At 35.9% G+C, this 72,089-nt stretch overlaps 2 protein-coding genes across 2 annotated transcripts; both read left to right on the forward strand.

Moving 5' to 3' along the window:
- The first annotated feature begins 32,579 nt into the window (after nt 1-32,579).
- LOC131641928 (extensin-2-like) lies at nt 32,580-34,280 on the forward strand. The gene has a single exon (XM_058912228.1). The coding sequence runs from the start codon at nt 32,651-32,653 to the stop codon at nt 34,079-34,081; it is 1,431 nt and encodes a 476-aa protein (XP_058768211.1). The 5' UTR covers nt 32,580-32,650; the 3' UTR covers nt 34,082-34,280.
- A 17,888-nt stretch (nt 34,281-52,168) lies between these two features.
- Nucleotides 52,169-54,853, forward strand: LOC131641927 (uncharacterized). Its single transcript, XM_058912227.1, has 3 exons — nt 52,169-53,648; nt 53,755-54,472; nt 54,538-54,853. Exons 1-3 carry the CDS (start codon nt 52,169-52,171, stop codon nt 54,851-54,853), a joined length of 2,514 nt encoding a protein of 837 aa, XP_058768210.1.
- The last annotated feature ends 17,236 nt before the right edge of the window (nt 54,854-72,089 follow it).

The following is a 72,089-nucleotide window of genomic DNA, read 5'->3' on the forward strand; positions in this document are numbered from 1 at the left end:
CATGTTACTGATATGATTTTTCTGGTTTTCTGTCATCCGCTAAGCGAGCCTAGCTTCGCTAAGCGATGATAGTAAAATTTTGTTTTCTTGCTTTGTACCAGTGGGGTTCCTATTCCACTTGGTTCACTCCTTTTCCCACTTTCACCAAGGCTAATTAATAGTATATATTAGTTTTATTTTTCTAATTCTTTTATTGGTTGTTTGTACTCAAATTTTGTTCGGTAATTGAAGATTTTGAGGTGATTTTCCAAAGCTTGAGTGTTTCAACTTGCGGATGTATGGTAGGATATTGTTTTTGAAGTTGTATCATTCAAGGTACTCATTTATCGCTTTCTATAGCATAGCATGTTTAGGAAACTTTTCATTTGTACAATTACCATACCATTCATTCTTTTGCATTACTTGCTTGTTGATTGAATAAATTTAGTTCCCAAACCATAAATGTGAGGAAGCTTTCCATTATTCACATATGTTGGAGGCTACAATCTTTGTTTTAACTGGATTTTATTATGCTTAATCTTTTGTTTATGTTGATTTTATGAAAGCATGAAAAGGATCAAGGCATTTTGTTTCATTTTGAGCACAACTACAAAAACCAAATAGTTAAATTCACCTTGTGAGTGTGTGATCATTTGTTAACCCTTTTGAGCCTTTTTGTCAATATCCATGTTGTTTTTGCTAAATGCTTATCTTTGAGTGTTTAGTTCTCATTTTTGCATGGATGATTGATTCTTTGTTTTCTTGAACCCTCAACCATGATTTTTGGTATGAATTTTTACCTTGCCTTAGAAAGTAGGGAGTATTCATATGATGGTGTGGTTGAATTCAAGTTGGGGAGAGAAATGGTTGCTACTTATGTGGTTGTTGCTATGAGGTTGAAAAGAAAAGAAAAAAAAATGTGAAAAGAAAAGAAAAGAAAAAAAAAAGAGAGAAAAAGTTTTGAAAAACAAAAAGAAAAGAGAAGTGAATAATTGTGCTAATAAGTATTGTGATTGGTTTGAGAAACTTGTGGTTAAGGAAGAAGTTTAATCGAGATTTTGTTGTTTGAATCTTTGGTGGATTGATCACTCCCTTAGGTTTAGGCAAGTTTTTGTTTCGATTAGCCTTAGAACATATCCCTTGTTTGTTAACCAAGCCACATTACAACCTTGAAAAGTCCTTGTGATTCTTGCTTTTGTATCTTCAATGTGATTTTTGGATGAATGCATAATTTAATCTTTTGTTTGCAATATTGTTGGATGAGTCTTAAAAGTCCCTCACCTTTGTGTGTTCTTCATCCATTGATGAATTTTTGCTAGGTGTGATTCATGATGTGAGCATGTATTGTGTTAGAATGTTTAGTATGCTTTTTGTGCTTAAGATGCGTTTCGTTTACATGTTATCGTTGTAGGATAGTGGTAAGTTTTTACTTTGTTTATACATTTTTGTATTGAGCCATACATTTGTTTTTGGTTTTCAAAACTTGTTGATTCACAATTCTTTGGTTTATTACTTTTGATTATTTGATTTATTTAACATTGTTTGAAGACAAACAAAGTTTGTAGTTGGGGAGAGTTTGATAAGTGCCAAAATGTCGATGTTTTGAGTATGTAAATAGTGGCACTTATCGATACTTTTGTTAATACCGTTTGAGTAATTCCCCGTTTTGTGTATAAATACGTATACTTTGTGAATAGTTGTATTTTCATATACTTTTATACCATTTGATAGTTTTTACTTTGTTTTTATAGGTATTCATGCTTATTGGAGCCTTGAGGAATAAAGTGTCAAAGACACGGCTTCGATTTCGCAGTTTTGGTGAAAGCCCGCTTAGCCACCATCAAGCGGACTTCCATAGGCTCAAAATAAGGATGACCAAAATCATCATTTTGGGTTCCATTCATTCATTATTGGATAGATCATTGAATAAGCTTTCCAACGCTTCGAACCGGGCGCAATTCGGAGTTACAGTTCTCGAGTTATGGCGAAAACAAAATCTGGTTTTTAGCAGACTCCGCTAAGCGGACTCTGTTCCGCTCAGCGGACCTGCGGATTTTCAGACTTGTTAAAAAGGGGAAAAATCACATTTTTAGGTAATGGGTTGGGTATTTTTGAGTCCCAACACCATCAACTTCATTCTTAGAGTAGAATTGGCTTAGAAAACAACTTCGGAGGTTGCATAAGGATGATCGGGGGTGGATTGAGCGTCGAACGGAGCTGACAAACCGGGAGATCTTCGGTTCATTTCTCTTCTTCTTTGTGTATTTCTCTTTGGTTGGGTTTGTTTGTATATTTACTTGAATCTTATGTATATTTACCGATTATAATGTTATATTTAACTTGCTTTACGAATCTGTGTTGATGTTATCCTTGATTTTTGCTCTATGCTGGGGATTTGGGTTGCTTTAGAGATACACTTCTTGAATCCTTATCTAGGATGATAATCTGTTGGTTCTGAGCTCTAGAGATAGATTTAGAGCTAGCATTCACTGTGGGTATCTGTACGTAATGCTTTCGTGTTTGAGCGGCACGCGAGAGATCGCCGACGCGAGAATACGGATGTTCTCGCGACTTCGCGTTAGAGATAACCTTAGTTGTGAGATGATCTCGTTTGTGCTCCAGAGATGGACGCTTATGTGAGAGATACGTGATGACATAGATGAGTATCGTAGGTTGAGTATAACGGGTTGGTAAGTGTATGTTTGTGAATAGTGAATATATTTACATTCCTGATAAGTTATTTCGCTTCTAAGAATGTGTTTATTTTTTTCCTGTCTATGTCTTTGTTTACTTTTTGCTCATTCAAACCCAAGCTCGAAACCGTAGAAACTGTTGAATGGCATCTCTCCATCTCTGAGGACGATAATTCCTGGATCAATATTTCCAAATCTTTTTTCGTTGCTTGCCCTATACTGCATTCAACACACTGCACAAAAATCAGGTACGCTTAACTGTCTCCTACACAAACAGTCCCTGATTAGGGTTTATTGTTTTTTCAGGAGAAACAAGTTTTTGAGACCTCAAATGGATTTCATGGACCTCCATACATCTCAAAGTACCATCATACAAATTTTCAAACTTCAATTCACTCAGACGCACCGTCAGCAGCTCAAACAGTCAACAGACGACCCGTTTGACCAAAAAAGTCAACAGACAGTCAAAAATGAAATTTTTTGTCAACATCCATATTTTGTCAAAGGATTCATCATTTGATCATTGGATGATCATAATTCATCAAGGAAAGATCAAAAGTCAACAAAACCCTAAGATTCAAAATTAGGGTTTTCTCCTAAAAAGTCAACTGAACTTTGACTGGTCATAACTCTCTCATCCTTCATCCAAAAAATTCAAACCAAAGCTCATTTTGAAGGAAATTCAATTATCTTTCAAATGCAATTGGTCCCATGGTCATTAGGTTCACCATTTAAAAAATATGAACCAAGACATTACAGGTCATTTTCAAAGTCAACAAAAAGACACTTTTTTCAAAAGGATACACAAGGAGCATCAAAAATCATTTTGACATGAGACCAAAGACATTGGTTAGAGGACTCTTTGAGGTTTCCAAAAAGTGCAAGATCTCCTTCATATGACAAAAATTGATGGATTTACACCTTGTTGAAGTTGGCTAAATTTTGGGAAAATGCATAAAACCAACATTGCTCAAAAATGTATTTTTTCCAAATGGGGCCAAGTTTTCATAGTTCAAACATGTTTACCATGATACAATGGGCCTCCCACGACCAAGACAAAGCCCACACCATTTTTATCCGTTTTTGGTTTAATTTTATTCTATTTTAAGATTAAATGAAAATGGAAAATGGAAGGATAATGGATAGCTTAGTTTCTAAGCATGAGTCATCCAAGAATCTTTAATTTTCTGCAGAAGATTGAAGTACAAGGCAAGAGCATTGAAGAGGAGCAAGACTTGGTTAACAATTCAAAGGTTTTAATATTTAAAAATCAAGAATTCAACAAAGGCAACCAAAAGCTTCTTGGCTTGGATTCTAAGCACAACATGGCCTATAAATAGCTTGGCATACTTCAACAACAAAGGGGGGAGGGGGGGGGCACGAAAATAACAAGAGCATAGTCATAAATTCCATAAAATTTCTCAAAAATTCCATACACTTTGTAATTTTCGAATTCTATATTCCAACCATCATTAATACAAACCAATCATTTCAATCCTCTCCTGGGATATAATATAGTAAGTTGAGATCATAATTCATGGTTACATGTACATAAAACTCATGCTTTAAAAGTTACATATTCATGCCTTTTTTCTAACTTTCGAATCTCACAACTTAACATGTTTTAATACCAACTAACACTTCTAACAAGTTGCTAAGATGGTTTAGGGAAGATTTGAACACTTACATGCAAGTGTTAACGTGAGAATACACATGTACCATTCTTGGAGTTTCAAACATGTGAACGTTCGAATCCCATGATGCAAGCGTTTTTAGCCAAAACTAACGCCACCATCGTGTTCAGGAGGTCATTTTAAGTTGAACTGGGTGCCCCTTGTTTTTGTTAATAGCCATTTTTGTAGGTTTTTTGGAAGCATGGAAATCTGAAAGAAAATCCGCAGGAAAATCCGCAGGTAAGTCTGCAAGAAAATCCGCAGGTACCAAGGAAGAAGATGATGAATAGTGAGGTTGAATCTTTGACCACACGCGTGGCACATCTTTCTCTTCCCATTCGCTGGTCAACCAGCGTGGACCCCACTCTGGACTCTCAAAGTCAGCATGATCTCATGCTACACCTCTAATCACGTGTACCATGTGACTCAAAATCTCAGCCCTTGATCTCCACTAAAAATCAATCTAACGTATCAGAATGAGTCCCATAACATGGACCTCATTTAATTACCACACATGATCATATCTTTTTAAATTTTCTATTTTATTTCAATTAAACTTCTAAAAATAATTTAAATAGTTCTAAAAATCCAAAAAAATACACAAAAAAATATTTTTAGGCTTCTAAAATAATATTTTATTTTCTGATATAAAAATATTTTATTTTTCTTCATAATTTAAATATTTTGCATAATTAATTAGTTTATATTTATATATTTGCTTTTTAATTATTTCAACCAATCAAAAAATCATAAAAATTTTTGTTCTTTATATTAAATATAGTTTATATATTATAGGCTAATTTTGTACATATTTAGAATAATTTTCTCTTTAAGTTTTAATTATTTGTGTAATTATTTATATAATTATGTGTTAATTAACTTAATAAATTTCAAATCAATTTCAAAAAATCCCAAAAAAATTAGTTTTGTTTTAAAATTAATTAACAAGCATTTTGAACATATTTTAAACTTAATTTTTAGGTTTGAAATTTATTTTCATCTTTTTTCCTCATTTTAATTTAATTAATCATGCATTAATTATAATTAAAAACAATCATAAAAAATCCAAAAACATTTCTTTATTTCCTTGCAATTTAAATTCCTAGATAAATGTATAGGTTGTCAAATTCATGTAAATAGCGTAGTTTACATTTCCTGCACAATCGATGTAATAGCGTAGATTTACTTTCCGCATTTTACATTTCCACATTTTAAATTCCAGCACATATAAACTGCGTGTATGCCAAAGATAAAATTGAATCGTTAGATCACTAACTTCAAAGATAAAATATTTGAATTCAAACACAATCACACTTGCACCTCTTAGGGTAATCCCTTTCTCATTCTTTTCAAAATCAAAATCAAATTCTATTATTTCAAACGCAAAATCGAACTTTTGTTTATATCCGGTGAAAGGATAGATTTTTAAAGGAAATAGGATAAAGACCTTATAACTCAGGGTAGACCTCCTAATTTGCTTGCTCAAATCAAAACAAACAAATCTCTCATATATCATTGTTTTTTCAAAATAAAACTTTCAAAAAAAGACAATACTTTGTATATATCCAAACGAGGATCATTACGAAGTTAACGTTCTTTTTTCAAAAAACATCTTTTGAAAGATAAAAACACTTTGTATACATCCGCACAAGGATCATTACAAAGTCAATTTACAAAGGTATTTGGAACCACATACGAGCATTTCAAGGCAATCGAAAAGTAATTGAAAACAAGTGAGCTAAGCAAATTAAAGAGCCCATGGATAACCATGGATACAAAGGGTGCTAACACCTTCCCTTTGTATAACCTACCCCCTTACCCAGAATTTCTTAAAGGTCTTTTTTCTGTTTCTTTTATAAACCTTTCCTTAATTGGATAAAATAAAAGGTCGGTGGCGACTCTCTGATTTTCAAGCACAAAAGCAGAAACAAAAAGAGTCAGTTCGCGTATCTCTCCGCGAGAGGTATGGCAAAAAACCGAGCGCGCGACAGAACTGGCGACCCTGCTGGGGATACTTTCTAAAAACAAAATGTTTTCAAAAGGGGTTACCTTTAGAGAATAGATCATTCCGATGTTTTCAATTGTTTGACTTGATTGCTCTATTTTTCAAAAGGTTGTTTGGGTATTTTGCTTGTGTGAAAGATTCTAACCCGAATCTCGAGATACCTTAAGTATGTGACAATAGACCAAGAAAACTGTACGGCATGTACCGATACGGTTGATCTGGTAGTCACCGTTAGTGCGATACTTTGGTTTATACTGATGTCCCTTGAAAACGATCAAGGAGTATATTAGGCTTCCGAAATGTCATTAAACACTAATTTGTCTTAGAACCTTTTAGTTGAACTTGACTTGCGGCCTATTAGGTGGCTAGCTTTGAAGTTGATCGAAGTTAGTTATCCTCGAGGAATATTTTGATCGGCCGTCCGAGCGCCATATTGAGATGTTACCTCCAAGGATCATAGAACCCGAATACTATTCTAGGACAGGTTTTAACCAACTCAACTTCAGTGGGGAGGGTATCACCCATGGACTTCATGCAAGCCTTTAAACTTAAGGCTATTGTTTGATTTGTTTTTGTGTGCCACATGTTTGACATCATAACATCATAAGCATCATAAGCATATCATTTTCTCACTAATCATTTCAAGGATCAAAGAGTTTACCTTTGTTATTGCAGGTAATGGCTCCCGCCACCAGAGATTACATCCGAATCAACATCTCAACGGTGCCATCTGAACTAAAAGGCTTAGTATCAGAATTCCCCAGGAATGTTCAATTCACCGAAAAGCACGGTCACCTACTCCATTTGGTTACCTCAAAATTTGAAGAAGACATGATACGGGTCCTGTTCCAGTTCTTTGATCCCGAACATCATTGCTTCACCTTTTCTGATTACCAGCTAGTACCCACTTTGGAAGAGTTCTCTGAACTAATTGGATTACCTGTTCGAAATCAATTACCTTTCACTGGTTTAGAAAGGATTCCAAAACCTGAAACCATTGCTGCTGCCTTACATTTGCGAAAGTCAGAAATCAAGTCCAATTGGGAAACAAAGAGTGGAGTTAAGGGTTTGCTTGCTAAGTTCTTAATGGAAAAGGCTCGATTACTACTAGAAAACAAAAGTTACCCAGCTTTTGAGGAGGTTGTGGCTCTTTTGATCTATGGGTTGGTTTTATTCCCTAATCCCGACCAGTTCATAAGTGTACACATTATCAATCTTTTCCTAACCCGTAACCCGGTACCAACATTGCTGGGAGACATTCTACATTCTCTACACACTCGTACCATGAAGAAACGAGGAACTCTCATATGCTGTATACCACTACTGGCTAGGTGGTTTACATTTCATCTTCCCCGATCAGTGTTGAGAAATGAACAAAGGATGCAATGGTCTCGCAGGATTATGTCTTTGTCTCATTCAGATATCCGGTGGAACAACTTCTTTCAAAGAGACATTACTATCATTGATCATTGTGGAGAGTACCCTAATGTGCCACTACTTGGCATCAAAGGGGGCATCACTTACAATCCCTCTTTAGCTTTACGCCAATTCGGATATGCACGGAGCAACGGTCCTCATGACATGATTATCCGTGGCATTGTGTTTGATTACGAGGATGATTCCCACAGACATCGACGAAGGTTCATACATGCGTGGGGAAGTGTCTATAGAATAGAAAGCAAAACTTTGGGACAATGGAATTCTATTCCTATGGAACCTTACCTCAGATGGGTTCGGGCTCATGCTCAGAAACTCATCATGCCATATCCCGCTAATCTACCTGTGACTATTGAGCCAGAAGTCGAAGGAGACGAACCTCAAGTTATTCTACATCCGGATATGCCAACTGACCTGGAAGAGTTGCAAAAATCTTGAGCTCACCGGACAACTCCAAGAAGAGCAGCAAATCAACACATTCCTGGGTGCAAAGAGAAAGCGTCCATGGGAGACCTGAGGGATCCTTCATTTTCTTTATTTATTTCTGTTTTGTAAGCCCGAATGAGGCAAAAAAAAAAAGAAAAAAAAGAAGAAAAAAAAGGAAGAAAAAATAATAATAAATTGTTTGACTAACAAATGTTTGTTTTTCTTTTGTTTTAACAAATCTAAACTCTAAGATCCTTGAAAACATTTCATATACATTTCATTCATTGCATATACATTTCATTCATTGCATATACATTTTATTCATTGCATATACATTTCATTCAGATACATTGCATAACAGGTTCACATGACGGATTTCTCATCTCCTCGCTGTTTATTTCAGTCAGAAGAGATGGAATCTGAAACAAGCATCAAGAATCTCGAAGCACAGAACGCCCAAGTTCAAGTGGCAATTCTGGAACTGGCAAAGGGGCAACAAGAACTGAAAGCCCTGATAATCAAAAAGAAAAAGAAGCCCAAAGGATCTGTAGGCTTGAGCCAACTGAAAAGAAAGATTAAAATCCCAGCCAAAAAGTTCAAAAATCCACCGATCCCTGAAATAGTCGGTGATGGTGAACAAGGAGACAATCACAGCAACCAGGGTTCTGCCAAACCCTCTCTCTCTTCTAATGAAGAAGATTATCATTCTGGAGACGAACAGGATGATGACAAGTACCAGCAGTTGGAGGAACGTATGAAAGCTATGGAGATACAAAAAATACCTGGCTTAGATTTCAATGATCTGGGACTCATCTCAGATGTCGTTATCCCTCCAAAGTTCAAAGTTCCTATCTTTGCGAAATATGATGGAGTTTCTTGCCCAAAACTACATCTGAGGTCCTATGTAAGGAAGATACAACCTCACACAACAGATAACAAATTGTGGATTCACTTCTTCCAAGAAAGTCTGTCGGGTACACAACTCGAATGGTACTACCAGCTGGAAAGTACCAAAGTTCATACCTGGGAAGATTTAGCTGCTGCTTTTTACAAACAGTATCAATACAATGCTGATCTTGCACCAACCCGTACTCAACTAAGGGGCATGTCCATGGCACCAAAAGAAAGTTTCAAAGGATATGCACAAAAATGGAGAGATATGGCTGGAAGGGTTCAACCACCCTTATCTGATCGCGAGCTGGTCGACATGTTCATGGGCACTTTAACTGGCCCTTTCTATAGTCATTTGCTGGGAAGCTCATCATCAGGTTTCACTGACCTGATATTAACTGGGGAACGTGTCGAAAGCGGCATTCAAAATGGAAAAATTCAAATAGGCTCTTCCTCTGGTACTACAAAAAGGCCCATCAGTGGGAGAAATGAGGTCAACACAATGCACAGTCTGAAAGGTCGCAAAAGTGAGCAGCACCAATCTGTGGGGGCAGTTCTGATCTCCGCATCTGCACCTCAAAAAGATCAACAGCCAAAATATACGCGTCGACCAGATGCGCCAAGAAGAAATTTCACCAGAATCAATATGCTAATCTCTCAGGCATTGCAGCATTTGCTAAAACCAGATCTGGTCACATTAAAAGATCCTCCAAAGAATGTCAACACTTCCTCTCCGAGTTATCGCCCCGATGCAGCGTGTGCGTATCACTCAAACTGTCCAGGACATGACGCAGATCACTATTGGGCCCTGAAAAATAAAATACAAGACATGATAGATGCTGGGGAAATTGAGTTCGATCCTCCAGAAACTCCAAATGTCATCACGGCACCCATGCCGAAGCATGACAAAACTGTCAACATTATCCTGGACACTGTTTACATCTATGATGTGACCGAATTGTCAACTCCGCTCCTCGTAGTCAAAGGAAAGCTAATCCAAGCTGGCTACTTTCCAGGTTGTGACCCTGATTGCTTTTATTGCTCATACCTGCCCAATGGTTGTGAAAATCTGAGAATGGGAATTCAATAATGGATGGATCGCCGTATCATTATGTTTGAGAGGCTCCCTTCTATGGACGTTTTATGCGAAGTCTTTGCAAACGGGATGAGAATAGAGGATGTCTCAGTGATCTCCAGCTTACCATTCAAAATCTCTGCCAAAGCTCCTTTCAAAATTTCCGCTACACTCAAAGTGGCATCAGTAATCATTGCTAGTCCAACTCCATTTCCATACTCCTCAGATAAAGCTGTCCCGTGGGGTTACGACACTAATGTTTATGTCCATGGAGTTAAGCAGGGTACCTCGACTAAAGAGGCCACGAAGTTAACTGCTCCAACTGTGGATAATATTGTGGGTACCAGCAAGATCACGAGAAGTGGAAGGATCTTTTCACCAGAAATTTCTCCAAATGTACTACTGGCCCAGTCCAGGTCCCAATTCCTAATCAAGATATCGACGCTCGAGGCAAAAAGCCACAAGTTGAGCCAGTTCAAATACCGGTGGAGGTCACTGTTGAAGATCCATCGAAGCAAGAAATGGAGGAAATATTGAAAATCATCTGCAAGAGTGATTACAATATTGTCGAACAACTGGGGCACACTGCTTCAAAAATATCAATGCTGTCTCTGTTAAAGTATTCAGAAGCTCATGCCAAAGCTCTGATGAAGTTCCTGAAAGCTGCGCATGTGCCTCAAGAGATTTCAGTCGATCAATTTGAAAATTGTGTTGCCAATCTAACAGTGACCAATGACCTCGGTTTCTGTGATGTTGATCTAACCCCTGCTGGAAAGAATCACAATAAAGCCCTACATATCTCCATTGAATGTAATGGCACCACTCTATCTCATGTGCTGGTAGATAACGGTTCTTCTTTGAACGTGTTACCAAAAACAGTACTGGAAAAGCTTGACTTCGAAGGAGTTGTGTTACAACCAAGCAATGTTGTGGTAAGAGCCTTCGATGGGTCAACAAGAACAGTGTACGGAAAGGTGAATCTCCCAATCAGAGTGGGCTCTCGGATCTTTGATTCTACCTTTTACGTAATGGAAATTCACCCAGCATATTCCTGTTTACTAGGACGCCCTTGGATACATGGGGCAAATGCTGTAACTTCTACCCTGCATCAGAAGTTGAAATATCTAGTAAAAGGAAAGATTGTCACAGTTTATGGCGAAGAGGAATATGTGGTTAGTCACCTGAGAAATTCCAAGTATGTTGAGTTAGATGACGAATTCATCGAAACTCCTTGCCAATCTTTTGAGGTGGTCTCTCCAGATGTCTCTACTACCAAGCATATTTCTGCTACTCCAACTACAACTATGGCTTCTCTCAAAGATGCCAAAGCTGTGATCGAAAAAGGTGATTGCACAGTATGGGGACAGCTCCTCGATATACCTTACAAATCCGACAAGCTAGGCCTAGGCTATGATAGTGGAAATCAAAAGAATGATCAAAGTCCTTGTTCTGGAGGATTAATGTCACATTTCATCAGCCAAGGAGTAAACGCCATTGAAGACGATGGAGTGTTCTTGAACCATATCATTCAGCCATATCCAGATGAAATTCCACCCATTTCCATGGGAATGTGGGATACTTTGGGAGATCCAAGCGGCGGATATAATTATCAATATAACGCACCTCAGAATTCTTTTATTGCTATGGAAGATATTACCCCAACTGGATGGGGTGATCAATTTGAAAATGACAAAAGTCCCAACACTCAGCAATATCAAAATCCACCTAAAGAAGTTTGGGATACGCTAGGAGAGCCAAGTGGCAAATATGACTTTATGGTGAAATATTCCGCTCCTCCGAGCTCACAAATCGCCATGGAAGACATTGTCCCAACTGGATGGGATGAACATTATGATGACAATTTTATTCCTGAAAACACCAGGGAAACACCAAATAACGAGGGTTACTTTCTGTCACAGTACACTACTCAGCAGACTGCACAAGTCTCCCTCAAAGACATCATCCCGACTGGATGGGACGGCCTTATCGAGTATCTCGCTCAGCCAACAGAGGTACCTCAACCTGGATCCTCATATCCAACAAATCATCCTACTTATCCTGAAAGATCACAGGCTCATTTCCCCACTAATGAAATCAATGTTGTGGGAGATGAAAAAGATAACTGCAACTGGAACAGCTGGATACTCCCTGCTCACAACAATGGATTGAACAACTGGAAAACTGAGGATGTGATCTCCTTCGATCAGGAGTAAATGCAATTTCGTGTTTTCTTTGTGTATATTGTGCAAAGATAAAAATGGTTCCTGTACTATCGAACCATGAGCTTGAAAGCCGTGTGCCTTGCCCGAAGCACACTGGTCCTTTTATAAGGGTTTATCATATCATGAGCATGTGCATTCAACAAAATCATGGGACGTTTGCATATTCAAATTTTGTGATCCTTTTTCTTTCTTTTCTTTTCAAATAGCTATGTTTTCTTACACACACTCACATAAATAAAATGCAGATTCAAATTCACGTTGGATCCAATCGATAACGATTCTGCTATTGCCCGTCATGACTTTGAAAATCCGATCTACCAAACTGAGGACGAAAGTGAGGAAGATTGTGAAGTACCAAGAGAACTTGTAAGGCTGCTAGAACAAGAAGAGAAGGCTATACAGCCTCATGAGGAACCAATTGAGGTTATCAACTTGGGCAGCAACGAAGAAAGGAAAGAAGTCAAAATAGGGGCTGATTTAGAAAACAGTGTCAAGCAAAGACTGATTCAAATGTTGCAAGACTACGTCGAGATATTCGCCTGGTCCTATGAAGATATGCCAGGCCTTGACACGGACATTGTGGTTCATCGGCTGCCAATCAAAGAAGGTAGCACTCCAGTCAAGCAGAAACTACGAAGGAGTAGGCCTGATATGTCAAAAAAGATCAAAGAAGTGTACCTTCGGAGTAAGATCCGGCAAACTCTTAGGTTTCATCGTCAGTAGCAAAGGTATTGAGGTTGATCCGGCCAAGGTCAAAGCCATTCAAGAAATGCCTATACCCCGTACCGAGAAACAAGTCAGAGGATTCTTGGGACGTCTGAATTACATCGCCCGATTTATTGCCCACATGACTACTACTTGTGTGCCGATCTTCAAACTGTTGAAGAAAGATCAAGTGGAAAGGTGGAATGACAAATGCCAGTTAGTCTTTGACAAAATCAAAGAGTATCTCCAAAAACCGCCAATCTTGCTACCACCTGTGGAAGGAAGACCCCTGATAATGTACCTAACTGTATTAGAAGATTCAATGGGGTGTGTACTGGGGCAACATGACGAGTCCGGCCGAAAGGAGCATGCAATCTACTATCTTAGCAAAAAGTTTACCGATTGTGAAACAAGATACTCACTACTCGAAAAAACTTGTTGTGCCTTAGCATGGGCGGCTCGCCGACTAAGACAATATATGCTAAATCACACCACTTTCCTAATCTCCAAAATGGATCCTATCAAGTACGTGTTCGAAAAACCTACTCTCTCTGGAAGAATAGCAAGATGGCAAATGATCCTAACAGAATATGACATTCAATACACTTCACGAAAAGCAATCAAAGGAAGTGTGGTAGCTGATCATCTGGCTCATCAAGCAGTGGATGATTATCAAGCATTAAACTTTGACTTCCCAGACGAGGACATTATACTAGTCAATGACTACAAACAACCAGGACCAGAAGAAGGACCCGAGCCAGGATCCCGATGGACTATGGTTTTTGACAGAGCTTCTAACGCACTTGGCAATGGCATCGGAGCTGTGATCATTTCTCCTGAAGGAGGTTATACACCATTCACTGCCAGATTATGCTTCAACTGCACTAACAATATAGCCGAGTACGAAGCATGTATTCTGGGTCTCAAAGCTGCAATCGATCTAAGAATCAAGTTCCTGAAGGTCTACGGAGACTCGGCCTTGGTAATTTACCAAGTCAAAGAGGAATGGGACACGAAGCACCCGAATCTAATTCCTTACAAAGAATATGTGCTGAGTCTGATTCCTTATTTCGAAGAAATCACTTTTGAACACATCCCACGCGAAGAAAATCAACTAGCTGATGCCTTAGCTACCATGTCATCCATGTTCAAAGTTAGGTGGGACAATGAGGCGCCGATAATCACCATTTACAGACAAGATGAACCATCCTATTGCAATAAGATCGATGCCGAAGGAACGGGAGAAAAACCATGGTTCCATGAAGTAAAAAGATATCTCGAAACTCAGGAGTACCCTGAAGGGGCGTCCATCAACGACAGAAAGTTTCTAAGGAGGTTTGCCGCCAAATTCTTTCTAAGTAATGGAACCCTATACAAACGCAACCATGACTCAACTTTACTTCGTTGTGTAAACAAGAAGGAAGAAGAACGGATTATGGAAGACATACACGATGGTGCCTTTGGTACTCATTCAAGTGGACATACAATGACTAAAAAGATCCTCAGAGCAGGTTATTACTGGTCTACCATGGAGACGGACTGTCATCATCATTCCCGAACCTGTCATAAATGTCAGATATATGCGGACAAGGTACATGTACCTCCAGTTCCGTTAAACGTCCTGACGGCTCCTTGGCCTTTTGCCATGTGGGGTATTGATATGATTGGAGAAATCAAGCCCACTGCCTCCAACGGACATCGTTTTATCCTGGTCGCCATTGACTACTTCACAAAATGGGTAGAAGCAGCTTCATTTGCTTCTGTCACCAAGAATGTGGTGGCCCGATTTATCAAGCACAATCTCATTTGTCGGTATGGCATTCCCGAAAGGATCATCACGGACAATGGCACAAATCTAAACAACAGAATGATTACTGAACTCTGCACACAATTCCAGATCAAACATCATAATTCTTCTCCATATCGACCAAAGATGAATGGCGCAGTGGAAGCTGCCAATAAAAACATCAAGAAAATCATACAAAAGATGACAGTAACCTACAAAGACTGGCATGAGATGTTACCTTTTGCTCTTCATGGTTATCGCACATCTGCGCGTACTTCAATAGGGGCAACTCCATTCTCCTTAGTCTATGGTATGGAGGCAGTTCTTCCAATTGAAATTCAGATTCCTTCCCTAAGGATTATGAAAGAAGCCGATCTAGACGAAGACGATTGGATTCAGACCCGGTTAGACCAGATAAACTTGCTTGATGAGAAAAGGCTCGCAGCTATTTGTCATGGTCAATTGTACCAGAAGCGCATGATCAAAGCCTTCAACAAAAAAGTCAAAAGTCAAGCATACCAAACTGGTGGCTTGGTTGTCAAACGCATCATCTTACCACAAGGTGATCCCAGGGGCAAATGGACTCCCACTTATGAGGGACCATTTGTAATCAAGAAAATATTCTCCGGCGGTGCCATGTTGCTTACCACCATGGATGGCGAGGATTTCCCACACCCTGTGAATGCGGACATAGTCAAAAAATACTTCGCTTGAAAAGAAAAGCTCGCTAAGTTGAAAACCTGAAAGGGCAACTTAGGCAAAAAATGAGCGCCTCGGTGGATTGAAAACCCGAAAGGGCGGTCCAGGCAAAAATTAGAGACTAAATAATACTATCCCGGTAGGCTGAAAACCTGAAAAGGCAGCCTAGGCAAAAGTTAGGGAATAAAGCATACAACTATGTTCAGTTCAGCTGCCTACTCACCATCAAGATTCAACATATCGAAGACGCCGATCAGTCCAATCACTTTCTTCCAACAAGCGAGGGATGAGATGTTCGAAGACAGATTGGCAATAGCAGAACTGAAACTTGACTGGATTGTTTTCACATAGCTATTTATCTTTATAAATATTTTCCAAAGCTTTATGACAATTTCCTACTACTAGGATTTTTGTTTCCTTGAACTAATCAGCCTATCATGGCTCTTTTTCAAAAATCAATGCAGCTTAGGCTCAAAATCAACGTTTTCACTTTTTCTGTTTTGAATACGTAAACGTCCCAATGATAATTTTGAATGAACATGTGCATTTGAATATGATTGATGTTTACCAGGAAAAACAGGAATAGCATTCAAATAATGTCCCAATCATTTGGACATCATCCCGAAACCAGCATCAGAAGAAAAATCTCCAACAGAGATGCATTTCTCAGCAAATTCCTCGATAAGATTTTTCTCTCCAAACGAAGTGATTCGAGAAATCTTATCCCCCAGCAGGGCTGTTCCAGATTACTATCTCCAGAAGGTGTGGTCTCCACACCAGGACTTGGTCAAATAGTGCATCGGAGGATTATGCATCTTCCTCATTCCCACTCAAAAGATCATCAACAATCACAATACCTTCATCTCCAGATGACTGACTAGCTGGGATTTATTTTCCCAATCATACATCATACATCATACATCATACATCATACATCATACATCATACATCATACATCATACATCATACATCATACATCATACATCATACATCATACATCATACGTCATACGCATATTCATACACAGCATATAATGTTTCATGACAAACGCATACATAACATGCATATTTCTCCTTTAGTTAGAGAATCTCATGCATTACATACATCATGCCATTGCATATCACTAACTTGATTTTTCAGGCAGACGGATGTCTTCAACAAAGATGTTCTCAATCACATACAGTGTTCCCCTTGAACTCTATTCAAATAAGCAGTCCTCTCAGATATAATCAAGCCAAGGATTCATTCTGAAGAGATCTCTCCTTTCAAATCACTTATCAACTCAAAAAACAAGAAACAAAGATCTAAAGCTGATACCTCAGACGGTTCCAGAACGATCTACCATCGAAGATCTAAAGCTGACACCTCAGACGGTTCCAGAACGATCTACCATCGAAGATCTAAAGCTGATACCTCAGACGGTTCCAGAACGATCTACCATCGAAGATCTAAAGCTGATACCTCAGACGGTTCCAGAACGATCTACCATCGAAGATCTAAAGCTGATACCTCAGACGGTTCCACAACGATCAACTTTCAAAATCTAAAGCGGAAAAACTTTGGACAGTTCCGTAACGATCATCCTCCTAGACTTAAAACGGCAACCTTGGACGGTTCCGAAATGGTCGACGCAGAGGTTCTCAAATCCTTCATCAAGATATAATCAATGGATTCATTCTGGTGAACCAACCATCAACACAATTTCCAGATGGCATCTGAAAGCCCATCTCAGGTAATGTTTCAATCTTCCAACCACATTTCTCAGACAACATTCAAAGACAAATTCCAACATCACTCCCGATGGAGGTAAGTGCAAATTTTCAGGGCATCTAAAATATTCAATCATCTTCCACCTTCAGATTTCAGACAATCTCTTCAGGTTTAAGAAGATTGAATAGGGGCAACTGTTATACCCCAAAATTTGCCCGCATCTTTTTTCAAGAAAACTTCAATCTAAAAATTAAGAGTTTCATATAATCTTGGATTTTCACATCCTGATTTATGAATACTTGATTTTTAGAATTTTTTCTTATACAGTATTTTGGCTTGCTGTTGAATTTATTCTTACGCAAACGCCAAGTACTGTTTATTGCTTCACACACGCTATTTATTTGATATTTGTTTACAGATAAATAGTACTGACGCAATTGGTACAAAGTTAAATCTTTTGCAGGCGCAGAGTCCGGGATTCAGACTGTACTGGTAAACAAGTAAATTATTACTAATTTTTGTTTCCCACTAACTTTTGTACTATATTCCATTATTTTCAAAATCTCTTTTCAAATCTCTTTTTCAAAAATCAAATCTTAACTTTATTCTACACATCTCTCTTTTTCCCAACACTATCATACACTCTCTTTCAAATCTTACTTCCACTCAAATTTTCCTTTTGTATGGAATCACTTCATTCCCCAACGTCTCTATCCCTCTTTTCATTCTATAAATACCTCTCATTTTTTCCATAAAATCTCATATCAAATTCTAAATCATTTCTCAAATTTCTACTTCATATCCATTCTCTCTTCCTCCCCGGCAAAATGGCGAAGCGGATGGAAACATGTTTTCTTATGGTCATCACCATTGCTACGGTGATCATGTCCTTCTTCTGTCTGCATAGTCCTGAAAAATATGGACCTGCGATGGTTACACTCCCGATCATCTATTTTCTGTTGGTCATAGCATGGGTTATTAATCGTCATTCTTAAAGTTTGTCGTATCTCTTATTTTCTTAAATGTACCGTTTACTCGTCGTACCGTTCATTATAGTATGTAATGTTTGTACTGTCAGTATTAAATGTTGTACTATTTGTCATATTGTTGCTTAATTATTCAGATAATATTTTGTGTGTTTTCTGCCAGTCAAATATTTATGTTTCTGTGCATTAAATGATTTTTAGGGTTATTATCGGTAATTTTGCTCGTGTACAGTAAATAATAATTATTTATTATGTCTGTGTTTTTTAACAAGTCATGTAAATAAACTTTCATCTTTCACATAAAACAAAAACAACAAAAAGAAAATTAACTTTGACTGATGATTTTTCACTCTAGCTGTTACATGCCTGAATAGTCAGTTGACAGTCAAACTGCTGACAGTACAATTCTCCGTGTTTTGTACCATCAATCAAATCAAACTTTTGCATTTCAAAATTCCAAGATTTTTGTCCTAGAAGTCTTCTGAATATCACATGATTAGCAGAGACTCAGCACTGCACAAAACTCAGGTACGCTTAACTGTCTCCTACACAAACAGTCCCTGATTAGGGTTTATTGTTTTTTCAGGAGAAACAAGTTTTTGAGACCTCAAATGGATTTCATGGACCTCCATACATCTCAAAGTACCATCATACAAATTTTCAAACTTCAATTCACTCAGACGCACCGTCAGCAGCTCAAACAGTCAACAGACGACCCGTTTGACCAAAAAAGTCAACAGACAGTCAAAAATGAAATTTTTTGTCAACATCCATATTTTGTCAAAGGATTCATCATTTGATCATTGGATGATCATAATTCATCAAGGAAAGATCAAAAATCAACAAAACCCTAAGATTCAAAATTAGGGTTTTCTCCTAAAAAGTCAACTGAACTTTGACTGGTCATAACTCTCTCATCCTTCATCCAAAAAATTCAAACCAAAGCTCATTTTGAAGGAAATTCAATTATCTTTCAAGTGCAATTGGTCCCATTGTCATTAGGTTCCCCATTTGAAAAATATGAACCAAGACATTACAGGTCATTTTCAAAGTCAACAAAAAGACACTTTTTTCAAAAGGATACACAAGGAGCATCAAAAATCATTTTGACATGATACCAAAGACATTGGTTAGAGGACTCTTTGAGGTTTCCAAAAAGTGCAAGATCTCCTTCATATGACAAAAATTGAGGGATTTACACCTTATTGAAGTTGGCTAAAATTTGGGAAAATGCATAAAACCAACATTGCTCAAAAATGTATTTTTTTCCAAATGGGGCCAAGTTTTCATAGTTCAAACATGTTTGCCATGATACAATGGGCCTCCCACGACCAAGACAAAGCCCACACTATTTTTATCCATTTTTGGTTTAATTTTATTCTATTTTAAGATTAAATGAAAATGGAAAATGGAAGGATAATGGATAGCTTAGTTTCTAAGCATGAGTCATCCAAGAATCTTTAATTTTCTGCAGAAGATTGAAGTACAAGGCAAGAGCATTGAAGAGGAGCAAGACTTGGTCAACAATTCAAAGGTTTTAATATTTAAAAATCAAGAATTCAACAAAGGCAACCAAAAGCTTCTTGGCTTGGATTCTAAGCACAACATGGACTATAAATAGCTTGGCATACTTCAACAACAAAGGGGGGGCACGAAAATAACAAGAGCATAGTCATAAATTCCATAAAATTTCTCAAAAATTCCATACACTTTGTAATTTTCGAATTCTATATTCCAACCATCATTAATACAAACCAATCATTCCAATCATCTCCTGGGATCTAATATAGTAAGTTGAGATCATAATTCATGGTTACATGTACATAAAACTCATGCTTTAAAAGTTACATATTCATGCCTTTTTACTAACTTTCGAATCTCACAACTTAACATGTTTTAATACCAACTAACACTTCTAACAAGTTGCTAAGATGGTTTAGGGAAGATTTGAACACTTACATGCAAGTGTTAACGTGAGAATACACATGTACCATTCTTGGAGTTTCAAACATGTGAACGTTCGAATCCCATGATGCAAACGTTTTTAGCCAAAACTAATGCCACCATCGTGTTCAGGAGGTCATTTTGAGTTGACCTGGGTGCCCCTTGTTTTTGTTAATAGCCATTTTTGTAGGTTTTTTGGAAGCATGGAAATCTGAAAGAAAATCCGCAGGTAAGTCTGCAAGAAAATCCGCAGGTACCAAGGAAGAAGATGATGAATAGCGAGGTTGAATCTTTGACCGCACGCGTGGCACATCTTTCTCTTCCCATTCGCTGGTCAACCAGCGTGGACCCCACTCTGGACTCTCAAAGTCAGCATGATCTCATGCTACACCTCTAATCACGTGTACCATGTGACTCAAAATCTCAGCCCTTGATCTCCACTAAAAATCAATCTAACGTATCAGAATGAGTCCCATAACATGGACCTCATTTAATTACCACACATGATCATATCTTTTTATATTTTCTATTTTATTTTAATTAAACTTCTAAAAATAATTTAAATAGTTCTAAAAATCCAAAAAAATACACAAAAAATATTTTTAGGCTTCTAAAATAATATTTTATTTTCTGATATAAAAATATTTTATTTTTCTTCATAATTTAAATATTTTGCATAATTAATTAGTTTATATTTATATATTTGCTTTTTAATTATTTCAACCAATCAAAAAATCATAAAAATTTTTGTTCTTTATATTTAATATAGTTTATATATTATAGGATAATTTTTTACATATTTAGAATAATTTTCTCTTTAAGTTTTAATTATTTGTGTAATTATTTATATAATTATGTGTTAATTAACTTAATAAATTTCAAATCAATTTCAAAAAATCCCAAAAAAATTAGTTTTGTTTTAAAATTAATTAACAAGCATTTTGAACATATTTTGAACTTAATTTTTAGGTTTGAAATTTATTTTCATCTTTTTTCCTCATTTTAATTTAATTAATCATGCATTAATTATAATTAAAAACAATCATAAAAAATCCAAAAACATTTCTTTATTTCCTTGCAATTTAAATTCCTAGATAAATGTATAGGTTGTCAAATTCATGTAAATAGCGTAGTTTACATTTCCTGCACAATCGATGTAATAGCGTAGATTTACTTTCCGCATTTTACATTTTCGCATTTTAAATTCCAGCACATATAAACTGCGTGTATGCCAAAGATAAAATTGAATCGTTAGATCACTAACTTCAAAGATAAAATATTTGAATCCAAACACAATCACACTTGCACCTCTTAGGGTAATCCCTTTCTCATTCTTTTCAAAATCAAAATCAAATTCTATTATTTCAAACGCAAAATTGAACTTTTGTTTATATCCGGTGAAAGGATAGATTTTTAAAGGAAATAGGATAAAGACCTTATAACTCAGGGTAGACCTCCTAATTTGCTTGCTCAAATCAAAACAAACAAATCTCTCATATATCATTGTTTTTTCAAAATAAAACTTTCAAAAAAAGACAATACTTTGTATATATCCAAACGAGGATCATTACGAAGTTAACGTTCTTTTTTCAAAAAACATCTTTTGAAAGATAAAAACACTTTGTATACATCCGCACAAGGATCATTACAAAGTCAATTTACAAAGGTATTTGGAACCACATACGAGCATTTCAAGGCAATCGAAAAGTAATTGAAAACAAGTGAGCTAAGCAAATTAAAGAGCCCATGGATAACCATGGATACAAAGGGTGCTAACACCTTCCCTTTGTATAACCTACCCCCTTACCCAGAATTTCTTAAAGGTCTTTTTTCTGTTTCTTTTATAAACCTTTCCTTAATTGGATAAAATAAAAGGTCGGTGGCGACTCTCTGATTTTCAAGCACAAAAGCAGAAACAAAAAGAGTCAGTTCACGTATCTCTCCGCGAGAGGTATGGCAAAAAACTGAGCGCGCGACAGAACTGGCGACTCTGCTGGGGATACTTTCTAAAAACAAAATGTTTTCAAAAGGGGTTACCTTTAGAGAATAGATCATTCCGATGTTTTCAATTGTTTGACTTGATTGCTCTATTTTTCAAAAGGTTGTTTGGGTATTTTGCTTGTGTGAAAGATTCTAACCCGAATCTCGAGATACCTTAAGTATGTGACAATAGACCAAGAAAACTGTACGGCATGTACCGATACGGTTGATCTGGTAGTCACCGTTAGTGCGATACTTTGGTTTATACTGATGTCCCTTGAAAACGATCAAGGAGTATATTAGGCTTCCGAAATGTCATTAAACACTAATTTGTCTTAGAACCTTTTAGTTGAACTTGACTTGCGGCCTATTAAGTGGCTAGCTTTGAAGTTGATCGAATTTAGTTATCCTCGAGGAATATTTTGATCGGCCGTCCGAGCGCCGTATTGAGATGTTACCTCCAAGGATCATAGAACCCGAATACTATTCTAGGACAGGTTTTAACCAACTCAACTTCAGTGGGGAGGGTATCACCCATGGACTTCATGCAAGCCTTTAAACTTAAGGCTATTGTTTGATTTGTTTTTGTGTGCCACATGTTTGACATCATAACATCATAAGCATCATAAGCATATCATTTTCTCACTAATCATTTCAAGGATCAAAGAGTTTACCTTTGTTATTGCAGGTAATGGCTCCCGCCACCAGAGATTACATCCGAATCAACATCTCAACGGTGCCATCTGAACTAAAAGGCTTAGTATCAGAATTCCCCAGGAATGTTCAATTCACCGAAAAGCACGGTCACCTACTCCATTTGGTTACCTCAAAATTTGAAGAAGACATGATACGGGTCCTGTTCCAGTTCTTTGATCCCAAACATCATTGCTTCACCTTTTCTGATTACCAGCTAGTACCCACTTTGGAAGAGTTCTCTGAACTAATTGGATTACCTGTTCGAAATCAATTACCTTTCACTGGTTTAGAAAGGATTCCAAAACCTGAAACCATTGCTGCTGCCTTACATTTGCGAAAGTCAGAAATCAAGTCCAATTGGGAAACAAAGAGTGGAGTTAAGGGTTTGCTTGCTAAGTTCTTAATGGAAAAGGCTCGATTACTACTAGAAAACAAAAGTTACCCAGCTTTTGAGGAGGTTGTGGCTCTTTTGATCTATGGGTTGGTTTTATTCCCTAATCCCGACCAGTTCATAAGTGTACACATTATCAATCTTTTCCTAACCCGTAACTCGGTACCAACATTGCTGGGAGACATTCTACATTCTCTACACACTCGTACCATGAAGAAACGAGGAACTCTCATGTGCTGTATACCACTACTGGCTAGGTGGTTTACATTTCATCTTCCCCGATCAGTGTTGAGAAATGAACAAAGGATGCAATGGTCTCGCAGGATTATGTCTTTGTCTCATTCAGATATCCGGTGGAACAACTTCTTTTAAAGAGACATTACTATCATTGATCATTGTGGAGAGTACCCTAATGTGCCACTACTTGGCATCAAAGGGGGCATCACTTACAATCCCTCTTTAGCTTTACGCCAATTCGGATATGCACGGAGCAACGGTCCTCATGACATGATTATCCGTGGCATTGTGTTTGATTACGAGGATGATTCCCACAGACATCGACGAAGGTTCATACATGCGTGGGGAAGTGTCTATAGAATAGAAAGCAAATCTTTGGGACAATGGAATTCTATTCCTATGGAACCTTACCTCAGATGGGTTCGGGCTCATGCTCAGAAACTCATCATGCCATATCCCGCTATTCTACCTGTGACTATTGAGCCAGAAGTCGAAGGAGACGAACCTCAAGTTATTCTACATCCGGATATGCCAACTGACCTGGAAGAGTTGCAAAAATCTTGGGTTCAACTAAAAGAGGAAAGAGATACCTTCAAAGCACACTGTCAAGACTATGAGAGAAGATTATTGGAGCTCACCGGACAACTCCAAGAAGAGCAGCAGATCAACACATTCCTGGGTGCAAAGAGAAAGCGTCCATGGGAGACCTGAGGGATCCTTCATTTTCTTTATTTATTTCTGTTTTGTAAGCCCGAATGAGGCAAAAAAAAAAAGGAAGAAAAAATAATAATAAATTGTTTGACTAACAAATGTTTGTTTTTCTTTTGTTTTAACAAATCTAAACTCTAAGATCCTTGAAAACATTGCATATACATTTCATTCATTGCATATACATTTCATTCATTGCATATACATTTCATTCATTGCATATACATTTCATTCATATACATTGCATAATAGGTTCACATGACGGATTTCTCATCTCCTCGCTGTTTATTTCAGTCAGAAGAGATGGAATCTGAAACAAGCATCAAGAATCTCGAAGCACAGAACGCCCAAGTTCAAGTGGCAATTCTGGAACTGGCAAAGGGGCAACAAGAACTGAAAGCCCTGATAATCAAAAAGAAAAAGAAGCCCAAAGGATCTGTAGGCTTGAGCCAACTGAAAAGAAAGATCAAAATCCCAGCCAAAAAGTTCAAAAAGCCACCGATCCCTGAAATAGTCGGTGATGGTGAACAAGGAGACAATCACAGCAACCAGGGTTCTGCCAAACCCTTTCTCTCTTCTAATGAAGAAGATTATCATTCTGGAGACGAACAGGATGATGACAAGTACCAGCAGTTGGAGGAACGTATGAAAGCTATGGAGATACAAAAAATACCTGGCTTAGATTTCAATGATCTGGGACTCATCTCAGATGTCGTTATCCCTCCAAAGTTCAAAGTTCCTATCTTTGCGAAATATGATGGAGTTTCTTGCCCAAAACTACATCTGGGTCCTATGTAAGGAAGATACAACCTCACACAACAGATAAAATTGAATCGTTAGATCACTAACTTCAAAGATAAAATATTTGAATCCAAACACAATCACACTTGCACCTCTTAGGGTAATCCCTTTCTCATTCTTTTCAAAATCAAAAGCAAATTCTATTATTTCAAACGCAAAATCGAACTTTTGTTTATATCCGGTGAAAGAATAGAATTTTAAAGGAAATAGGATAAAGACCTTATAACTCAGGGTAGACCTCCTAATTTGCTTGCTCAAATCAAAACAAACAAATCTCTCATATATCATTGTTTTTTCAAAATCAAACTTTCAAAAAAAGACAATACTTTGTATATATCCAAACGAGGATCATTACGAAGTTAACGTTCTTTTTTCAAAAAACATCTTTTGAAAGATAAAAACACTTTGTATACATCCGCACAAGGATCATTACAAAGTCAATTTACAAAGGTATTTGGAACCACATACGAGCATTTCAAGGCAATCGAAAAGTAATTGAAAACAAGTGAGCTAAGCAAATTAAAGAGCCCATGGATAACCATGGATACAAAGGGTGCTAACACCTTCCCTTTGTATAACCTACCCCCTTACCCAGAATTTCTTAAAGGTCTTTTTTTCTGTTTCTTTTATAAACCTTTCCTTAATTGGATAAAATAAAAGGTCGGTGGCGACTCTCTGATTTTCAAGCACAAAAGCAGAAACAAAAAGAGTCAGTTCGCGTATCTCTCCGCGAGAGGTATGGCAAAAAACCGAGCGCGCGAAAATCTCGAGTTCTCCTTGCATCATCAATGAGAATTCCTCACACATTTCTTTGTTAGTCGATCCAAAAATGATATCATCAACATAGACTTGAACCAATAAAGTGTTACTCTTGATTTTCTTAATGAACAAAGTTTTATCAACCTTACCCTTTTCGAAACCCTTTTCACACAAAAAATTGCTAAGTCTATCATACCATGCTCTTGGTGCTTGCTTTAAGCCATAAAGAGCCTTTCTCAACTTAAAGACATGTGTAGGATTCTTGAAGTCTTCAAATCCCGGGGGTTGTTTGACATAGACTTCTTCATTGATGTAGCCATTCAAGAATGCGCTCTTGACGTCCATTTGATAAAGCTGAAAATTTAATGAACATGCATAAGCAAGTAAAAGAAGAATAGCTTCTAACCTTGCAACGGGAGCAAATGTTTCTTCAAAGTCAATTCCTTCTTCTTGATTGTAACCTTGGGCCACCAATCTTGCTTTGTTTCGAACAATTATACCATTCTCATCAAGTTTGTTCTTAAACACCCATCGAGTACCTATGATGTGTTTATTACTTGGTCTAGGAACAAGTTCCCAAACTTGATTTCTCTCGAATTGATTTAATTCTTCTTGCATTGCATTTATCCATTGATCGTCTCCTAAGGCTTCATCAACTTTTGAAGGTTCAATTTGAGAAACAAAAGCCATGTGTAAGCAAGCATCTTTGAGATTTAATCTTGTTGCAACTCCTTGGCTAATATCACCAATAACTTTATCAATAGGATGATCTCTATGAGTTCTCCGTTCTTTTGGTAGATCATTGGTGTTTGATTCTTGTTGAACACTTTCTTGTTGAACACTTTCTTGTTGAACACTTTCTTGTTGAACTTCCGGTGCCTTCACAATTGTATCATTTGAAAGTTCTTCCGGGGGTAAATCTAAAGGATCATCATCATCACAAACAACTATTTCCTCCTTGGAGGTGTTAGTCTCATCAAAAGATACATGCATGGATTCTTCAATAGTCAAAGTTCTTTTATTATAGATTCTATATGCTTTACTAGAGAGAGAGTAACCAAGAAATATACCTTCGTCGGATTTCTCATCGAACTTACCAAGATTGTCTTTGTCATTGTTGAGAACAAAGCACTTGCATCCAAAAATGTGAAAGTGAGTAATGTTTTGCTTTCTTCCTTTGAAGAGTTCATATGGAGTCTTCTTTAAGATAGGTCTAATGATTACTCGATTTCCAACATAACATGCCGTACTAACCGCATCCGCCCAAAAGTATTTAGGAAGATTTGCATCCCTAAGCATTGTTCTTGCAAGTTCCACTAGAAACCTAATTTTCCTTTCAACTACTCCATTTTGTTGTGGAGTTCTTGGTGCTGAAAAATTATGAGAGATACCATGCTCTTCACAAAATTCTTCAAATGATGCATTTTGAAATTCTCCACCATGATCGCTTCTTATGGATACAATCTTTAATGACTTCTCATTTTGGATTTGTTTTGCATACTTCTTAAAGGCTTTAAAAGCATCAATTTTCTGTACAAGAAACACAGTCCAAGAATATCTAGAATAATCATCAACAATAACTAAAGCGTATACATTACCTCCGAAGCTTCTTGTCCTTGATGGACCAAATAAATCCATATGCAACAATTGAAGTGGTCTTGTTGTAGTCACCACATTCTTTGGTTTGAAAGATGATTTGGTTTGCTTTCCCTTTTGACATGCATCACATAATTTATCTTTGACAAACTTTATCTTAGGTAAGCCAATAACAAGATCATGTTTGGTTAACTTATTTAAATGATCCATATGAATATGGGCTACTCTTTTATGCCATAACCATGAATCATTATTATTGTTTACCAAAAGACATTTTACTTTCAAAGATAAATCATTTAAAGAAATCATAAAAATGTTATTAATTCTTGTACCTTTGAGTTTTATCTCATTGGTGAATTCATCGATGATCAAGCATTCTTCCTTAGTGAATTTGATCTTGAAGCCTTTGTCACAAAGTTGGCTAATGCTTAGAAGATTATGCTTTAGTCCTTCAACATAAAGAACATCTTCAACGGATGTGAAAGGTGGTGCACCAACTTTGCCTTTGCCAAGAATTCTTCCCTTATTGTTGTCTCCATAAGTGACAAAACCCTTGGCCTTTAACCTTAGATCTGAAAATTGGTTTAAGTCACCCGTCATATGCTTTGAACAACCACTATCTAGATACCATAGGTTTGAAGTGGTATTCAAGCATGCCTACAAAACAAATTAAGTTTTGTTAGGTACCCAAGTGGCTTTGGGTCCATCATAGTTAGTTCCTTTCTTCACCCATACATAATGTCCACTAGGAACACTAAAGTTCCTTACATAACAAGCATTGGGTGTGTGACCAATAATACCACAATAAAAACAAGTAGGTTCAAAGTTACTTCTATATCTAGGAGGATAAGATTTCTTCTTAACAAAGTTCTTCCTTTTAGGATAATGTTGCATTACTTTAGGCTTGATCACTTTCTCTTGAATTGGTTGGTTACTAGCCTTGACAAAGATAGTCTTGTTGGATCTTGGTTTATCAAATTTAGAGAAACCAAGTCCGCTCTTATCATTGGAGTATCTTTGTGTGCTAAGAATATTTTCCAATCCAATTTGCCCTTTTTCATATCTTTCTAAAACACGTTTTAATTGGACAATTTGGAAGGAAAGTGATTCACAATTCTTGCATGCAACATTATCTTCTTGAACACTAATCATTTTTTCTTTGTCATCTTTATGTTCTACTTCACTTATCTTAACCTTCTCTTCTAAAGATAGTATGATTTTCTTTTGAGATGAGATAGTTTTATAGAGAATTTTGCATTCTTTTAATAATTCATCTATTGCACCTTGTGCGCCATTATCAAAAAGAGAATCATCATAACTAACCTTGCCTTCTTCATCGTCGGAGTGGTGTGATGCCATTAGTGCTAGGTTTGCACTTTCGTCACTATCGGAGTCCGATGAGGAACTTACTTCATTATCTTCCCATGCTATGTAGGCCTTTTTATTTTTGAACTCCTTTTTGCCTTTGAATCCATTCTTCTTCGAAAGCTTTGGACATTCCGGCTTTATGTGTCCTTGTTTCCCACATTCATAGCATGTAACTTCTTGTGATGAAGTGGATGCTTCTTTATCTTTATGCTTTGAGAATTTCTTTCTTTTGACATAGTTAGTATTATCAATATTATTTTTATTACCAAAAAATTTGCCTAACCTTTTTACAAGAAGCAAGAAGTTTTCATCTTCATCCGATGCATCTTTCATTTTGCTTTCTTTTGAATCTACCTTTAATGCAATGCCTTTGGATTTCTTCTCTAAGTTCTCATGCTTTTCCAATCTTCCAAGTTCCGTCTCATATTCTTGAAGTTTTCCAAATAGTGTTGCGGAAGTAAATTTTGATAAATTTTTCTTTTCGGATATCGCCGTCACTTTTGGTTGCCACTCCCTTGTCAAAGATCTGAGCACTTTAAGATTAAGTTCTTCGGTAGTAAGAGTCTTACCAAGTGCCTTCAAGTGATTTGTCAAATGTACGAATCGTTTTTGCAAATCGAGAATAGTTTCTCCGGGCTTCATTCTAAACAGTTCGTACTCTTGGCTTAAAGTATTCAATCTTGATCTTTTAACTTCAGTAGTACCTTCATGAGTTTCTACAAGAGTATCCCAAATTTCCTTTGATGTTGTACATGCCGATACTCGGAAAAATCCATCCATACTAAGAGCACCTTGAAGAAGATTGACCGCCTTTTTGTCAGCAAGAACCATTTTTCTATCATTATCATCCCATGACGTTTTAGGTTTCTCCGATCCAACACCATTAACGACCGTTATAGGGACATGAGGACCTTGTAGGACAGCCTCCCAAACTTCTTCTCCTTGTGCTTCTAGATGAGCCTTCATTCGGATTTTCCAAAAGTCAAAATATTCACCACAAAACAATGGAGGCTTGTTGTTAGAACCACCATCTTTGAAAACTGGATTTTGATTTGCGGAAGCCATTCTGGATCTTTAGGAACAAGTTACCTATAACTTGCTCTGATGCCAAATGTAAGTATCAGATATGCCTAAGAGGGGGGGGGGTTGAATTAGGTTTTTCAAAAATAATCGGTTTTATGAGAATATCTTTACTAATTTTTTTTGGTTAAGTGTTTGAAGGCTTTTGATGGTTTTTATCTTTTTCTTGGTAATGGTAATGAAAGCGGTAAAAGCGAAAAGATAAAGAACACAACGATATATACTGGTTCCCCTCACAATCCGAGAGTACTCCAGTCCCCTTTCAAACACGAAAGAGATTTCACTATAGTTAGAATGATTGTACAAGCCTATGCCTACTATCTAACCTATAGGGTGATCAAAGGTTCTTAACACCTTTAAGATCAATCAACACTAATGTGGATGAAGAACAATCCTCTTCAAACACACCACTTACTTCCAACAATCCTGGATAGTAAGGAAACAATATTCTTTGAATTTTTACAAGAGTTTTTGTATGAAGTTTGTAGAGCAATATCAGTCTTGGATTGATCTTCTTCTTCAAATAAACAATTCTCAAAATGGATATAAGTGTTCACAATGTATGCATGAAACTTTGAATGAATTTTCAATGAAAATGTGTATAGAAAGTTTCACTTGAAAAAGAGTATTTGATGAACACTTGGAAATATTGAAAGATGAAGAATATATAGTTTATGAATTGTTAATGAAGAAGGTGATTAATGATTATGAAAGATGTAGTATTTATAATGTGTTAAACACCTCTTTGAATGGTTATTTTTCCATGAAGCAATGCAATGATTAAGTGGTAAGAAAACAAATTCGTTTGAATGAAATCATGCAATGGAAAAACACACTGGTTCAGTAGGAACCGGTTCCTACCTGGGACAACCCGGTTCCTGCTGAACGTTACAGCAAAAATATTTGAAATTTGAACTGAGGAACCGGTTCCCACCTAGGGACAACCCGGTTCCTACTAGTAAAACACAGAGATGATGAAACTGAGAATGCTGGGAACCGGTTCCCCCATAGGGACAACCCGGTTCCTAAAACCTTTATTTTGAAATTTACATATGAAAAAGGTTTTAAATGAACTCTTTAAAATATGAAACTTGTAGATGATTATGATATGCATGAAAATATATTTTGTGAACAATTATATGTCAAAGTGAGTATTGTTTATACCTTTGACGTTTTAGCTCGATTCTTGAATCTTCACAATTTCTTCAAGACTTTGAAATGATGTATTCTTGCTTAATACTTGAAATTCTTTTTGCACATCCTTTATGAAAGCTTGATGTCCATATTGTCTTCATCAAAACCAATTATGCTTGAGAAGCTTGCAATTACACAAGGTTCTTACTCATCGCTCCATGGTTCTACTCGTAGTCTCGATATTATTTTGGGTCATCTTCATGATTTGAGTCATAAGTTACTCTAGTAGGAATGTATTCCTTGGTGGTGGAATCTGACGAATCATTGATTTGTTTTTAAATTCTGGTTGTTCCTCCATTTAAAGTTCAGGTGGTCTTTCCATCGTGGATTATAAGTATTAGAATAGAAATTATCACTACTACGAAAAATTTATGTTACCTTAGTTGAAAAATGACATTTACCTCAATTTAGTGGGTGAGGTAACAAAGAGTATCATGCAAAATAAGCCATTTTTTTCTTGGTTGAACTTCCACTTGAAAGAAAAAAGTTGTACTGACCGATCTTAGCAACAACTTTGTATTTTTTAAAAACACGCTATTTTTTCTTTCGGTTCTAGAAACACGACATTCAAACCTTTCCAATTTCCACCGTATTCATGATGGAACTGATCAAATATTTTGTTAGAATTTATGATGTATTACAAAGAATGGAGGTTATAGACAGTATTATAAAAATGACCATCATGACAAGAATTATAAAATAACGTATGAAGGTTATAGACAGTAACCATATTATTTACCAAGTCAATTAATATTTTAAGCCACAATGAAATTTCCGTACGGTACATATTTGTCATATTGACAAAGTAATTAGCCGGAGAAGTTTATTAATTCACCGACAATAGTGGCACAAACATTTAAAATAAATTTTCTCTTTTATAATCCAAAAATATGTTTTTTCAAAGAATCGAAGTTAATTAATCACAAAGATAAACAACAAAAAATGCATGATTTTTTGAATAAAACTTGTATCATTTTACTCCTTTTTTTAATTGAGAAATTGTGTATCATTTTAGTCTCTTTTTTTTTTTTTTTCAATTAAGAATTTGAGTGCTGAGAAGTTGTGCATTTCTATATTTACATGTATTATAATAAAAAGAATAGCTCAAATTAAGATAAATAAGTATACATTTTTCTTATATTTTATTGTGAGAAAGTATTAGAGAACTCAGGCATGTTTGGAATTAATTTAACTTTATCTCTGTTTCACATTCCGGCCTCTCAATTATGCTTGCCAGTTCTTTTAACTAACAGCCAAAGGAAACAATTAGAATAAGCCTTCTCTGACGCGTTTTCACAAATATTTGTTGTTCAAGAACTCATTCAAACTTACTACCAAGCAATGATCACCAACATTATTAAATTTTAAAATACAAAAGGATAGTATGAACAAAAGGTATGTTATGCACAACATCCTTGAAAATTTAAACAATAAATATAATTTATAACATTAAGACAGCCTGTTATAATGCATTTGAAAAATTCAAAAATCTTATAAACTATGCTTGGCAAAAACTATATAAAGAGTACTAATACAGACTAGAGCAATCACAGTAACTAGCAAACATTCTTTCAAGAAACTCAATACAGAAATACAAAAACTTAAGAACATGGGAACCTCGGTTAGGTTGAGGCATTGGCCTCAACTCATCTATGCAATTGCATTTTGCTTAATTGCTACCAGTGTAGCTGCCGATGATGATAAGCCTTACTATGAAGGCAAACCAAACAATTACTATCCCACACCACCAAGTCATGGACAACAACCACCATATTATTTCAAACAACCTCCATATTACTACAAGTCTCCACCCCCACCATCTCCTTATGTTGAAAAATTTCCTCCATATTACTACAAATCCCCTCCACCTCCATCACCTTCTCCTCCCCCGCCATACGTTTACAACTCACCACAACCTCCATCCCCTTCACCTCCACCTCCATATATCTACAAGTCACCGCCTCCTCCTTCTCCTTCACCTCCCCCACCATATGTCTATAAAAGTCCACCACCACCCTCTCCATCACCACCTCCTCCATATGTCTACAAGTCTCCTCCTCCACCATCTCCTTCACCACCCCCACCATACGTTTATAAGTCACCACCACCACCATCTCCATCACCTCCTCCTCCATATGTTTACAAGTCACCGCCTCCTCCTTCTCCTTCACCTCCCCCACCATATGTTTACAAGAGTCCACCACCACCATCTCCATCACCACCACCTCCATATATCTACAAGTCACCTCCACCACCATCTCCATCACCACCACCTCCATATATCTACAAGTCACCTCCTCCACCATCTCCCTCACCACCTCCACCATATGTATATAAGTCACCACCACCTCCATCTCCATCACCACCACCTCCATATATCTACAAGTCACCTCCTCCACCATCTCCCTCACCACCTCCACCATATGTATATAAGTCACCACCACCTCCATCTCCTTCACCTCCACCACCATATGTCTATAAGAGTCCACCACCACCTTCTCCATCACCCCCACCACCATATGTCTACAAGTCACCTCCTCCACCATCTCCCTCACCACCACCTCCATATGTCTACAAGTCCCCTCCCCCACCATCACCCTCTCCTCCCCCACCATACGTCTATAACTCCCCACCACCTCCATCCCCTTCACCGCCTCCTCCATATGTATACAAGTCACCACCTCCACCATCTCCATCCCCACCCCCTCCATATGTCTACAAGTCCCCGCCCCCACCATCTCCCTCACCACCACCCCCATATGTTTACAATTCTCCACCCCCACCATCTCCTTCACCTCCCCCACCTTATGTCTATAAGTCACCACCTCCTCCCTCATCCTCACCGCCTCCTCCATACTACTATAAATCTCCACCTCCACCTTCTCCATCACCTCCTCCACCATATGTGTACAAGTCACCTCCCCCACCTTCACCTTCACCGCCGCCTCCTTATGTTTACAAGTCTCCACCTCCACCATCTCCATCACCTCCTCCATATCATCCCTACCTCTATAACTCACCCCCACCTCCCGTCTATTAAACTTCTGGTTAAAGCCATTTGAAATTTTTCAATGAATTATGTTAAACATTGTTGTGTTCATTTGTATTTAAGATTTTATTTGTTAATAAAACAACCTATATTGATTTTATAGCCTTATTTTGGTTGTAGAGTAATTGTGTTTGTATGGTGCTAATTCATAAGTCTATATTATTAATTTCCTTTAGATGTTTTAGAAATTTTTACATGTTTTTATGCACTTATATATTCATATCAACAACATCGACACATAAAGATATATCCTAAGAATTTTATGTCAGCAATTATAGAGGTCGTACAAAATAATAAAATGATGAGTTTAGTATCGTCTCCAATGAGAATATGATCTTAAGCATTACACGGTTTTGATCGGATAATGACAGAATAAGTGGATAACATGTGAGTTTGCATTGATCAAAAGTAATAGACTTCGTTTTTTTATGACCGTAAAAAACAGACTTCCTAAACTATATGCATTTGTTATTTGCAATGTATGAAGTGAAAAATATAATACGTAATTGATGAACACCCAGTAAGCATAATTGAAATCACAAGAATCAAAAACACACACACAATGTGGCTAAAGATGGATACATGCATAGGTAAATGTTGGAGTGTAATCTATCAGTAATTGATGGAATTTGAATCGTCCATTTAATTAACTCAACTCAATTCATCTCTAGATTGTTTAAGATAGATTTACATTGACACCTTAAGCCCAAGCCAGATTATCTTCACATAAAGACTAACATAATCATTGTGAACAAGTAATTCAACATAAAGTTGCATAAGTGTTGTACCCTAAATTTTGCCCCGACTTTTTATCTACATCATTTACATTTAGTATTCTTATTTTATCTCAAAAATCCAAAAAAATTATATGTAGTACTCATTTGCATCATTCTCATTCAAAAAATTGAAAAAAATATATATACATTCATTTCATAACATCATTTTAGAATTAATGGTTTTTGTCTATTCTTATTAATATTTTGGGATTTATAATTTTAATTTTAAATTCAATTTAAATTTAAGTTGAGTTTTTAATTAAAATTAGTAAATCAATTTTATCATGTTATTTTGTTATTACTTGTTTTATTTTCTTTTATAGGTACAATTCAATAAAAGTGAGGACTATCTTTTGGTCCAATAAAGAGGAAAGATCTTATTGTTCAAGCTAAGCCCATTTGCAAATATTGATTCAGAAAAAACAAAATTTTCACAAAGTCACATGGATCCCACACTCCAAAGAACCTCACGATTTCTGCAAGTAAGAGACAAAAATGCAAAACAAACTTTCTGCCACCTCCCCATTTTCTCCTCATGCGTTTTGATTCACTCCGGAAAAAGTGGATCTAAAATTCTTCAGACATTCCTCACCAATTCCCCTCAATTTCCTATCCTACCCTCACCTCACACTCACTATATAACAAGCATCGTAGAACAGATTCAGGGGAGGAAAAAAAAGCTATTGTTACTCTGCAGAAATATCATCACAAACTTCCTCCACAAATATCAAAACCGATGTCACCTTAACTTCATTTTCAAATCTGAACCAATCTTCAGCGAATATCATTACCTTCACGTTTCAGACCACAAACTCACCTTCTTGAACCACAAACTTCCTCCAAACACAAAATAAAACTCTACTGCAAATTCTTTAATAAACCAATCACACAACCTTTCACTGATTCTCTTCAACCATCAGAACCGTAAATTTCATTCAACATCCATAAATTAACCATCACCATTGCAAACTCAAGCACCTTTAATCCATTCCAATACCACACTTCTACCGATTAACTTTTAAAACCTTCAAACACCACACCTTCATACAATAGCTTCACGGTTCTTTCAGCTAAACACAAACCATCTAAACCGAAACAGATCCATAACTCTGTAAACCGGCGGCAGATTTGCTACGTTCACGACACAATCTCCAACCGGATCCCATCGCAAATTCTGAGCAAGGTCACCGACGCGGTGACGCGGGATCAACGGAAGAATCACCATCGAACTCACCAGCCGCAAGATCGTTCAACACCGACGCATCGAGTATTGCAGCATCTCGCCTTCCTCGACTCGCAGCAAATCGGTAATCACTCTTATCTGTGTATTTCGTATCCATATTTTGCCTGACTTTGTTGCTGGATTGTTGTTGATGGTCATTTATCACTGAAAATGTATGCTAGTTTTGTTTGAGTTGATTGTCGAACTGAGTGGACTGTTGCAATTTCTGTTGATCTGATGTCGTTGTTGTTTCGGTGGTCTGAGAGTTAGAATAGATGTAAGATTTGAGTGAGATATATGGAGAAAGTTTGTTTGAGAGGTTTTGTTGTTATGTTGCGTTTTTCTTGAAATCAGAAAAGCAGGGGAGAGTGATGTGAGGTCAGGGGCGGACAACACCAAGTCCCTTTAGGGTTTATTTTTTCGTTTTGGGCTTGGTTGTAGAAAGCCCAATTCTGCAGTCATTTACCATACACCCTATTAGGAGTACACCCCCTGGACTGATTTTCCAAACTGATCTTGGGCTAACATATCATGAGCCCACCGAATTGGCTTTATACATCCTGGATCCAGCGCTGTACCTCCTCCTGGGGTTGATATATTTTGTTTTGGGCCAGCATTTGTTTCCTCTTGCCTTATGATTAGACTTTAGTTGTTTTTTTTATTTACTTGTTAATTCCTTTAATTGATAAAAATACAAAGATATGTTAGTATTTTAGATTAATCAGATTTTCTCTTGTTATTAAAAACACCAAAAATATGTTGCTTATTTTAATTTCTTTTTAGATTTAATATGCTTACTCCTAGACTTTCTTTAGTTAATTTTGATTAATATTTGTTAGTATATTTTTGTCATTTATTCATGCATCATTATATATATCCGTTGCTAATATTTTCTTGACTTTTGTGAGGTACTACTATCATTGAGCCATTGGACTTTATTGTGGACATTTATAACTCATTTTAATTTTTGTATATATTATCCTTTTATTTTCCGCTTTAATATTTCGATTGGGTTGTAATAATTAGTAGTTAATTTTCATCCCCATTCGGTTAAGTGTGTAATCCCCATTCCCGAAGCCTTGTAATAATTTTACCGCTTTCCTTTACCGCTTTATTTTATTATTGCTTGCATGCTTTAACCGTTTTTCAAAATAAAAGAATATTAGGTTCTTAGCCGTTTTCTACCATAAGTCGATTGCACTTCACGCATCGCCATCAACCGTACTTACACATGCACACTTGCACGTACACCCTTATTTTACTCCTATGTTCATCCCTTTATGCTTGAACTTGTATGCTTGTTTGTATGGATTTTACCTGTATGAGCTTGTATGTTTCCATTTACTTCTTCCATCTTCTTTTTAAACAAACTATTCACCCCCGCATTACTTGGTCCATATACCAAGCTCCCAACCAACTCTTTGTAAGTCGAGTGCCTTGTGCACCGCCATCGACCTGTTTTCAAAACTCTTTTCATAATAAAACTTTGACTTCTGTCATGTGATCTTCTTTAAAAACTCTTTGTGGCTAGCACTCTTTTCCTTTAAAATTGTTTTCAATAAAACCTTTTTCAAAACTTTTGAGCAGAACTACAAATGCTCTGACTTCTCCATTGCACTGAGGAGGTATGTAGGCACAAGATGTTTATGTCTTGCCGAGCAAACTTTTGTAAATACCCTTCTTCTTTTGTAAATAACCTTTTTCTTTTGTATATATTTCTTTTCTCATTTCTTTAAGCAAACAAAAATGGTTTTAACATAAACACAGATTTTCAAAAGGTTCCTGTGGAGTACCACAGATGTGAGGGGTGCTAACACCTTCCCCTTACATAACCAACCCCCGTACCCAAATTTCTTTTGTGGTTTTTTCGAGTTTTTTCCCTTTCCTCTTTTGGAATTAAAAAAGTTCGGTGGCGACTCTTGCTTTTTAACGATTTAAGTTAACCAATGACTTAAACTCCAAATTTTCCGCCGCTACAGAAAAGTGGCGACTCTGCTGGGGACTATCTCTAAGTGGGTTTAGCCTATTTTGTTTATCTGTGTGTTTATGTTATTGCCATTTGTTTGCTTTTTGTATATTTTTATGTGGTTACTTGGGTGATACCTTGTGATATGAGATAAAGTTCTAACCCGAACTTTTGTGAGTAACTTGAGATAGGAGGTGGTATGACCAATAGTTGCATGTCAGGAGCGATCCTTAACATGAGCATCATATGGTGGAACCCCAATCAGTGGAGGCCTCATGGAAGGTAGTAGATGTTGTTACGAGCTATCGTAAGAACGCTATTATTTTCAATAGTGAGTGTCCGTAGAAGCTGAATGACCTAGAACCCTTTTAACCCATCTAAGCCTTTTTTAGGATGTAGTGCAGAAACAAGTTCAAGTACCAATTTGTTCTTGTTGTCATGCGATGCTACGCTCAGACGAGGTCTTTTTAGGAATATTATTGGTGCCCATGAGCAATTGTGTGTGCTGGTAGTATCCGATAGAAGATTGAAAACTCTGGGAACCTTTGTAGAACCCGTTTGGCAGGTACAAAATTCCCTAGTACATACCTTTGTGGGTTGTTCTTAATCTTGACTCCATGCTCGTGACTTTGAACCTTGTTTGTGTGACCCTGTGAGACCTTGATTATGATGGATACATAAACCATGCATTCGTTTGATTTCTAAGGAACTCATAGGTCTTTCTTGGTAAACATCATAAGTTTCATCAAACTCAATGGATCTTGGGTGTTGATGGGGTGAAAACCCTAATCCACCAAAATGGATGATTGATCTTGATGATAACTTGATCAATGCTTTGATCCAATTTAGGATTTACGTCCTTCATGCTTTGATGTTTACAAATTAATAACTTGAATTCTTTGAAAATCAAACAACATTGCATTTGCATTGCATCATTTGCATATTTCATGCATTTATCCAGGTTGTCCAGAAAACTTATCCTTGTCTGTCTCCATCTTCAGTGTTGTCTGTCTACCGTCAAGCTGATTCCTCGACACATTGAACTAGAAACATGTATCTGAAGAGTATGGAAGAATTTCAACAAGACCAAGAGTTGCTAAGAGCAGAGGTTAGCCAGTTGAAAATACAGATGGATCAGATTATGGAAACCCTGCAAGTCTTGTTGAAGAGAGAATGCAACTTTCCTCCGATTATTACAAAGCAAGTGGATACTCATTTAGCCTTTTCCGTTGCTACTTCAAATCAAGGGCAACCATCTGTTATGTCATGTGATTCATATTTTGGAGTAGAGAAGGAAACACCTGTTTGCTTTCCTCAATCAGTGCTTCGTAGGACTCTGCATCAACGTCCATTGTCTGTTCCTTCTCAAGGTAACAAAAAGCAGAAACAAGATCGGAATCGTGATAGGACTCACTTTGATCCTATTCCTATGTCATACACTGAACTGTATCCTACTTTGGTCCGGAAAGGGTTAATTACAACAAGAGCCATGCCTCCTCCTCGAAACCCTCCCTCAATAGGATTTCGGCCTGATCTTCATTGTGAGTTTCATCAGGGTGGTGCTGGCCATGATTTAGAACATTGTTATGCTTTGAAGACCTTGGTGCAAGAGTTGGTTAGGTCAAAGATGCTATCTTTCAGGGATATGGGTCCTAACGTTGTCACTAATCCTTTGCCAGATCAAAGTGGCTGAAGACAAGTCAAAGCCAGATGGTCTCCTAAAGCCAAGTGTTTCAGACAGGATAGCTCATCCTTGTTGCTGATTAATCACTAGGCCTTTGTTTCTTTACTGTTTGCATTTCCTTCATTGTATATTTTACTTTCAAACTTGTTTATTCCTGAATGTTAACTTTAATGAAATGAGCATTGCATATTTTGAATTCATTCACATCCACTATGCTTATGTTTATTCCTTCTTTTACAAAAAGTTTCTTCCATTTGCTTTCTCTATCAAACTTGTGTTTTATGCAGAGATTTGAGGGGGGATGATGACAACGAAATACCCAAGTTGTTGAACTGTATGCTTTCAAATAAAACTTTGTTGATGATGTACAGGCATTGTTTCAATTCCCAAACACTGGAGAAATAAGGAAGTTAATCCCTTGTTAACCCCTTTGAGCCTTCGAAGTAGGAGTTTCTTTCTATACGAAAAAACCCGCATTTTAAACCCGGGGCAGGGTAGTTCTCCGTTAATTTGACTGTGCATTCTATTTTAAGAGAATCATTCAGTACACCTTTCAACAAAGGTTTCAATCACAAGCTTTCCTCCGCATACATCAACGAAGTGTTGGAGATGTCAATCAAAAGCCAATGATGGTTCGTCAATCATTAAGCAAGGCAGTCACTATCTTTCAAAGAAAATGTGTATTCAAAAAAAAAAAGAATCAAAGAAAAGCCTGCTAAGTCAAATCAAAAGAATGACTTAGGCAAAAATAAGGGCATCCCGCTGACTGTAAGTTCAAAATAAACAGTTCAGGCAAAAGTTAGGGATATCAAAAGAAAAAGTTGAAAAAAAAGAAGTCAATAAATTCCTGAATAACACAATGTTGTGACTATCAAAAGGAAGAAGTGACTGCCATCTCAAATGTTCTCCTTGCTTGTGAAATATCATCATGATCAAAGGTGTAAATCCAGAAGTCTCTTGGAACTTGAATGCATAAGTTGAATTGACTGAGTGTTAGGACTGGAGATCATCACGAAGATGGGATGGGTACAATCAAATTTTGAGCCTTATATCCTTTGTTTCTAAAACCGTGAACCTGACCACGTTACAACCTTTAAAAGACCTAATTGAAGCAAGGTTTATTTTGAAAGCATACTACAACAAGGTTGCGTAACCTGACTCCCATGAGATTTTCCAATCATCTGTTTTGATATCATTTGTTTGCTTTATCCATCACTTTGATTATCTTAACCTTTGTGTTTTGACCAGTGATTCCATTTGCTTTACATCAATAACATCATTCCAATAATGATTTTGATTTCAAAAATATGCTTTGAGCATTGCATTAAAATTACCATTCTTGAATGAACATTTTATTTGCAAGTAAGCACTCATCTTTCAGGAAGTTCAAACAGTCGAGAAACTTGATCAGTGATCCTATCAGGGGCACGTTACTTCAAGATCCTGTTGTTCAGACGTCCAGTCAAGTTTTGTTGATCAGAATATCATTTCAAGACTTATACTGGGGCAAGCCATCCCAACATGTATTTCAAGAATTGAAGCCATGATCAGTTCATCCCCAGTACAATTCAACTGAAGCCATGATCAGTTAACTTGCAACAATTAGTCAATCAGGGGCAATCTTCATCATCAATCCCCAAGCAGTTTATCAGTCCTTCCCAAAAGGATCATCAGTTTGATACAGTTACCAGTGTAATAGAAGTTTGTTTAAGCATCTTCTTCCCAAGCAGAGTTGGTGGAGTTCCCGTGTTGAGGAATCAGGGTCCCAATCTTGCCTCACATAAGAGTCTACCTCAGTTGTCGCAAACAATTGCATTGTATTTATCATTCATCATGCATAGAAAGATTCAACATCATGCATAGAAATAAATTTCATACTCATTCGCTTTCTCTGAGGTCTTGTTGCTATCAACATCTTCACCTTGAGATCAAAGTCCAACTTACTTGGCACCTATCCAAAACAGATACTTGTTTGTCTTCTCTGTCTAGTGTTGTTCCTTGATGTATCCTTTCTTCATTCAGTGCCATTCCTGGATGTTATGTTTTCTCTCTCTTCTTTCAATGCCATTCCTGAAAGATTTCGACCATGCTTTATCTTGGTTCCCCTCAATCATGTTTTATCTTGATTGTCTCCGATCTTGCTTTATCCTGATCGCTTTCGACCTTGCTTTATCTTGGTTCCCTTCAATCATGTTTTATCTTGATTGCCTCCGATCATGCTTTATCCTGATCGCTTACACCATGTTTTATCTTGGTTCCCTTCAATCATGTTTTATCTTGATTGCCTCCAATCATTCTTTATCCTGATCGCTTTCGACCATGTTTTATCTTGGTGACCTTCAATCATGTTTTATCTTGATTGTCTCCGATCATGCTTTATCCTGATCGCTTTCACTATGTTTTATCTTGGTTACCTTCAATCATGTTTTATCTTGATTGTCATTTGATGCTTCTTCGTTCATGCTTTATCTTGAATGTCTCTGATACGTTCTTCTCAAGATCCAATCATGTTTTATCTTGATTGCCCTTAACATTATTCATTCATGATTTATCTTGAATGCCTCATATATTCTCTCCTCGAAGTCCGATCATGTTTTATCTTGATTGCCTTTGTTGTGTATCTTCCTTTCCAAATTCATTCTCGTTTTACTCTTGAATGATTTTTGACGTGGGTTTCAGAGATCTTTCATTCTGAATTTCTCTGTTGATCTTCTGTCCAGATTTCCTTTCATGTTTTACTCTTGAAAGCTTCTGTTGACTGTCTTTTTCCCTTGCGAAGTCCAGTTTTATTCCTGGGTACGCTTATCTTTTCCCCAGCTGTTTCTTTTAGTCGAGTCTATTACTCTTTCCTTTTGTTTATTCCCCTGCGGAGTTCTTGTGTAGTGTACCATGTTTCTCCATCAATAGTTTGTCTCTCGTGGCGCTTTATTCCCCACAGAGATTCGAGTCTGTCTCATATCATATCATACAAAAAAAAACAAAAAAAAGTCCCTGCATTCATGGCATAACATAGCATTGCATCAAGGGGGCAAAATTCAGGTTTTTAAGTATTTAATTACCTTCTGCCACTGGTATCTTGATGACTAAGTCATTCAAGCTGTCTGGCTAAAGATAATTAAATAGGGGCAGCTGTTGTACCCTAAATTTTGCCCCGACTTTTTATCTACATCATTTACATTTAGTATTCTTATTTTATCTCAAAAATCCAAAAAAATTATATGTAGTACTCATTTGCATCATTCTCATTCAAAAAATTGAAAAAAATATATATACATTCATTTCATAACATCATTTTAGAATTAATGGTTTTTGTCTATTCTTATTAATATTTTGGGATTTATAATTTTAATTTTAAATTCAATTTAAATTTAAGTTGAGTTTTTAATTAAAATTAGTAAATCAATTTTATCATGTTATTTTGTTATTACTTGTTTTATTTTCTTTTATAGGTACAATTCAATAAAAGTGAGGACTATCTTTTGGTCCAATAAAGAGGAAAGATCTTATTGTTCAAGCTAAGCCCATTTGCAAATATTGATTCAGAAAAAACAAAATTTTCACAAAGTCACATGGATCCCACACTCCAAAGAACCTCACGATTTCTGCAAGTAAGAGACAAAAATGCAAAACAAACTTTCTGCCACCTCCCCATTTTCTCCTCATGCGTTTTGATTCACTCCGGAAAAAGTGGATCTAAAATTCTTCAGACATTCCTCACCAATTCCCCTCAATTTCCTATCCTACCCTCACCTCACACTCACTATATAACAAGCATCGTAGAACAGATTCAGGGGAGGAAAAAAAAGCTATTGTTACTCTGCAGAAATATCATCACAAACTTCCTCCACAAATATCAAAACCGATGTCACCTTAACTTCATTTTCAAATCTGAACCAATCTTCAGCGAATATCATTACCTTCACGTTTCAGACCACAAACTCACCTTCTTGAACCACAAACTTCCTCCAAACACAAAATAAAACTCTACTGCAAATTCTTTAATAAACCAATCACACAACCTTTCACTGATTCTCTTCAACCATCAGAACCGTAAATTTCATTCAACATCCATAAATTAACCATCACCATTGCAAACTCAAGCACCTTTAATCCATTCCAATACCACACTTCTACCGATTAACTTTTAAAACCTTCAAACACCACACCTTCATACAATAGCTTCACGGTTCTTTCAGCTAAACACAAACCATCTAAACCGAAACAGATCCATAACTCTGTAAACCGGCGGCAGATTTGCTACGTTCACGACACAATCTCCAACCGGATCCCATCGCAAATTCTGAGCAAGGTCACCGACGCGGTGACGCGGGATCAACGGAAGAATCACCATCGAACTCACCAGCCGCAAGATCGTTCAACACCGACGCATCGAGTATTGCAGCATCTCGCCTTCCTCGACTCGCAGCAAATCGGTAATCACTCTTATCTGTGTATTTCGTATCCATATTTTGCCTAACTTTGTTGCTGGATTGTTGTTGATGGTCATTTATCACTGAAAATGTATGCTAGTTTTGTTTGAGTTGATTGTCGAACTGAGTGGACTGTTGCAATTTCTGTTGATCTGATGTCGTTGTTGTTTCGGTGGTCTGAGAGTTAGAATAGATGTAAGATTTGAGTGAGATATATGGAGAAAGTTTGTTTGAGAGGTTTTGTTGTTATGTTGCGTTTTTCTTGAAATCAGAAAAGCAGGGGAGAGTGATGTGAGGTCAGGGGCGGACAACACCAAGTCCCTTTAGGGTTTATTTTTTCGTTTTGGGCTTGGTTGTAGAAAGCCCAATTCTGCAGTCATTTACCATACACCCTATTAGGAGTACACCCCCTGGACTGATTTTCCAAACTGATCTTGGGCTAACATATCATGAGCCCACCGAATTGGCTTTATACATCCTGGATCCAGCGCTGTACCTCCTCCTGGGGTTGATATATTTTGTTTTGGGCCAGCATTTGTTTCCTCTTGCCTTATGATTAGACTTTAGTTGTTTTTTTTATTTACTTGTTAATTCCTTTAATTGATAAAAATACAAAGATATGTTAGTATTTTAGATTAATCAGATTTTCTCTTGTTATTAAAAACACCAAAAATATGTTGCTTATTTTAATTTCTTTTTAGATTTAATATGCTTACTCCTAGACTTTCTTTAGTTAATTTTGATTAATATTTGTTAGTATATTTTTGTCATTTATTCATGCATCATTATATATATCCGTTGCTAATATTTTCTTGACTTTTGTGAGGTACTACTATCATTGAGCCATTGGACTTTATTGTGGACATTTATAACTCATTTTAATTTTTGTATATATTATCCTTTTATTTTCCGCTTTAATATTTCGATTGGGTTGTAATAATTAGTAGTTAATTTTCATCCCCATTCGGTTAAGTGTGTAATCCCCATTCCCGAAGCCTTGTAATAATTTTACCGCTTTCCTTTACCGCTTTATTTTATTATTGCTTGCATGCTTTAACCGTTTTTCAAAATAAAAGAATATTAGGTTCTTAGCCGTTTTCTACCATAAGTCGATTGCACTTCACGCATCGCCATCAACCGTACTTACACATGCACACTTGCACGTACACCCTTATTTTACTCCTATGTTCATCCCTTTATGCTTGAACTTGTATGCTTGTTTGTATGGATTTTACCTGTATGAGCTTGTATGTTTCCATTTACTTCTTCCATCTTCTTTTTAAACAAACTATTCACCCCCGCATTACTTGGTCCATATACCAAGCTCCCAACCAACTCTTTGTAAGTCGAGTGCCTTGTGCACCGCCATCGACCTGTTTTCAAAACTCTTTTCATAATAAAACTTTGACTTCTGTCATGTGATCTTCTTTAAAAACTCTTTGTGGCTAGCACTCTTTTCCTTTAAAATTGTTTTCAATAAAACCTTTTTCAAAACTTTTGAGCAGAACTACAAATGCTCTGACTTCTCCATTGCACTGAGGAGGTATGTAGGCACAAGATGTTTATGTCTTGCCGAGCAAACTTTTGTAAATACCCTTCTTCTTTTGTAAATAACCTTTTTCTTTTGTATATATTTCTTTTCTCATTTCTTTAAGCAAACAAAAATGGTTTTAACATAAACACAGATTTTCAAAAGGTTCCTGTGGAGTACCACAGATGTGAGGGGTGCTAACACCTTCCCCTTACATAACCAACCCCCGTACCCAAATTTCTTTTGTGGTTTTTTCGAGTTTTTTCCCTTTCCTCTTTTGGAATTAAAAAAGTTCGGTGGCGACTCTTGCTTTTTAACGATTTAAGTTAACCAATGACTTAAACTCCAAATTTTCCGCCGCTACAATAAGAACTAATCATAGTGTGTATGCAAGACCATCCAATCAGGAAATTGTACAATTAGACCTAGGAAGTGAATGGAACAGAAATGCAAGGTAATAATATTGGGTCATGTGCCCTTAGGGCACATGTTAAGGATACTATAATTAAAAAAAGTTAAAAGTAATTAAATACATCAAAGTCATATTCAAAGTTTCAATACATTGAATACACGCGGTTCCAAGAAAATATTTCTATAAATATCTTATTAACTTGTGCCCTTAGGGCACATGTTAGTTTTTCCCAATAATATTTACCTGCAACAATGAAGTTCCCAATTGTTACTGGTGAGCTATGAGATGCATTAACAAGAACTTTTGACGGCGGAGAAACATCTCGGATCGGAAACAACCATCTCCGCAGCGACGTAACAAACATCCATCAGCCATCAGCAGTGAGATTGAACTGTTGACCATCCCTTTGCGTTTGGGAAAGCTATTAGGTTGAAAATAAAAGTGGAAAGGGGAATAAAGTTACCACAATTTTCTTTCTCCAAAATTAAATAAGAGTTTAATGGTGATGCACAATATAAAAAAGTTTTATACTTTCATCCAATGAAAATATATCATTTTGCCATGTCATCTCAGTAATTTGAAAATAACAGTATGACTTGGTAAGATACATGGTCGTGATTGGTTGACACTGTAAAACTTTTATACACTGTCATGCATCACCTATTTTCTCATTAAGAGTTTAATGGTGATGGACTGACAGTGTAAAAAGTTTTATACTTTCATCCGATGAAAATATATCATTTTGCCATATCATCTCAGTAATTTAAAAATAACAGTATGACTTGGTAAGATATATGGTCGTGATTGGTTGACACTGTAAAACTATTTTACACTGTCAGTGCATCACCTATTTTCTCATTAAATAATCTTAGAATACGAATTGTCGGGGTGTGTTTAATATATTTTTTATATTTGATGTAATTGAAATAATTAAAATGTATTTTATTATAGTAAATAAAAAAATTAAAATTATTTTAATATATAATTATGAATTATAATTTTTATTAATTAATTTTAATGTTAAAAATAAAATAAAATGATATTTGAAATATGTAAGATTGTCAAGTATCTTTTAATTTTAAAGAAATATTTTTGAAATATATGTTGTGTTTGGTTATTTTCTTACTTTTTCACAACATATGGGGCATTTGTTTCACGGTATAAAAATTAATCCCAGGAATAATTTTCCCAGGCATAACATTCTAAGGAATAAGTTTTTATAAAAAGTGTTTGGGAAGTATATTAAAAAGTCTAGAAATTTTTTATTTTTAAATTATTTTTAATTAATAATATATTATAATTATAGATAGAAAATAATAATTATAAATAAAATAGTATGTAGTAGTGGAGGTAACTACTATTTTGGTGGTAACCGTCGGGAATAAAAGATTCCCACACTTATGAGAGGGGATTAGAAAGCCATTAAACATGGGAAAAATTCTTTCCTGGGTATAGTTTTTTCCTATGAACAATTTTTTATTCCCTTCTAACAAACATAGGTATTTTTATTTTCAACCTTAAATTTCCAAGAATATATTTTGTATCCATGAAACAAACACACCCATAAATTCTTCCAAAGTATTTTCTAGTATGTTCAATTAAAATGTTTTCAATAACACCACATTCTTTAAGAAATAATTTATTCTTCACAAACCAAATTGTAAATATATCCAATTGATTAGTGACATAATTTTTTTATTATAATATGCAATGCCTAGTAAATATACAAATTATGACATGAAGATACATAATTCAATTTTGTTGAAGAAAAATAAAAGCCTATTGAAATTTTATGTATTATAAGGGAAAAGATATGGGCATGTTTATTTTGTCTTTTTTTAAAAAATGATTTTTATTGTGTTTTATAAAAAACATTTAATTTTGAAGCTATTTCAAATAGATTTTTATAAAAATCATTTTTAAAATACTACTTTTTGAAAAAATTACGATTTTGAATATGTTTTATTCTTCAATAATGTTTGTTTATGTTATAGTATGTCAAAAGTAATGTTTCAATTTTGAAAAATCGAATATAAATTTTTTTGTAATATTTTAAAAAACGGTTTTGTAAAATCTATTTTCAAAATTACAAAGAAAAATCCATTTTTCTAAAGCTGAAACAAACTAGCTCATATAGGTAATATTAGCGCATTTTGTTGATCACTACAAGAAAAACACGTTTTAGCTGCAATTTTTTAGCGTCGGCCCCGACACTGACACTATTAGTGTCGCCCTAATGACTCACTTAACCGACGCTACCGAAGAAAAAATCACTTGTTCAAAATTTTGGCAGATTTTTACTTTAGCTTCGGCTTTAGCCGACGCTAATGTTGGTGCGAAAATATTTTCATTTCCCCCACCAGATTTTGTTTGGCTCCTTCTCATTTGTTAATGTGAATAATTTTTTTTATTTATTTTAGCGTTGGCTTAAGGCGACGCTATTGTGGTGCGAAAATAGTTTCATTTCCCCCTCAAATTTTGTTTGCCTCCTTTTCATTAATTATATTATTTTAAATAATTTATTATTTTAGCGACGGCCTATGGCGACGCTAATGTTGGTGCGAAAATAATTTTATTTCCCCCCAAATTTTGTTTGCCTCCTTTTCATTTATTATATTATATTAAATAATTTAGTATATTAGCGACGGCTTTTTGCGACGCTAATGTTGGTGCGAAAATAATTTTATTTCCCCCCACAGATTTCATTTTTTTCCCACTCATTTTTTTGTAATTTTAAATAACTTTGTATTTAATTATTTTTAACCATAATTTAAAAACCAATAAAATATATATATTAAAATTAATTTTTTATTTATAAATAAATTTTAAAAATTAATAATATAAAACTTATACTTTGGGGAACTAAATTTTTTAAAACAAATCAATTTTATAATTTAATAAACCAAAATTAAATTATAAAACAAAACTACAAATTATAAGTAAAATTTATATTTTAGAATAAATTTATAAATTTATAAAATACAATCAAAATTATAACAAAAATAAATTAAAACTAATTTATAAATTTAATTTATAATAAAATCAAAATTGTAATAAAATTGAATGAAAATGTAATTTATAACTTAAAACAAAAATAATTAAAACTAAAAACCCTTCCAGATAGTGAAAACGTTTCCATTCCTTCCATGTTTCCACGCTTCCACGCTTAACAAAACCAAAAGCCCTAAACGCTTCCACGCTTAACAAAACCAAAAGCCCTAAACACTTCCACGCTTCTACGCTTCTGAAAAACAAAATCCCTAACCGCAGGTTTCAGGAATCGCATCTCAAAATCGCTCCATATTCTCAATTTCAGTTCATCGTATTTCTTTCTCAAAATCGCTTCTCATCGTTTCAGGTGCCCTGAATGTGACCGGAGCCGTAACGACGTGACCAGAGTTCGTTTTATCCAATCAGCTCTCCAGACCCTTCGTTACCTTTCTCTTTTCTGAGGTAAGCTCTACATTTCTTCTCTCCCTTAATTCTTTGTTTCAATTAGTTGTAACGACGTGACCAGAGTTCGTTTTGATTTGTTGTTTCGTTTGGTTTCAAAGTAAATCCTTGTTCACTTCTATCTACTATGAATGAGCATTCAGCATATCAATCATGTTTTGAGCATTTTAAAAGAATCATTGAAACTTTGGTTTGTGAAGCTACTCATTGAAAATGGACATTCGAATGTTTAAATGTTTAAAAATGTTTAAATGTTTAAGTTGAAGTGAACTGCATTTTTTCTAAGCTTGGCCCTGTATGTGATGTATTATGTGGATCATGAAGTCATTGAAACATAGCAACAACTTTGGTTTAGCCACAGCTTTGAAGAATAGCAACAACAATTTAGTCACAGCTTTGAACTTCATGATAATGTCAGTAAGTTTCTTGGTGAATTGAAGGATAAAAATGGTCCAAAATCCAAAAATCCTACAATGATTGGGAGGCTGGGATCAACAATGGGGACAGAATCACTTTAACTATAGGGTGATTCCTAATTCATATTGATCAAGTCTATAGCTCAGAATAACAACAATTTATAACAACAATTTAACTATAGGATCATTTGAAGAATAACAACAATTTATCATGAAGTCATTTGAAGTCATCATTTGAAGTGAACTGTATTATGTGGATACTTTGGTTTATGATTTGTTTTGACTTGAGTGAGGTTTAATGGTGATGCTGCTAGTATTGAAATGTATATGTATATATATACTATAATTTATATAGTATATTGTAGCAACTACTGAATTGTATATGTAGTTCATCTTCATATTCATATATATATACTATAATTTATATAGTATATTGTAGCACATGACTTTTTTAATTTTGTTGTATTATACAAATTGCAGTTTTCGAAAAGAATCCCTAAATTGCAACTTCGATTTCTTCCGTCTGAACCAACAAAGACTTCATCATCATCACGGTTAGATATTTGACTTTGTTTTTAATTTCTTGATCAACTGTTGTTGCTGGCTTTCACAATGTTGGATGCATATTGTGCTTTTAAGTTTACTCCAAGAAACTTTGCCGCTACAATGATATGGCATGCTATATAAAAATTGTTGTGTATCCATATAGGCTAAAATTTAATCATATATGGATTTAGTTGATCATCTCACTTTTGGTTATGTTGTTCATGTATTCCATTCACGGGCTTCTCTCTTTTCATTCTAATTTGGATTTCTTGTTGGTTTGATTTTGTTTTGTTTGGCTCTTCTCTAAGTTGGTTATGATTGGTTTAGTTTCGCTTAACTTGGTTTTTACCAATTTGGTTTTGTTTGGATGATTTGATTTCGGTTTAGTACTGTTTTGATCTTTTGGTTTAATTTGATTTAGTTCCCCAACTTGTGTCTCCTAAGTCTAAACTCTGTCCAACTATTTTAAATACAAAATTATCCTTTCAAGTTTACCTTACACAGATCTTAGATCTATTTTATGTTAGTGTGATCACAATGAAATTAAAAAAAGGGGTGTTACTTGAAAAAAGATATTTATATCAATTAGAGAACTACTAGTCATCAAACATAAAATGATATTTGAACTAATCAATATTCATGATTTATGTCAACTGCTAAAGTAACAAATCAATCTATTTTTATTGCTATTTTTGTCTCATAGTCTCATGGCTTCTAGCAGTTTTAATTCAGCAAGATATCATTTCACAATGAAATCATTTGTTCAATGTCGTGGAACTCAATTTGAGGTTGTTTGTAGTTTAGTTTAGTTTGAGTGTTTTTTTCTCTTTCACTTTGAGTGAACCTAACCTTATTCAAAAGCAAAGTAAGAAAGAAAAAAAAGCAAAAATTCTGGTTCTCCTTTTTATTTTATCAATCACGGAGAGAAATAGTCAATGCGACACTACCTTTACTTTTCTCCAATTTTTTATGACTCAGTAGTTCTTTCTATTTATCATAATATATTTGTTCTTTCTTCATTCTCTTCATTAAATTATGCTAAAATATCCTAGTTGTCTGTGGCAATGAAAAGGGATATGTATTCATGTATAAATAATGTCTAGACCTTTGTTGAGTGTAGAATACTCATACTAGTTTGTGTTGTTAGTTTATGTTTAGATTTCAATTGACTAGTAAGTAGGGCATGGTTGTGTCTTCTTTCATTAACAAAACGTGAAACTTGGAATATGAAATTAGAAAGAAAAAAAACACAATTTGTGTTGGATGTGTTTGCCGCTTTATGGTAGGTATAATCATGGTGGGATGGATCAACATGTCTACTCAAATGTATATAAGGGGATAGTTATTTAAGATGTGACATATGATTAGTTGGTTGTAAAATTAATTATTTGACATACCGGATTGCAAATTAGAAATGATTAAATATTGCCTTTGTTGTGTGCTACTGGTGTGACTCAATCTACTAAGGAATTTGTTAGGAATGCAGTTTTAGAGACTAGTGTGTCATTTTTTTAAATTGCTTTCATGTACAAATTGTGTTGGTTGCGTGTTGTATTCATTTCTGACGCAAAGAAGGTTCCCTGAAGTTAATCTTTAGTACTTTGAGAAATAGATAAACTTATGTTTGTTTTTAATGTAGAAAATGGATCGAAGTTGGATGTATGATAGAGTAAACTCTGATAGGTATGGTTTGAAAGATGAATTTGTTAGTGGAGTTGAAGATTTTGTCAATAAAGCCATGAATCGACAAGAGTTTTTAAACGAGGGGGGGATAAGGTGTCCTTGTGTAAAATGCGGCTGCATTCTCTTGAAAACGCCTAATGAGGTCAAACATCACCTATACAAATATGGTTTTTTGCCCAACTATTATACATGGATTGATCATGGAGAAGAGAATCAAAGCGTGGACATTAATGGTCATTCTAGTAGTGGCGGGAATGCTGGTCGAGATAATACAGGTGATGAAGAACAATTTGATGTAATGAATGAAATGGTCTCTGATGTTTTCAGGCCATTTGTTAATGCCCCAAATGTGAATGCTGATATGGAAAACGAAACGGTTAGTGAGGGTGAGGTACCAAATGAAAAAGCTCAGCGATTTTATGATGAATTGATCTCTGCAAACCAACTGATTTATGAGGGAGCTTCTGAATCTAGACTATCTATTTCAGTTAAGCTGTTGGCGGCCATGTCTAATTGGCATGTTCCTCAAAAGGCCATGGATTTTTTCTCCCAAATGCTAATCGATGTTTGTCCAACTAAAGGCTGCTTACCTGAAAAATATTACCAAGTGAAGAAGTTGGTGTCTAAGTTAGGATTAGAGGTTGAGAAAATTGATTGTTGTGTGAATGGATGCTTATTATATTTTAAAGAAGATAGCACTTTAACTCAATGTAGAGTTTGTGGAGCTGCTAGGTATGTTCCTCGAAAGTGTGGAATGGGAAAATATAAAGATGTGGCAGTGAAGAGAATGTTCTATTTTCCAATCATTCCAAGGTTACAACGACTTTTTGCTTCTAAGGAATCTGCAGCTCAAATGAGATGGCATCGTGAGAACCCCAGCGATTCAAATATTTTACGTCACCCATCTGATGGAAAAGCATGGAAACACTTCGATGAAGTTTATCCCGATTATGCTAGTGACCCAAGAAATGTAAGATTGGGTTTATGTACTGATGGGTTTACCCCTTACATTCAAGCCTCTAGTACTCCATATTCATGTTGGCCGATAATAGTCACACCTTACAATCTCCCTCCCAAAATGTGCATGACCAAACCATACTTGTTTTTGACTTGTCTTGTACCTGGACCGTACAATCCAAAAGCTAAAATAGATGTCTACTTGCAACCTTTGATTGATGATTTGCAGCGCCTGTGGAGAGATGGCATTGTGACATATGATATCTCTATGCAACAAAATTTTGTAATGAGAGCGCATTTAATGTGGACAATCAATGACTTTCCAGCATATGGTATGTTGTCTGGATGGGGGACACAAGGTAGATTAGCATGCCCTTATTGCATGGGAAGTACAGATGCTTTCACCTTAAGATATGGTGGAAAAAGTTGTTGGTTTGATTGTCATCGTAGGTTTTTACCAATGGATCATCCGTTTAGAAAAAGTAAAAAGAGATTTACAAAAAACATGATTAAGAAAAAAAAAACCACCATACATGTTTACCGGCCATGATGTCTGGGAAGTAGTTCGTGATTTTCCAAAAGTTACAGACAGTGATTGGGCCACCAAATTTCCAGGGTATGGGAAACAACATAATTGGATCAAAAGAAGTATATTTTGGGATCTTCCATATTGGAAGGACAACTTGTTAAGGCATAACCTTGATGTGATGCACATAGAGAAAAATGTATTTGATAATGTGTTTTACACTGTCATGAATGATCCTGCAAAAACAAAGGACAATGAGAAAGCAAGATTGGATTTACCTCTTAACTGTTTACGTGGGGATTTAGAGATGGTTACTCTACCTAATGGAAAGATGGCTAAGCCAAAGGCAAAATTTTCTTTGACATCGGAAGAGGCAAAGTTAGTATGCAGATGGATTAAGGAACTAAAAATGCCTGATGGTTATGCCTCAAATCTTTCTAGGTGTGCTGATGTCACTAAGGGTTGGATGAAGGGGATGAAAAGCCATGACTGTCATGTATTCATGGAGTGTTTGCTTCCAATTGCTTTTCGTTCCTTGCCTCCTGAGATATGGAAACCGCTAACTGAGTTAAGTTGTTTTTTCAAAGACTTGTGTTGTAATACGTTGAAGTTGGAAGACCTTGTTAGGTTGGAACAAAACATTACCATCATCATATGCAAGCTTGAAAGAATTTTTCCTCCAGGTTTCTTTGACTCAATGGAACATCTTCCAATTCACCTACCTAATGAAGCAATCCTTGGTGGTCCTGTACAATATCGTTGGATGTATCCCTTTGAAAGGTAAATGATGTTCAATTTTTGGATTATTTTAATGAAAAAACATCTTTTAATCTTTTCATGTGTAGATTGATGGGAGACTTCAAGCGTTCAGTGAAAAATAAAGCCAGAGTTGAAGGTTCAATATGCACTGCCTACTTGCATCGTGAAACTACTCATTTTTTCTCTCACTATTTCAAGACCTTTAGTTTGTTTCCAAGTACAAGTTTAAGGAATGATCCTCGACCAGATCATGAGAATTCCCAACAAACACTTTCAATTTTTAGCAAATGTGGCCATCCTAGTGGAAAATCTCGTGACTATTGGGTGATTGATAAGGAATGGAAGTCTGCTCATGTGCATGTCCTAATCAATTGTGACGAGGTTAAACCGTATCTTGAGTAAGTACATTTTTGTAAAATAATTGTTTTATTGTCAACCATTATATATATACTCATATTTTATGGCCGGTGTCAGATTGTTCATGCAATATCATTCTATCAATGAGGAAGATGCTTCTGGTCTTATACACGAGCAATTTCCTTCATGGCTAAAGGACTATGTTAGTATATTTCTCACCATTTATATTATGTGGTTGACAATAAACTATATCTAAGGTTAGACGTATTTTTTAGGTGAATGATGAGAGGAATGGAACAAATAGCCCACACCTAAAGGCATTAGCTCTCGGTCCTAATCCTAAAGCAACGTCATGGAACATATACTTTGTTAATGGGTACAAGTTTCACACTCAAGAATGGAGTCATGGTAAAAAAGACTACTAATTGTGGGGTATATGTTAAAGGTCTTACAAATGGAGGAGAAAACGATTTTTATGGCATCATCCAACGTATTGTTCAATTGGAATACAATGGCTTTAGCAACAAGATTGCCCTATTTTATTGTGATTGGTTTGATCCAACAAATAATAGTGGCACAAAAGTTATTACTGAATATAATATTGTTGACATTAAGATGAATAAGCGATATCGTCAGTATGACCCATTCATTCTTGCACAAGAAGCAAAGCAAGTGTATTATGTCCCTTATCCAGAAACGTGTAGAAATATGCGTGGATGGTGTGCAGCAATCACCACAAAACCAAGGGGTTATATCGATATAGACAACACCGGGGATGAAATTCCTTATCAATCTGATGAAATGTTACCAGTTGTGCCTATTACAGAAGTTGAACAAATACGTGGTTTAGCTGACGGGGGGTTAATTGATGACGAGGTCGAGATAACAATGACAACTGACCCAATGACTCAAGATTGAGAGAACATTTTATCTTGTGTTTCTATATTTTAACTTTTTTTGGTTAGTAGAGATTTGAAAGGACATTTTAAGAGAGATGAGTAGTTCATAATCTATTCATGTTTTAGTTTCTATGTATTAAATTTTGTTTAATTGTAGGACTTGTTGCCACAGTTCTATGTATTACATTTTGTTTAATTGTACGACTTGTTTAATTGTGGTTCCTATTGCTGTGTGAACTAGTATGAATTGTGAAAATGTTGTGATAAACTAATGATCTGATATACTAAGTGCTGGCAGCTCTATTGTATATTATTGTTTGAACTAGTATGAATTGGTATATTACTGTTTGAACTAGTATGAATTGTTTAAATGTTGTGATATGTGAAAATGTTATATATAAATTTTTATTGTTGGCAGCTTTATTGTTTGCTTCTATTCAAATGACTGGACAAAACGGAAAGAGAAAAGCACCATCGAGCACAAATAAGTAAGATGACTTAACCTTTTCACTAGTTGGTTTCTTTGAAATTTAATATTTTTTTATGCATTTTTGCTAATGTTATTGATAATGTCAATTGTGTAAAAAAGTGTTGTTGACAGGTTATGTCGTCAACGACAAATTCCACCGGGGAGTATTGCTATAAAGAATTCTCGCATGGTTCATAGGAAACCTGGTTCAAACAACCCACCACCACCACCTACTCAGAGAAACCATCCACCACTGATTCAGACAACTAAAACATCGCTGCCTACGCAGCCTTCACCATCGATTCAGACAAAACCAACGCCACCACCCACTCAGCCTCCACCATCGATTCAGACAAACCCAACACCACCACCTTCGCAACCTCCATCAAAGACTCAGAAAAACCTAACACCGCCACCTTCACAACCTGCATCAACGACTCAGACAAATCCAACACCACCACCGATTCAGTCGCTTGTAAGCTGGGACAGTTGTGATGATGCTAGAATGGAAGACTTGTTTCATCAAAGATGTGCTACACGACTGCGCGATATATTGCAAAAGGCTAGAGACAAGGGATGCAGGCCACCTTGGATGGGTGTAGATACATGGACATTTCTTCTTAAAAAGTGGCAGTCAAAAGAGTTCAAAGATGTCTCCAAACAAAATAAGATTAATCGATCATCAAGCAAAGGTGGGGCAGTCCATACGTCAGGACGTATAGCTCACCATGATGTTGCACTTGGATTGGTATATATTGTATTTGTAATTAAAATGCATTAATATAATTATATAAAATATACATTGTGACCATATATATTGTCTTTAATTTTATAGGCTAAAAAACTCAAGCGACCCGCACATCCGGATGAGCTCTTCATTGCCACCCATAAAAAGAAGAATGGGGAGTGGGTTGACGAGCGTGCAGCGACAACACATGTAAGTTCATTAAGGCTTAGAAATTTCACACTGAAGAAAATAAGCTTATTAGTAATAAACTGCATTTAAATGCCTATTAGTAAGAAACTGAAGAAAACGTTTAAATTACACTTTGTATAGGTAATGTTGGGACTTTTAAGTATATATCAATTTTTTGTCACTATTTGTGCCATGTTCTTGGAGATTTATTTATTCCATCCTAATAAGGATTTCCTTGGTTTGCAACATTCTTAACTATACCATTTATGAGCGTTACTGTATCTTGAACAAAGAAAGATCCTTTAAAAATGAATTCTCCTGTAAGAATGGATCCACATTAAAATAGTGAAAAATCTAAATAACATAAATATATCATCTTAGATACTACCTCCTTTATAGTATATAATATTTTGTAAGGTACATATTTACAATCATGATAATTCTGTCATAATGCAGACTTGATAATTTCAACCCACTACTTGTTAGATTTAGTTTCAATAGTATCAATAATGTGCTGCCAATGTTACAATGAGTTACACCTTATTTATTTTCTTGATTTTGTTATGGGTTTACTCCAATATTTGGAAGTGTTACTGCTAGATCAGATCTGTGATGTATTGCTTAGCATCTTAGATCAAATGATGAAATTGTTGAAGCTTATGTGTTTGTAGTTTGGAATTTGAATGAATTAAGAGAGCATTAGTGTTTTTATGGTAAGGATATTAGCCTCAATTGCAGTTTTATACACATTCATTTTCACTAACATGGTATACTCTTTGACACATTAATCTTATGTTGTACAGGAAGCATATGTGAGTTGTCTTACACAAGCCACGCAAACTGGTGATGATGTGGATGAATCAACAAGAATACAAATGTGGAAAGAAGTTGCCGGAGGTAAAACACGGGGGAGGTTATATGGAGTTGCACAATTGGCGCGCAACGTAAGATATGGAGTGAGCTTCTTGACACAAGTGTCAATTACAAACCCCAATAGAGAAGCAGATAGCCAAGCCATTGAGGCTGCTAGAGCTGAAGCTGCTGCTGCACGAGAAGAGGCTGCACGAGCTAATGCGCGGACAGATGAATTGGCAAAGCAATTTGAAGATCTTAGGAAAATGTTTGATATGTTTCAGTCTCGTCAGGCAGGATCTACTAGTGCTCCTTTGAATGAACATTCTCATTATAACTCTTCGGTACTTTTACTATTCCTTTGACTTTCATTTCTTTCTCTTTTTTTGCATCTGGATATATGGTTTTTTGAGATGGTTCTATATGAATTACATGATATTGAAGTAACATGTAACGTTATATAGTTAAGCATGTGTTTGTATGCTCAGATTAAAGGAAACTAGAGGAGTGAACAATGTAGTTTAATGTAGCTAACCATTGCGGCACGAATGATGCCATCCAAATAATATCATTCGCCTGAACTAAGTACCTGTTCACATAAAAATCTCTCTTTTAATATAGAAGTAATGTTTATGGGATATATCATGTACTTGAGCTCAAATACACTCAATAGTATTACTTTCTATATGTTTTGATATTAATGTGTAGGTATTAGTTAAATGCATCTATGGCAATGGATTGATGATCTTTTATGTTGGATATATCATGTCTGTGTGTGCTAAGTTGGAGTACAAATATCGTGTGAAGGTTTGTGTATGCCACACTAGTGCTGCTTGGATATATCATGTCTGTGAATTTGACCCTAGCATCACATGTGGGTAAATGGATGTTTTTCTTCTCTGTAAGACTTAAGTATAAATGGATGTTTTTCCATAATTATTCAGGAGCTTCACAACTGAAGCCAACCTTGTCTTGTTTTCCATAATCTATTTATCTCATCATTTCACAATTTATATATAGATTGATGATTGGTTTTTATTAATTTATATTTGATTTATTGGTCAATTTGTCATTTATGGTTCAAAATTTCTAACTGTTACATTGTTTTTTTAAATGTTGTAGGAGGATGAGGAAGATGATGTTGCTGCTGAAGATCTTGATCAGTAGAGTTGATTTATGCCTAGATTGTGTTATGATTGCCTTATGTCTAGTTTGACTTATAAGTATTTTGATTTTGGTACACCTTGGCATGTATAAGCAAATTTGTGTGATTATAGGATTGTGTTATGATTTCCTTATGTCTAGTTTGACTTATAAGTATACTTATTTTGGTACACCTTGACATGTATAAGTAAATTGGATTGTGTTATAAGTAATGTATCACTATGAAGATTTATCAGTTATGTATCATATTTTGCAATTTATTGCTTCTATTTCAAAATAGTTAATTATATTTATTAATGGTATTATATCATATTTTATAACTTATTGGTGTAAATAATATTAGTTTGATATATTATATATATATGGGTGTAGTCAAAACTGATAAAAAAAAATTAGCGTCGACCAAAACCGACACTAAGTTATAAACGGCAAAACCAGATTCTGGAAGTTATCCAATCATAGGTGCACACGTGGCACACTTTAGCGACGCAGATGGCCGACGCTAATGATGACATGTAATGATCCTATAAATTTGAAACCCAGTCATATTTTACCACGTGTCATAAATTAGCGTTGCATCAAGCCGACGCTAATGCTGAAGTAGCGTAGACCATTTATCATGTATAGTGTCCTTTTAGCGTTGCTATTAGCCGACACTAATTTAGCGTCGGCCTCAAGCTACTGTTAGCTTCGAGGTTTGGAGTGACAACCCCGACACCGACGCTAAGCCGATGCTAAACACTATTAGTGTTGGTTTTTGCTCAATTAGCGTCGGCTTTTGGCCGACGCTAATGTGTTGTTTTCTTGTAGTGGATGGAGTGAGAAACCACAATGCAAGTTTAAATACATGTATGGTTTGGCTTTTGGAAAGAGCAAAATCAATGTTAGAGGTGTAAAATTGATTCTGGGTGATTTTAAGATGTTTGGTTAAGCAAAAGTAGAACTAATTCTATCTCCAAAATTGATTCTACTTGAAGTTAGAATTTATAGTTTCTGTCTTCAGAATTGATTCTAGATGATTCTTACACTGTAATTTATTGTTCAACTCACTTTTACATAAATGTATTCAAACATAAATCAATTCTGCTAAAATCAATTTTGATAAAATCAATTCTACCAAACTCTGTCAATAAAATCTGCTTGATGCCTTTCTCATTGTATTTGATACTATATATAATAGTGTCGGTAATTACAATTCATAATGACTAATTACAACTCGTATTGACTAATTTTCTATTCTATGAAAGTAAATTATTCACAATAAATACAAGGATTATTTCCTGATTAACACCCCCCTCAAATTGATGCGGCTGGTCAAGGAGCATCAATTTGCTAACTAGAAACTGATGTCGTGGACGTGGAACAGCCTTGGTAAGAATATCTGCAACCTGCAACTGAGTACTGACGTGAGGAAGGGATATCATTCGATCATCATAGGCGTCACGTATGGAATGACAATCAACTTCTATATGTTTGGTGTGTTCATGAAAAACAGGATTTGCAACAATTTGTATGGCACTTATATTGTCAGCATAAAGTGAAGTTGGCTCTGTTTGGGGAAATCCAAGCTCAGCCAAAAGACCACGAAGCCAAAGTATTTCTGAACAAGCAGCAGACATGGCACGATACTCGGATTCAGTAGAAGATTTAGAAACTCTTGCTTGCTTCTTACTTTTCCAAGAGATTAATGAAGAACCAAGAAATATGCACCAACCAGTGACAGATCGACGAGTATCAGGACACCCTGCCCAATCAGCATCACTATAAGCACTCAACTGAAGAGAAATGCCAACAGAAAAGAATAATCCGCGGTGAGAGGTTCCCTTTAAGTAGCGAATTATACGACGAACCGCAGCCAAGTGAAGATGGCGAGGAGAATGCATGAATTGACTTACTTGTTGAACAGCAAAAGATATGTCAGGGCGAGTAATAGTCAAGTAGTTTAGGCTACCCACAAGTTGTTGATACAATAAGGGATCGGGCAAAAGATCGCCATCATCACGATGATATTTAACATTAACCTCAAGAGGAGTATCTACCGAATTAGCCGATTGGAGACCGGCCATAGAAATCAAATCTGTAGCATACTTGTGTTGATGGAGAAATATGCCCTTGGATGTAGAATGAACCTCAAGAACAAGAAAGTAATGTAGATTACCCAGATCTTTCATGTGAAATGAGGCCTGTAACTGTTGCTTAAGTTGCTGAATTATACGACGAACCGCAGCCAAGTGAAGATGGCGAGGAGAATGCATGAATTGACTTACTTGTTGAACAGCAAAAGATATGTCAAGGCGAGTAATAGTCAAGTAGTTTAGGCTACCCACAAGTTGTCGATACAATAAGGGATCGGGCAAAAGATCGCCATCATCACGATGATATTTAACATTAACCTCAAGAGGAGTATCTACCGAATTAGCCGATTGGAGACCGGCCATAGAAATCAAATCTGTAGCATACTTGTGTTGATGGAGAAATATGCCCTTGGATGTAGAATGAACCTCAAGAACAAGAAAGTAATGTAGATTACCCAGATCTTTCATGTGAAATGTGAAGGATAGAAAAACACTTAGAAAGGGGGGGGATTGAATAAGTGTGACTTTAAATCTTGGACGATAAAAATAAATTGCACAATTATTTTTATCCTGGTTCGCTGTTAACGAAGCTACTCCAGTCCACCCCCGCAGAGATGATTTACCTCAACTGAGGATTTAATCCACTAATCGCACGGATTACAATGGTTTTCCACTTAGTCCGCAACTAAGTCTTCTAGAGTCTTCTGATCACACACTGATCACTCCAGGAACAACTGCTTAGATACCCTCTAAGACTTTTCTAGAGTCTACTGATCAACACGATCACTCTAGGCTTAGTTCACTCCTAAGACTTCCCTAGAGTATTCTGATCAACACGATCACTCTAGTTACAAACTGCTCAGCCAACTGCCAAGACTTCCTAGAGTATACTGATCACACTGATCACTCTAGTTTCTTACAACTTAATGTAATTCTAAGAGTATTACAAATGCTTCTTAAAAGCGATAATCACAACTGTGATATTTCTCTTAACGTTTAAGCTTAATCTCACTAAGATATTACAACAGCAATGTAGTGAGTTGATGAAGATTCTGAGCTTTGATTGAATAGCGTTTCAGCAAGTTTATTTTCGTTCAGAGTTGTTAAGAATTGGTAACCTTGCTTCTCATCAGAACTTCATATTTATAGGCGTTGAGAAGATGACCGTTGAATGCATTTAATGCTTTGCGTGTTCCGTACAGCATCGCATTTAATGTTATACGCTTTTGTCAACTACCTCGAGCCTTGTTCACGCTGTGTCTACTGACGTAGCCTTTAGTAGCTTTAACGTTCCTTTTGTCATTCAGCGTAGTCTGCCACGTGTACTTCCTTCTGATCTGATGTTTGTGAATACGACGTTTGAATATCATCAGAGTCAAACAGCTTGGTGCATAGCATCTTCTGATCTTCTGATCTTGAAGTGCTTCTGAGCGTGATACCATCTTCTGATCTTCAGTGCTTCTGATCTCATGTTCTTCTGATGCTTCCATAGACCCATGTTCTGATTCTGCTTCGACCATCTTCTGATGTCTTGCCAGACCATGTTCTGATGTTGCATGCTGAACCATTTGAGACACAACTTCTGAGCGCTGAATTATGCGTACTCTTTATATATTTCCTGAAAGGGAAATTGCATTGGATTAGAGTACCATATTATCTTAAGCAAAATTCATATTATTGTTATCATCAAAACTAAGATAATTGATAAGAACAAATCTTGTTCTAACAAAATGAGGCCTGTAACTGTTGCTTAAGTTGCTGAATGGAAGCATGATCAGAACCAGTAATAACCATATCATCAACATACAAGTAGAGTGGAGCGGAATTTCTCGTACCATGCTTTAGGTGCCTGTTTCAAACCATATAAGGAGCGTTTGAGCTTGCACACTCCTTTAGATGAAGAGAATAATCCTTGAGGTGGAGTCATATAAATATCTTATGTTAGGTCACCATGAAGAAAGGCATTCTTCACATCCATTTGATGAAGAGACCACCCACTAGAAGCAGCTATAGAGATGATCGTGCGAACAATTGTCATTTTGGCAACCGGTGCAAATGTCTCATCATAATCAATTCCATATTCCTGCTTGTTTCCTAAAGCAACCAAACAAGCCTTGTAACGGTTGAGGGACCCGTCAGAATTCAATTTCACATAATATACCCATTTGCAACCTATAGGTTTGACATCAGAAGGACAAGAGACAATATCCCATGTGAAATTCTCTTGAAGAGCCTGAAGCTCTTCATTCATTGCTTTTCTCCATCTAACATCTTTAACAACCTGTGAGTAACAAGTAGGAATAAATATGCTAGAGAGTGTGGCAGTCAGAGAAGTATGTGAAGAATCATACCTGTCTGGTGAATATCTATCAGGTGCGTGAGATATTCGCCCAAATCACCGTGGTTCAACCGGTACTGGATCAGGTAGCGGTTCAGCATCGGGAAGGGGCGTGAGAACCTGCTGTCTGTGTTTTCTGACATATACATGACCTGGTTTATAAAGTTCTATAGATTGAGGCATAATAGAAAACTTAGGAAGAGTAACAATATCATTAATGGCAGGAGAAACACAAGGCAACATAAACTGATTATCAAAAAATGTCACATTCCTAGAAATGCGAAAACGATGGTTAGTGACATCATAACACACAAATCCCTTATGAGAGTGACTATATCCCAAAAATGCACATTGAACAGACTGTGCTCCAAGCTTATGCCTTTCAAATGGAGCTAAGTAAACAAAACACACACATCCAAAAGTATGTAAAGCACTATAATCCGGATGAATTTTAAAAAGACGAAAGAAAGGAGAATCAAGATCAATAACCATAGAAGGAAGACGATTGATCAAGAAGACAACTGTAGAAAGAGCCTCTACCCAAAATCGGGGTGGTACAGAAGCTTGGAGAAGTAAGGTGTGTGTTACATCAAGCAAATGACGATTCTTCCGTTCTGCCATACCATTTTGTTAAGGGGTATTGGGACAAGATCGTTGAGACAAGATACCTTTTTGTTGAAGGTATTCTTGAAACTTATTAGACATGTACTCACCACCAGAGTCAGAGCGAAAAATCTTAACACTTGCTTGAAATTGAGTTTCAACATATGTCAAAAACTTCTTAAACATAGAAAACACTTTAGATTTAGAACGGAGAAAATATATCCAAGTAAAACGACTATAATCATCAATAAATGTGACAAAATACTTATAGTTAGCATGAGAAATTACAGGAGACATTCCCCATACATCACTATGAATCATCTCAAAACAAGTGGAGGCACGATGAGCATCAGATGGAAAAGGAAGTGTTTTACTTTTAGCCAATTTACAAACAGAACATGAAATAGAGGCATTAGAAATAACATTTTTATTTCCCAACAAACCAGTTTTACATAAATGAGACAAAACAGAAGAGTTTGGATGACCCAATTTTCTATGCCAATCCTCATAAGAATTCAAAATGTTATTGCAAGCAAGAGATAAATGAGTAGAAATAAACTGAAGGGGAAACAATCTTCCCACTTTAGGCCCCTTCGCGATCACCTTCTCTGACACCTGATCCTGCACAAGACAACCAGCACGAGAAAAATTAACATTATAATTTTCATCCACCAATTGGCCAACAGACAATAAATTGGAAGCAAGACCGGGTGATACAAGTACATGCCAAAAATCAGAGTTTATATCACCCACTTTAGTGATATATATGGTATTACTGTCAGCTATTTGAATTTTCTGATTACCATGATAAGATTGTAAATTGTGCAAATATTCAGAGGAACCCGTCATATGACTGGATGCACTAGAATCAAGAAACCATGGACGAGAAATATCAGAAGACTTACCCTGAATTCCCAAGGCCGAAAGAGCAGAAAGTACCATTTGTTGAGTTAGTTCAGGTTGTAGAGTACCATCATTAGATGCATTACTAACAGAAGGGCCAGTTGTAGAATTTGTATTTGCATGAAGTGCCTGCACTAAATGTTGTGTTGGTCGTGGAGGACGTGTGGGACAATCAGATATAATATGACCTTGCTGCTTGCAATAATTGCAGAACTTTTTATTACAACTTCGGGAAATATGGCCAAATTGTTTGCAAGAGAAGCATTGAACCTGTCTCATATCACGACTTTTACCTCTACTCTGAGCAGCAAATGCATTCACTGTAGGCTCAGAAACAGCAACTTCAAATTCTGGATGAAGTTTCATAAGAAATTGATCTCGCCTACTAGTGTTGTAGACCTCTTGGACATCCGCAAGAGAACTCTTGGGAACATCCACATGTATAATCGCAGAGTGTTCTGTCCACAAATTCGAAAAACCAGAGTAATATTCTTGAACTGACATATTACCTTGTTTGTAATTGGCTATCTCGAGCTCTAACTGGAAACGCTTGGCCGCATTGTCCTGATTATAAATACGCCTTAAATAGTTCCACATTTCTTGAGCAGTAGAAAAAGATCGCAAATTATTAATCATCTGAGGATCAATAGTACCGAGAATCCAAGTGATAATTTGATCATCTTTGATTTCCCAGGCATCTAAATCGGTTGTCTCTAACGGTGCCATAGAGATATCATCCAAGTGATTCCATAATCCCTTTCCTTTGACATACATTCGAAACTGAAATTCCCAAGCCGGATAATTTTTACCGGTAAAACGAACACAAAAATTATCTTTTTCTCTTTGTGAAGCCATGGTATAAACCTAAATAAAACTTGCAATATATATTGCTAAGACTGAATATAGTAGAAAAATAATTTACTGCAACACACTATTTATTTTGTGCAACAAAGTGAAGACAAAAAAATAGGTGAAGCCTACTAAAACTTGTCGAACAGTAAACCCTTGCCAATAGCACCGAACCAAACACTCTAGCAATAAGGTAACCTTTCCGCTAGCACCGAACCAAAAACTTCACAATAACAATAGTTATCACCGCTGAATCTTGAATCTGATAATACCGAGAATACCAACAACAGACAATCGACAATCGGCAATCACATTAACCAATTGCGATAAACATAAGACCAAGATTGCAAGGCATTAAGGGAAATCGCAAAGACAAAATCTCGATACGCGAAAACGCAGAATCAAAAGCAGTTACAGGTTTCGATGAACTGTTTCGAACAAAACCACCGAGAAACAAGATTTCGAGAGCACCAACGAGAAACAAGATTTCAGGAGCACCAACGAGGAACGAGATTCAAGGAACAAGATTACAAGATTTCGAGGGCGACCCAGTGGGGTGTCGCTGTTTAGCCAAGGTAACAAGATTTAGGTTTGATCGAACCTTCTGATACCATGTAAATAAAATCTGCTTGATGCCTTTCTCATTGTATTTGATACTATATATAATAGTGTCGGTAATTACAATTCATAATGACTAATTACAACTCGTAATGACTAATTTTCTATTCTATGAAAGTAAATTATTCACAATAAATACAAGGATTATTTCCTGATTAACAAACTCAATTCTGCTAGAATCAATTTTGTCCACCGCCAATCCAACAAAGCATATGAGTTGTCGTTTTAGTTTTTTAAAAATGATTTTTTTTCAAAACTAAGCATGAGAGCGTATTAGCATCAGAAATGTGAAGAGTATTTTGTTGATATATATCATATAAGTTAATTTATTTGACATATTACTCACATTTTAAGAAACTCAATTATGGAAAACGGGCATGTTCGGCCTAATGGGCGCATCGCAAAAATTCCAAGAAAAAAAAATAGAGCAGAGCAGACTTTATTGAGGATGCAAGTCGAAAATTTTGTCTTGCCCCGTAAAAAATTGAGTTCGGGCGGGGTGGACTTGCAGGCATTGCACCTTTTAAGTCTAAAAATTATAAACTTTTATGTTAACGACCACGCTTGCAAAAGCCCGCAAATAAATGGGACGAACATATTAGAGGATGCAGACTTGAAACCTTACATCGCCCCACAAAAAAAGTGCAGGAAAAACAGACATACTCGACGAATCGGACCCGTTTTACCACCCCTAATTAAAACAACATATGATTATTGGATATTAAATACTTTCTTTTCAAATAAGGTTTCAAAAGAGGTGAGTGGATGGTCATTAAAAGAAGTATTTATTTTTCATATATATTGTCTATGCTTCTTTTCAACATTACCAAAAATAATTTTAATAATAAAAACATAAACTATTTTCATGAAAAGATAGCATCTACAAATGTGTTTAGACTAAAAATATCTAAAATATTATTAAAAACGTAAAATATTAGATGTCTTGGCTTTCAGAGTTGTCGGGAGGGGTGGAGTCTTTCTACTTGACTGCCTTCGACAAGAGAGGGGATGCTTAAAGAACAGGTAGATTCCTTCAACAGGAGAGAGATGCTTAAAGAACTGATAGATTCCCTCACCGTTGAGGGGAATCAGTATTTGGAGAAAATCTGTGGGGGATCTGTCTCGTTTCTAGCTATAGAGGTTATTGTGGAGCCTTTCGAATATTATGACACTTTGGTCAAAACTGTGAAACAGTTTGCCCAAGAAGTGAAGGAGAAGAACGAGGTTTTGACTTCTCCTCGGACATCTTTATCCAATGTAGAGGATGCTCTAAATGAATGGAAACAGATAGAAGAGCTTGAAAAGTAATTTGAAGGAATCTCAAGATTGTTAGGAAAAAGGCGAGGATGAAGCATTTTTATTCTACTAGGTCGATCTCTCAAGAACCGGTTCATCTCGACCAAGCTATTGAAGAAGGGAAAGTGTCTTCCTCGGTGGAATAGTCTTTTTTTTGCTATCATGTTTGTACCTGGCATATGTAAATCCAATGAATATGTAATGTTTTCCGTTTCTGTCCTGCAATATACATATTCGGACAAGGAAGAAAAAATTAGACATATGAAGGCCTCCTAATTGATATTGAGCGACATGTTCGACAGTGGACTCATTAGTGTCACATGTAAACTTTGTAAAATTAGGAATCTTCCAACCTCGAGGAAGTTCAGTTTGCAACACATATTTAGACAAGGTAGAAACAAAATTAGGCATATGAAGGCAAGCATTCAGGCCATTTTGGGCCAATATCTGTTTGACCACATTGGCTATGTTATTTTTCCCCCCAAAATTATTTTGTTAGACATTTCTAACTACTTGGTTTGCATTCGGATTTCTATTAAATAACACTACCTATGGGCTATTTCGACCCCCATCATCCTCAACTACCTTGGGTATGGGTTGTTCGACCTGTTAGGGCATAACTTGTTATTGTCTTAGATTATTAGGAATCCATTGGTTGTTTACAGCTTCAAGATTTTGAACAAGCCTAAAATTTTGGATTTGATGGATTGGTCGAATAGGTGCTTGAGAAGCACCAAAGAAATCAGCAATTCAATCCATTTGGTGAGCCAATGGTTTTTTGTGACGCAATAGACATTTCATTATCTGTATACTTCAATGCATTAGTTTTTAGACGCGTCATTAATGCAATTGGCATGCCATAAGGATACTCACTACTACTAGGGGTAGAGTAAAGCTTGGTAAAAAGGACGGTCTAGGGTCTCCTATAACTGGTTGTGTGACCTTGGGAGCAGTTGGAATACTCACTGAATATGGTGGAGAAATCGCCACTTCTCGTGATATCATCGACAAATAGGGGTGGGAATAGGCTAGGCTAGGCTAGGCTTTATAAGGCCTGGGCCTGGCCTACCATAAACTTACAAGGCCTGAGCCTGGCCTATGGCCTACTATAGGCTTGTTTTTTCAGTCTGGCCTGGCCTTTTTAAAAGCCTGGCCTGGCCTAAAAGCCTATTTAAAAGCCTCTTTCTTATTAATATTTTCAATTAATTCATATTACTTAAGAAGCCTAATAGGTCGCATATATATGAACATTTAGATCTACCTACTTATCATTTTTTTTCTAATATATATATATATTAAAACCAATCTATTTAATACTTTTTCTAATATATATGCATATATAGGCCAAACTATTTAGACTAATTTTAATATATATGAAAATATAGGCCGGCCTACAAGGCTTTATAGGCTTTTTTTAATAGCCTAGGCCTGGCCTATTTGATTAAATAGGCTTTTAAAAAAGCTCAAGCCTGGCCTTTTTATCAAATAGACCTGGCCTGCCCTGTAGGCCGGCCTGGCCTATTCCCACCCCTATCGACAAATTATAACATTAAACTATAAAAATGACACTTAAATAGAAACAATAAATTATTCTAAAACGACACTTAAAAAGGAATGGAGGGAGTAATTTTTTTGCACAAAGGGTGCTATTGAGTGTGCCAATTTGTTTACTAGTATTTTTAGTAAATTAAATCATAAATTTTAATTCACTTAATGGATTAAACTCAAAAAAATCTCTCTAAGATCGAATGGATGGACGTTTTCCTTTGCCTTCTCTTGCCCTAGCTCTTCTCTTAGGGTTCTCCAAATTTTATCGTACGATGCAAACTGATTATATTTTCCTCACTCTTCCCTTTTTTCTATTAAAATATTATCCCAATTTAGGCTTTTCCTAATATGCCCTCCAAATCTCTACACTTCATCTTATTATTTTATTAGTAAACCACTTAAAAACTATTATTTAATAATTTTAAAATAATTGTCTAACAATCTCTAATGACTCTATTCACCTCACCACATGGTCACACACATCTACTCCCAAACTTATCTAATTTAATCACCATATACAGTTAAATAAACACTACAAAAATGTAATTAAATCAAGTAAAATAATTTATAGAAATGGGGTGTTATAGTTGGAGGTATCCAGTAGCAGACGTGTCGGGATGTACTCCAAGGCCGATTAAGATAAGTAGGACGCCGAGTATAGGATCGGCCCGCTAAAGTAATTTATAGGAAACCGGACGAGAAAAGATCAAGAGTCATAATTGTAGCATGATGACGAGACAAACGTTACATGGCTTTGATTACGTATGTTATGACGATGGCAGTCGTTATAGTCTGATGAATGGAATAGGGACATGGAGAGGCACACATTCAATGGGGTAATGAAGAGTTGTCAGAACCCTATATAAAGGCACCTTCATGAAAGGAAAAGACATATGGAAAATACGCAAAAATAACACAAACTTCCATACATTTGAGGCTCTTCTTGACCATAACAGGGAAGCTAATTTTTTAGTTTTAGCAAGAACACATACATAGCAAATGCTTCCAATAGCAATAGTTGTTGCTGAGGGTGAAACCAAAGATTCATGGAGTTGGTTTCTGGAGTTGTTGACATATGATTTGTGAGGTGTCATATTCCAACTATCCTCTTGTGTGGAGAACCTCATTCTTCAATTTGTAATTTTTCTTCTTTTGACTTTGAATCTTCAAATCCCTTTGATGAACAATTAGCTCATCTAACCACTTGAACAAATTACAACCCTTACCCATATGATTTCTGTAATTTCGATAACTCCTACATTTTTCTCAAAGTTCACATTGTTCATATCTTTCACAGTACGAAGGACACATTCATCTTGGCAAAAACACTCCATCATCTTGTTTCTATGAAGTAAATATTCACCTGTTCCAATGGAATGATGGTTTGACATTGAAACACTAGTTGACAATTTTGACACCGAAGAAGATGAATACCCTAGGAACGCAACTTGAAAATTCAGAAAAGTGGAATAAAAGAAGATGACTAAAATGCAGATGAAATGCAGCAAACAAAGAACCCAAAAAAATAGATGAATGAAAGATGCAAATTGAATACGAGAGACAAAAACTTGTGCTTATGGAAAATTACCGCTCTTCAACAATTTCATTGTCAAACCAATCAATACCGCTATTTTCCATCTAACAAGTGTCATCTTTTCTACTTCTCTGTCGTCCACTCTTCCACTATAACTCACAACACAATATCATTGTTTTTTTGTTAAAAATAAAATGTATGGATATTGTGCTTTGGTGAAAATGAAGGAAATTAATGTGATAAAATTTTGTTGTTAAAATAAGAGAGATTTGTATGAATGTTATATGATAATAACATCCTGTGTCTTAAAAACAAGTTGAAAATATTTTTTCAAAACATAATTTTATAAAAATAGTATTATCCATGGATATGTGTAAATATCTACTGATATCTTAAAACCTGCAGATTACTCGTTTAGCGGATATCTGACGGATATGGGTCGATATGGATATCACATTTATCCAACGGGACGGACACTACTATCCATCCCCATTAATATCTATTTACATCCCTAAGTGAGACCCGTGTGAGGCACGGGTTAAATATTTTTTAAATTAAAAAATATTTTAAAAACATTTATAATTTACAAATTTTACTTATAGTAAGATTATTATTGTATAGATAAAATGTTATTGTTATTATAGTATACATAAAAAAGTTTATTTAACTAAATATTTTGTAAATTATAAAATAATTTAGGCATTTCTAATTTATTAATCAAAAGACCAAAAGGGTAAAGGGGCGCTCAGGATTCTAAAAAGTTTGATTATTTTTATTTTTTAAAAGAAAAACAAAAGACTAAATCCAAAGCTATTATGGTTCATTGACTTCATTCAGTAATCAATAATTAAAATTTATTAACAACATTAAATTAAATGAATAACAAATAAATAAAATAAAATAGAAACTTCAAATCTTTTTCTAAAATTTTTTAAACGAAATTTAAAAATAAATTATTTAATAAAGTTAAGAAATAATCTAAAAAGGACTTAATTTTTATTTTATTTCAAAATAATGAATAATAAACTTAACCAAAAAATAGAACAAAGAACCGTCCATGGTAAAAAAGAATCATTTTGCCTGATTATCATCTAATTAATGAATATCCACAATTAAATAAAAATCAAATTAAAATAAAATCAGAAAACAAAAAAAAAAATTAAATTTACAAAAAATAAAAGAAAGTGCTACATGACTTCAATTTTTATTTACATTAA

This window comes from Vicia villosa, unplaced genomic scaffold, assembly GCF_029867415.1.
Source record: "Vicia villosa cultivar HV-30 ecotype Madison, WI unplaced genomic scaffold, Vvil1.0 ctg.004275F_1_1, whole genome shotgun sequence".
NCBI lineage: Eukaryota > Viridiplantae > Streptophyta > Magnoliopsida > Fabales > Fabaceae > Vicia > Vicia villosa.

Excerpts from the sequence above, each read along its gene's own strand:
- LOC131641927 (XM_058912227.1), top strand. The coding sequence starts at position 52,169 with ATGGATCGAAGTTGGATGTATGATAGAGTAAACTCTGATAGGTATGGT. Across the intron at positions 53,649-53,754 it reads GGATCATCCGTTTAGAAAAA|ACAGTGATTGGGCCACCAAA; the intron begins GTAAAAAGAGAT and ends CAAAAGTTACAG. Across the intron at positions 54,473-54,537 it reads TGGATGTATCCCTTTGAAAG|ATTGATGGGAGACTTCAAGC; the intron begins GTAAATGATGTT and ends TTTCATGTGTAG.
- LOC131641928 (XM_058912228.1), top strand. The coding sequence starts at position 32,651 with ATGGGAACCTCGGTTAGGTTGAGGCATTGGCCTCAACTCATCTATGCA.